The 72,089-nt window shown below is 36.6% G+C and overlaps 4 protein-coding genes and 1 long non-coding RNA gene across 6 annotated transcripts in view; 3 read left to right on the top strand and 2 right to left on the bottom strand.

Moving 5' to 3' along the window:
• The window catches only part of LOC127977665 (Wilms tumor protein 1-interacting protein homolog), a 28,952-nt gene extending 24,934 nt beyond the window's left edge, over positions 1–4,018 (bottom strand). The window contains exon 1 of the mRNA XM_052582649.1: positions 2,346–4,018. Coding sequence (XP_052438609.1) covers positions 2,346–3,579 — 1,234 coding nt within the window. The 5' untranslated portion in view covers positions 3,580–4,018. The remainder of the gene's footprint in view (positions 1–2,345) is intronic.
• Positions 4,019–7,080: 3,062 nt separating this feature from the next.
• LOC127977641 (E3 ubiquitin-protein ligase NEDD4-like) lies at positions 7,081–36,286 on the top strand. 2 transcript variants are annotated; one of them, XM_052582627.1, is made up of 29 exons: positions 7,081–7,351; positions 8,128–8,201; positions 9,245–9,323; positions 9,409–9,447; positions 11,625–11,678; positions 20,593–20,643; positions 21,043–21,104; positions 21,366–21,468; positions 22,868–23,031; positions 24,592–24,712; positions 24,789–24,941; positions 25,552–25,623; positions 25,971–26,090; positions 26,879–27,085; positions 27,200–27,277; positions 27,392–27,446; positions 27,888–27,946; positions 28,192–28,257; positions 28,933–29,162; positions 32,090–32,211; positions 32,360–32,430; positions 33,342–33,437; positions 33,578–33,651; positions 33,748–33,808; positions 33,884–33,943; positions 34,017–34,124; positions 34,927–35,023; positions 35,143–35,215; positions 35,294–36,286. In XM_052582627.1, exons 1-29 carry the CDS (start codon positions 7,301–7,303, stop codon positions 35,394–35,396), a joined length of 2,703 nt encoding a protein of 900 aa, XP_052438587.1. In that variant the 5' UTR covers positions 7,081–7,300; the 3' UTR covers positions 35,397–36,286. The 2 variants fall into 2 exon arrangements, with proteins under 2 accessions (XP_052438587.1, XP_052438586.1); XM_052582626.1 differs by lacking the exons at positions 7,081–7,351; positions 8,128–8,201; positions 9,245–9,323; positions 9,409–9,447; positions 11,625–11,678 and adding an exon at positions 13,787–15,496.
• A 2,695-nt stretch (positions 36,287–38,981) lies between these two features.
• prtga (protogenin homolog a (Gallus gallus)) lies at positions 38,982–65,704 on the top strand. The gene is made up of 19 exons (XM_052581540.1): positions 38,982–39,105; positions 40,151–40,450; positions 47,592–47,736; positions 47,873–48,006; positions 48,085–48,381; positions 49,362–49,521; positions 50,583–50,830; positions 52,618–52,782; positions 53,667–53,972; positions 54,512–54,700; positions 59,360–59,455; positions 60,120–60,306; positions 60,388–60,515; positions 60,851–61,021; positions 62,746–62,913; positions 63,103–63,226; positions 63,406–63,544; positions 63,649–63,747; positions 64,631–65,704. The coding sequence occupies exons 1-19, from the start codon at positions 39,039–39,041 to the stop codon at positions 65,006–65,008; spliced, it is 3,501 nt and encodes a 1,166-aa protein (XP_052437500.1). The 5' UTR covers positions 38,982–39,038; the 3' UTR covers positions 65,009–65,704.
• LOC127976948 (uncharacterized) lies at positions 49,225–52,027 on the bottom strand. The gene is made up of 2 exons (XR_008158047.1): positions 51,356–52,027; positions 49,225–51,072 (listed from the first exon to the last, which is right to left on the bottom strand). It is a non-coding gene; the product is annotated as an uncharacterized LOC127976948 (long non-coding RNA).
• Positions 65,705–68,829: 3,125 nt separating the features above from the next.
• Positions 68,830–72,089, top strand: part of dnaaf4 (dynein axonemal assembly factor 4) — a 4,695-nt gene continuing 1,435 nt past the window's right edge. The window contains exons 1-6 of the mRNA XM_052582355.1: positions 68,830–69,009; positions 69,084–69,231; positions 69,395–69,525; positions 70,572–70,809; positions 71,648–71,778; positions 71,859–71,968. Of these exons, the coding sequence (XP_052438315.1) occupies positions 68,887–69,009; positions 69,084–69,231; positions 69,395–69,525; positions 70,572–70,809; positions 71,648–71,778; positions 71,859–71,968 (881 nt within the window). The 5' untranslated portion in view covers positions 68,830–68,886. The remainder of the gene's footprint in view (positions 69,010–69,083; positions 69,232–69,394; positions 69,526–70,571; positions 70,810–71,647; positions 71,779–71,858; positions 71,969–72,089) is intronic.

Below are 72,089 nucleotides of genomic sequence, written 5' to 3'. Positions count from 1 at the left end.
TCTGATCCTTTTTATTGTGAATGCAGGGGACAGATTTTTCATTTTTAGTTGAACGAACCCTTTAAAAGCACAGAAAGACAAATCACGAATACCCTGCAAGATTGATTTTTGAGATTTGAGAAGGTTTGTAATTGTGCAGGGTTCGGCATCCAGTAAAAAAACATCTCCTGCTCCTCAGAGGCGAAAACACACTCATACCTCCATCTCTAGACTTTCTGCAACTAAACCAGTGCAAATGTGTTTACAGGCAGCAGCAGAAACAAATCCCAGTTGCATGAAGACACAAACAACGAGACAAAAGAGACAGACCTAAAGCTTGTGTTACTTGAAAAGATTAATACTGTGCTGTTCACTAAGCAAGCGTCACAGTTACTATTACTCATACCAAGGCTTAATGATCTGAACAAACCCCACACGGAGGATTCCTCAAAAAAACATGTAGGTAAAATTCTGCTAACTCAAGTCAAATGGGAGTTTTAAAAGGATAGTTCACTCAAAAATGAAGACTTTCAAAGCTGAATGATTTTCTTTACTGTACTCGACACAAAAAAAGATATTCTGAAGAATGTTGAAAAACAAAACTGTTGACGGTAGCCATTGACTTCCATAGTATTTTTTTTTCTCATACTATGAAAGTCAATGGCTACCGGCAACTGTTTAGTTTCCATTCCACTGTTTCCATTCTTCAAAACATTTACTTTGTGTTGAACAGCCGAAATAAACTCATTCAGCTTTGGAATGACATGAGGGTGAGTAAGTAATGACTTTAAGGTTTAAAGAGATTTTAAGACATTTGATCTTCTCCGCTGTTGTATTTCTCCTCCACTAAACCAACACCAGTCCAGCCAAATCACAAAATTCGGACTTCCCTAAGAAAAAAAACACAGGCTCGCATGCCTCTAAAGAACATTTCTGTTGACGTCCGAGCCTTGGAAAGACACTGGCAGGAAGTGGCGTTCAAACCGGGAGACAAAGTATGTACTCTCTGAAGACTTGCCTTTTTCCGTCCAGGTCCGGGCCAAAAACAAGCCTCTAAGAGCCCTGTTTGTCTGTCTGCTCTCCGACTACAATGTCCTTTTTGGGCTGTGCCAGTTTGGATGCCAGCAGCCTTAATTGTGATTGGTCTACCGCTGCGGCCCCGGGGTGACCAGAACCAATCAGCTGGTTACGAAGCAAAACGAGCCAGTTACCACAAGCCAAAGTTTGTGGTCGTTGGCACCAAGCTGCATACTTAAACCCTGTGAGTTGGGTGCAAACCTTGTGTTTTATCAAAACAACACACTCAACAAACAAACAAACACAAACAGACTCATTCCAACAAAATCCACCCATATTTAGGAATAAATTATTAGGTTTTAAGGGTGATGAATGGGTTAAATCTATATTTATTGGACAGTAATGTTGATCCGGGATAATCAAAAGATGTTGATTAGCTATTACCTTCTGTGTCCGTTGTTAAGTCATTCTCCTATGGAACTTAATTTGGGAGAAATACCCATAAAAGCAAATCATCAACTCCCAACAGCCATTAACCCTCCTTGTTAAGAATTAAAACTGCATGATGTGAAGAATGAAATGACATTGACTGTAGTCTATAGGACGTTGCAGCATGACTTGTGAGATGATCCAGATTTTGGGAATTTGACGTCTGTTGCATGATGCCTTCAGGCGAAAAAGTCTGGATGAATGATGATTTAACCAGCTCAAAGATAAATAATGATAATGTGATTAAAGCAGTGCTCAAAGTATAAACCCTCTTGTCTGGAAAAGACACTGAATCATTGACAAAACATGATTTACACCTGTTTTCCCACACCCTAATGATACTTTAATAAGTTCAGCACAAAGGCTGCTCTGTGCTGCTGGCTCCAGTAAATGGGGTTTGAGAAGTGCTGTCAAGTAATTAACCGTTATTAATCACATCTAAAATAAATAAAATTGTGTTTACATAATATATGTATGTGCTGTATATATATATATATATATATATAAACACATGCATGAATGCATTTAATTAAAAAAATGTTTATATATTACATTTTTGTATAATATAAATGATATGAATATTAATATATATATGCAAATATTTTCTAAATATATACTGTATGTGTGTATATACTATAAACAAAATCTTTTTGGATGAGATTAACTGCGATTAATCGTTTGACAGGACTAGGTTTGAGCGTGTCCACCAAACCATTCTGGAAATGTTTATACAAAACCAAGTTCTATGTCTATGCAAAAGGCACAAAGGAAAAATGAAAGGGTATGTTCTTATCTGTCCAGAACTGTAATATGCACTAAACTAATTAGAAGTAAATTAAGATCCTGCATTATCTACTCACCAAAATATTCCTTTTTCATGTGCATCTCGAGCTCCTTCTCCAGCTCCAGGGTGAGGGCCTCCAGGCGCCGCTCCGCCGGACTGGGGCCGCTGTCCCGGGATGGAGTGACCTGGTAAGGCAGCTTTAAGTGCTGTCCCCCGGTGCACATCTTCCCGTAGCTGAACGCGATGTTGACGTCTGAATTCTGCTGCTGAGGCTCGGGAAACGCTTGGAGGTGGACGCGGTTGTTGTGGAGGCCGTTTGGCTCCGTGAAGTCCTGCAGCAGCAGCGCGTCCTCCGGCAGACCGGGTCCCAGCATGGAGTGCTGGAGCTCGGGATACGCGCTCATAGAGCTCCGCGAACTCCTGGAGCTGTGGCTGGAGATGCTCGAGCGGGGACTGACCACGCAGTTCGCGGGTCGTGCTTCCTGACAGCAGATGCTGGACCGGGGGCTGGTCACGGGGACGCCGTGCACCCCGCCGCTCTCCGGCTCGTGGTTCCCCGCGGGTGAGTAGCTGGAGCGCGGGCTCGTGGTGCTCGATCTGGGGCTGATGTGCCGCTGGTCGTAGCCCATGCTGATGCCGCTGGTTCGGTTGCTGCTCGGTTTGCTCCCGCAGTCGTAGCTGTTGAGGCTGGTTCGGGGGCTGGAGTGTTTGCTGGTGTCGCTGGCCGTGCTGGCGTAACTCGACCGAGGGCTGATCACGCCGTTCCCCTCACAGTACTTCTCCTGTCCCGGTGACACCAGGCTGGACCGCGGGCTGCTGATGCTCGACCTCGGGCTGGTGTGTTTGCTCTGGTCTTGCGACGAGTGAGACGAAGCCAGACTGGAGCGTGGGCTCGAGGCCATGCATAAGCTGTTGCTCCTCACCTGCTTCCCGAGAACGAGCGCGTCGTAGGCGCATCCAGCGCTGTACCGGTGCGCCTGCACCTCCGCGTGCGTGTATCTCCGGAGACGCTCCGACGCGCCGCTGTAACACGGCAAGGCGACTTCAGATTTGGTGCAGTACGCGTCGGGATCGGGATAAACCGCGTCCCTTTGCGGAGAACAGAAATCCAGAGGCACTGAGGCTCGGTTCCCGTTGACGGAACGCACGGGTGCCGCGCAGTAGACTTTGTTCCCGGAGGAGCTGCCATTCATTCGTTTAGTTTTCGCTGTATCGGGGTTCGGTTCCCCGTACATCCCGTCTTGATAAACGTCAAATATGGAGAGGTTTTCCATCAGTTTGCTCGCCGGATCCTCGTCATATCCATCCATGTCGGGGGAGCGCGCGGAGCACTAACGTTAGTCAACTACAACACAAACAGCATTTTACGCGGAAAAACGCCGCCTCGGGCGAGCCATCGTTGCCTGTTCGCGATTACTTAGTCCTTCGCCGTCATTCCGTCACGATGCACGCTCCCCGCATGTCGTTTTGTGGCGATACGGTCGTCGTGACAAAGTTTCCACTCAAGAGAACGTTTGTCAATTTCAGTTTTTTTTTTTTTTTTTTTAAAGTTGAAAGGTCTTTACAGTCAATGGCGCGCTTCGCGGAGGAATTTTTCTCGTTTTGATTTTCCGTAAATGTTCATGCGAACTCCTTTCCAGCTATTTCAGCTCTCTCAAAATTCTCCGCATATGATTTAGCATCAACATGAGAGATGCTGAACGCGTAGACGGACAGTAATGCGTGTATCCAACGATTCATCCGGGACTCGTTTGTGTGAGAGGAATGCGCGGAGGGAGACGGGCTGCGCTGCGGCGCTCTGGAATGTGGTTAATGCCGGAGCGAAACAATGATAGAGAGAGAGCAACTCAGCAAGGGGGAGCAGAATCCTGAAAAAAAGTCCTTTGGAGAGTCTATGTGTGTCCACTTTCATCCTGCGGGACAGATTAAAGATTTAACCACATAGACAAGCCCACAGAAAATAATTAAAAAGTACACTGAACATCTCTAAAAAAAAAAAAAAACTTTAAAGCAATCCTTTATATGCATCTGAATTGTTTGTATTCTTAGGTGACTAAAATGAGTACTAAATAAATACTCTTGTTCAAGTCCATATACTGTTTGTAAAATCTACCTGTCTTGTGTTTCCCAGGTAACTTGTTCTCTAAAAAAGTATATATGTATATGGTGAGGTACACCTGAGGAATGGATGAACTTGAGAAATGTTTTGATATTTTGTCTATGCAATATAATTCATAACCTGCATTTCAATACATTCATACCATGTATTTTTATACATATCATATAATATTCACACACTCTAAACTGAAAATCTGGAATAGATATTCATGTACGGCTGAAAATAAAAATACATTTTCAAGATTTTGGATGTTTTAGGATAGCTCAAACAGTTTAACATGACACTAGCAATGCCAAGGTCATGGGTTAAATTCCAAGAAAGCATGAATTGATAAAATGTATGCAATGTATTAATTATAAAAATGCATTGATGTAATTTAAAGCAAAGGCATAATTAATAAGTGCACTGTTTCTATGTCACTAATGTAAGTAAATAAGTGACAATGGAGACTGTGTTGGACAATGATGATCTTGTTACTCTTTGTACAGACAGTCAGATTTTTCTGCCTCCACTGAAACTCAAGATGCTCTTCAGATCATCTCACATCATGCTGGAGAACACGATCATCAGGTTTTGTGAAATTCCTGTAATTTTTTCAAATTGCATTTTGCATTAATTTGTTACACTGATAATAAATTGTACTGAAGAAAAATAAAACATATTACATACAGCAAATACAGTCTTTCTGGTGACCATTTTTTTTCAACAGAAAAGACATAATTTTATTGTTTTGAAGAAGCATATGTTCACCCCGAACTCTCGAAGGAAGCATTTCACATCAGTATACATTCATATGAACATGTTTTAAAAATAAACAAACAGGTCAATATAAACCTCACTTAAAGCACAGAACTGAAATTAACAACCAGAAAGCAGGAAAGCACCACTGCTGCAAATGCAACCACCAAAACAACATCTAAAATTAGTTTCTTAACTGATGACTGGCTGCTCTTCTTCCCATGACCTCTGCCTCGAAACCATTGCACAACATCGTCCAGGTCATACAGTTTAGGCTCGTGTCCCAGCTCTTCTCGTGCATTACACATACTGAAATAGTGTGTGATGCCCATCTTGTGCAAAGTGTGGGGAATGAGACCCTCTACCAGATGACTTGATGTGAGAGACGGCAGGAGATGGACTTTTTCACTGGAGGAAGTGTTATTTTGGATTGTGGACAATAGTTTAAAGTTATAATATCTTAATGATGGATTTGTTTTTAGATTTTATCTGATGGACTGGAGTGCTGTGGATTACTTGTGGATTATTGAGACTCTCATTCTGACGGCACCCATTCACTGCAGAACATCCATTGCTGAGACACTGATGCAATGCTACATTTCTCCAAATCTGATGAAGAAACAAAAAAGCAGTATATAAGTAAACATGGCTTGACATAAAAAACGTAGAAATTTATAATGTTATTACATATTCATTATACCACTTAAAAGTTGAGAACCATGGTATGGGCTTTCAGCCCTGTTCCTTGAGGCCAAAATATGGATCAGATGAACTCATCAGTTTGTCATAAAGTACTGCAAGAGCCAAAAACGGTTGTGTCAGATAAGAAATCCTAAATATTTTTGAGAAAGTTAAGTAAAGTAGTTTTGAGGGTCTCCAGGAACAGAGTTGGGAACTACTGTTCTATAATATAGTATTATAGTGCCATCTAGTGGTTTGTGTAGATAATTAAAAAAAATCAAGATTGAGGATCTTTTGAGATCTTTTGACTTCCATTGTGTTAAAGAAGCAGGGAGAGTGGAATCAACAAAAAGTACACACACACACACACACACACACACACACATAATGCATGAACGAATACATATATATATATATACATATACACACACACAGAGAGAGAGAGAGAGAGAGAGAGACACAAACACACACACACATATATATATATATGTGTGTGTGTGTTTGTCTCTCTCTCTCTCTCTCTCTCTCTCTCTCTGTGTGTGTGTATATGTATATATATATATATATATATATATATATATATATATGTATTCGTTCATGCATTATGTGTGTGTGTGTGTCTCTCTCTCTCTCTCTCTCTCTTTGTGTGTGTGTGTGTGTGTCTCTCTCTCTCTCTCTGTGTGTGTGTGTGTGTATCTAATACTATCTCGCTCTATTCTTTTTCTATTCTATCAGTTTTCTTTTTATTTATTATATTATTTAAAAGCCCTTGCTATGTGTAATGTGTTAACCTAACTGAGACTTGTTATAGCACTTATATAGCATTGCTCTTTTTGTTGTTTTTGATTGCTTCCACTGTCCTCATTTGTAAGTCGCTTTGTATAAAAGCGTCTGCTAAATGAATAAATGTAAATGTAAATGTAAATGAGTCGACTTCTCTAATAATAGGAAACGTGTGAATGGGCGGGATTACATAATAATACAATTTCATTGGATAAGAGTGAGCTATGCCTCGCCGTTATTGGCTGAAACGGAACTCTGTCCGATGTCCATTAGTAAAGCACATTTTCAGTATATCAAATACAATTAATTCTATTCTATTCTATTCTATTCTATTCTATTCTATTCTATTCTATTCTATTCTATTCTATTCTATTCTATCCATGCTGTTAATATTTAAGTCAGCAAAAGAGACGTTCAGCACGGTTCAGCACTGTTGTTAGAGCGTCAGCAGACAAGGGGCGTGGTCGAGAGCGTAGTGGGCGTGATCGACGTCACGGGGGCGTGTCGAGGCGGGTACGCGCGCGCCGAGAGTATGTCCAACGGCGTAGTTTCTACTATGTATTTGACAGGCTCACGTTAACGCCTCTCCGCGCGTCTCATATCCCGGGGAAACAATTTCCGTTAGACCGTGATCTACTCTTTGACAGTTTGGATCTATTTGTGTCATCCGGTCGTTCGTTTCGACGCAGTTTGGCATCCTGGCACGAAACATGAACATGGCCGCGCTTCTCCCGGAGGTTCGAGGACTTCAGACGGATGAGGTAATTATTTCAGCTGTCATATCAGTCATAAATTCTGCTATATTGCATAAACAGCAGTTGGGTGGGAGTCTACAGCTCTTGTGTGATATAATTTGTCTCTGGTGATACTGTCTCGGTGGGTTATTGTAGGATGGTCTGCCCCACTTTATGTTATGATAACTGTACGTTAATTTTGTTATTTTGTCTCTAATTGTGGCACATAACTGACCCACCACCGTATTTTCTTGCGATTGAAAAAACATTTATTTAAAAAAAAAAAAATCCGATAAAATCAATTTATTTAATTCTCATTATTTTCTTGTGACTCAAATGAAGTATTGCGCAACATCTACTGTATCCAAGTAACTGTATCTCGCGAGGGCTTACGTGACGTCACACCGCATGACATCACACGTTCATTACATGTGTTTTTGATCACACGCGTAGGCATATATTATTTATTTATATTTCTTGTTTGTAGCTCTTTCTTGAGTGTTGCTATCATATTTGACACTCTTTTTTTTATAGATATAATCAATAAACATGTCTTGAAGACATCTGGTTATGTTTGTTACCATCTATATGGTCACTTAAAAGCACACTAAATAAACTCCTAAACAGATTAATTTAATTGGTCAAAATGTGTATTAATGCGGGATGATGTAATCAATATTTTGGTCTGTTTTCTTGAAAGCAGTAGTATGCCAATGAAAATAGAGCAGAATTATCGATTACATTATCCTTGATGTTTATTTCTTGTGTATGTGGCTTACTGAATATTTTTGCTTTCTTTTCAGGATGAATCCAGAATCTTAAGGTTGAAAGTCATTGCTGGAATTGGGTTGGCCAAGAAAGACATTTTGGGTGCCAGGTCAGCATATCAGATATTATACAATGAAAAGGACACTATCACATAAATGATGACCAATATAATGCGGATTAATCGTCCAAAACTGTCGGCATTTGACGGTAAAGCTGACTGGTCCTTAATATACAAACTGGCTTTTCAAAACATAAATATTATTAATACTTAGCAATCTTGTGCATTATATAATATGTAAATCAGCATTAAATTGCATTTTAAATATCAGCCGTTGAAAAGCCCATATCAGTTGACGACTAATTATAATCAATAATAATGTGTTTTCTTTAAAAGCTCAGCTCACTTCTTGTATAGTACACAGGGTTTTTTTCTATTGACATCATGCAACTCTCACTCATTGTCACATTTTGGGTGGATCAGTATAAAGTCAGGTAATTAATTGGATTTCAGTCGTCATGATGTTTATAACTTCTCCGTTTTAGCTGAATCTTCTTTGAAGAATAACTACAAGGGACGAATGCCACTAATAAAGTCAGCATGAATTGCATAAATTGTTTACTATCTTAAAATGCAATTTCTGGTGTTATTATGCATGTTTGTTCAGCAAATGCTATGGAAAGGCCACTTTCATCATCAGTCTGTTCTAGGTGGGGAAAATCATGTCCCACATTAAAAAAAAATTTTTTCTCGTTTAGTATCCTGTTTCACATTACAGAACTAAAATGTGTGTTTTTTTTATAAATTGATTCAGCTTAACAGTCATTTAGTAGATCTAGGTTTGCTTTGGTTTGTAATTGCATTGCAGTTTTTTGCCAAAGGTATTTACAAGCAGCCACATGCTTATAATTCATATTATGCATTGCTTGCATTGAACTTTAGGTTGATAGAAATGTCCTGGTTGACTTTAGTCAGGGAGGTACAGTAGATGGCAGTGTTAGCAGATGTCCCGGGCGTCCTTGAGGATACAGATAGATCGGCAGAGCTCACTTTGACCTAAATAACACAGCTCTAAGTATGCAATCGATATCTGTGCTGAACGATGTCATCTCTTTTTCCTTTAAAAAATTAGTTTGTTTTCCTTTCATCCACAGTGATCCGTACACGAGAATCTCTCTCTATGACCCCGTCAATGGAGAAATCACCAGTCTGCAGACTAAAACAATTAAAAAGGTGTGTTTATAAACTCTATACTACACCATTCATCATTTTGTCAGGAGATTTTAAACATTTCTTTATGTTTCTGTCTTTCTTTTAGACCTTGGATCCGAAGTGGAATGAGGAATTCTTCTTCAGAGTAAGTGAATGGGTGTTTACAGAGATCATGTTTTTGTTACCTGTCAAAAAAAAAAGTCACCCCAAAAAGAAAGGAGAAAAAAAAAAAATATATATATATAATCCGTAGCCCAGGACAGAATTTCCCTAACTGGGGTATGTAAGTGCTAATGATTAATTAAATCGCACAAATGAAACATTAAAATAAATATATTTAAAAATAAATAAATAAATAAATGTAAAAAAAAAAAAAAATGGAAAAAGATTGTTAACATTAAAACATGAACATGCAGTCTATTGTTAAATTATTGAAATATTAAATACAATTTCAGGGAGATTTAAAGTAAATATTTTTGTAGTGAAAAATCCCTTTCAATACTGTAATGCAATAAATTCATTTAAATACATAGTCGTTTTTAATTACAAAACAAATGTCTACCAAAAAAAAGCTTAAATATCATAATAATAATTCAGCGATTTTAATGAGCCTTAGCATAAGCTTTGTTTTTATAGTAAAAATTATTTATTACAATTATATAATATATTTTATATATTTTTTATTTATATATAAAAATGTTTTATATTTATATTAATATATTTGTATTTTTTTATATATTATATTTTTATATATTTTTTAATATATTTTATTTTTATATATTTTTATATTTCACATATTTTTATATTTTTTCCCTTTTTTTAGTTTTCGTTATCCAGACACACACACATACACACACACGTGCCATCTTTAGTTTGTTTCAAACTTACTGAACTCTGTTCATCATCATCACATTTAGATGGTGATTCCAGTAATGTGTTCTCGTGAACTAATATTAAACAGATGCAGTCATTGTGTTTGGTAATAATAGAAAACGTTATACAATACGGGCTGCTCATATTGCAGCACTGGAAGCCTGTTTAAAAGTTCAAGGGTTTTTGTAAAACCATTTTTGCCTTTTATATTAATGGATTATAATGTGAACAGCCAAAAAAATAAATAAATAAAGACAACGAGTGATAAATGTGGTTTAATTCTTCAAAGTTCAGGGAAATGAATTACCTTCTGCGTATTTGTAGGGCTTCGTATTTGTATTGCATTTATGTAGTTTGCATATAAAATAGTGATGTTTCTAAGGGAGTTTTTCCAAGAGATGTTTATGGTGGATGCAACAGCCATGCAATGGATTTTTTACAGTTTGACATCATCACATTTGTTCAAATTAGGGCAGCATGTAAAGAGAGAGGTGCAGTCACATGTTCTGGGGTCAGAGGTCAGGGGTTGAGTTTCGGGGTGCATTTGAGATGCGGTGTGCCTCTTACATTCTGTCCGCTCTCCCTGCTGGCTTGTGACGAGCTGTTACTGACTCGGTGTGCGTTTCTCTTCTGTAGACGTCTGTAGTCATTTTCTCAGAAAGGACAGAGAGATGCATGTAAGGTTCTCTGGAAGCAGTGTTAAGATCATTTCAAGATGTTACGAAGGCTCATCAATGCTTTATATCAAGACTGAAAATGAGTTGTGCTCATATTAGGCGAGATTTGAGAGGATACAAAAGATAATTTTGAGTTTCATTGAGTCATTGATCAATGTCATCCTTACTTATTTGTTTTTTTTTTATTTTTTGAATGGTGATCTAGAAATAGGCAGAATCGGAAGAATCTGAACGTATTTATTTTACCTTTACTGTTCTTTGTTTATACATTTCTAAAGTCTTAATACATCATACCTGTATTTTGTTTCATAAAATATCAAAATCTTAAACCTTTGCTGTTTTCACGTGCACAGAATCCCTGATTTGTAATGTGATTTCATACTTTTGAACCATGCTGTATATATATATATATGTGTGTGTGTGTGTGTGTGTGTGTGTGTAAAATATCATGTTTTTCTATGCAAAAAATAAATAAATAAAAAGTCTATTGTACCTGATATTTTATATGAATCATAACCAGATCCAGGCAATTGCATAAAAGGTTCTGGCCTATTTGTGATACTGACCACTGGCACAAATACCAGGATGGCGACTTCATGAAATGCTAAATGATGCACTGTCTGAGTCACGGACCATTTACAAACCTAAAGTCAAGAGTTATGAATAGAGGATGAACAGACTGTCTGTCTTCATTCTCAACGAGACATCATTTATTTTAAATATGTGACAGTGAATTCACTGTATAGTCTTTGTCTTTTGTTTTCTCCCACAGGTGCATCCTAGAAAACATCGTCTGCTGCTGGAGGTGTTTGATGAAAATCGTTTGGTATGTACATGAATGCATATTTTTAACTGAGATGTTAGATTTTTTTTAAAGCTTATGCTCACAAAGGATGTATTTTTGTTTTGTTTTTTGGGTGCAGTAAAAACAGTAATATTTTAAAACATTACTATCATTTCAAACTGTTTCCTACTACAATACATTGTAAATATAATTTATTCCTGTGATCAAAGCTGAATTGTCAGCATCATTACTCCAGTCTTGTGTCACATGGTCTTCAGAAATAATTCTTATATGCTGCTCAAGAAACACTTTTTATTGCCAACTCATAAATTATTTGTGCGGTCTGCTACTGAAATTGCAAAATTGGTGTAATGTATAATATCCACACCATTAGTGTCACCAAACGGCATTTTAATCTGCTTCTTTGTGTGTTGGTTGATGTAGATACAGTGGCTTAACCAGTAGAATTATTTTTAGACGGGACTGCTTGTATAGCTTTATAATGGAAGATGTGTTCAATGGTAATGAAACCTTATACAGTTCAGCAGTATCAAATATATGTGGCTTGTTAGTGTTGGGTTCAGGTTTGTAAAAACATCAGCTACCTGAGCGTCAGTGTGTAATGAATGAACAAGGATGCCTTTTTGCAGGTAGCCACCATAAAACTCAGGTCTGGGAACTGAAGTGTACCTTTGGGTGCTGTTAAACGTGAAAAGTAACTGCTTTAAAACACATAAAAGTCAATGAGGCGTGTCTGTGTTGGGGAGTTCTCTCCGTCACACGCTGACGGCGTCCTCCCTGAATAACGAGGAAGGTTAAACAAATGCATGCATAAAAGACCCAGTGTTCATGTAAGAACAGTAACTCCTGATAAGATAATAAATCACAGTTGCCTTCCTGCATTTGACAGATAGCTTAACCCGGTTACTGGATGGCAGAAAAACTGGCATGTCATTGCTTGAATGTGTTTTCTGGCATGAGCCAAGCATGCATGCTATTTCTATCTCCCGGGGAATGTGGTTGCTTACAGAAAAGGATGACAAATCACTTTAGATCTCTTTTTGTGCAAAACATTTCTAGGCTTCATTTTAATTTGACATGCAGTTATCCCATTTTTTGTTTTAGAATTTTTAAATCTTAAAACTTTGTTCATTTCCAAGTGCACAAAGTGCAAAAATCCTTAATTCAGTCTCACTTTAAATTATTTAAAATGCATGAAATTAGCCCTAGTCTTAATTGTAGAATTCCAGAGTCCTACAACTTTATTTCCAAGTGCAAAAAATCCCTGATTTAGTCTCACATTGTAATTTAAATTGCATTAAATTACCCCTAATCTGTATTGTAAAATACACAAAAAAAATTCCAAGTTCCAATATTCTTACATATATTGAATTTCAATTTAAAATGCATGCAATTACCCCAATTACTAATGTTTGAATTCCAAAATCCTAAAACGTTGTTGATTTCCAAGTGCACAAAATGCAAAAATCCCTTATTCATTCTCACTTACATTGCATTGTAATTTGAAATGGATGCAATTACCTATTTTATTTATTTAAAAATTTCAGAATCCTAAAACGTTGTTCATTTCCAAGTGCACAAAATGCAAAAAATCAGACTCAGGCTCATTTATATTTAATTGACGCTCATGCTGTGAGCAGAATGATTTCCCGTACTTGTCCTGTGCACTGTGGTAACTGCAGTTACCCCTCGTGCAACTGACCCTGATTGATGAGATGGCATTTCTCTCTGACAGAAGCATGGTCTTAAATGGCTGCAACAGCGGGTGTCAGATGACACGTGATGTGGCACATGTCCATATGAGAGCAGGCACAACAAGCTCTGTATTTGATTTGGAGGCACTTTTTTGGCCCAAACAGGCTCAATTCCTTCTGCTATTTTCAAATTTATAGATGAAGCTCTCATGCGTTTAAGCCGTGCATGGTTGGAAGTGCAGAAATAAGCCAAACGTTCAGCTTGTACCACCCAGTTCCCCACGTATGTCCGACGTACTAAATGTGGATGCTGTTGAGAAAGCTTAAAATTATGCCAAACCCCGTTCCTCTTTATTTCCTGTAACTCTATCCCGGTGGGGTAAAAATATTAGCAGGGGTGCATAGAAACTTTAGACACTGGGCTGCCACTGCTGAAGAAGGAGGTAGCAGAGACAAGTTTGGTTAGAACAGGGGCGAGCTGTTCCACCTCCATCCTGGGATTTACACAGATTGTTGTTTTTTGCACTGGGGTGACCGGCAGCTGGTGGGGAGGGGGCACCCGTGCCTGAATCGACGCTTGCGAAACTACAGAAGGCACAGCTGAGGCACTCCAGAGGTCTGGCACAGTAGAGCCCTTTGTAGGGTTTCTGAAGCAGTCAAGCTCCCTGAGTTCGCCTTTATCCTTCATAGAACTCAAGCTGTTCTTCATAGTGCGTTTGACCTGGCATGGAAGTTAGCTTCAGAGAAGGAATGCCGCTTGTCACTTCTGCAATTTTTGCAATGTGCAACTGCTAATGGTTGCAATCGCAGAACAGGAGCAGTTGCTTTCTGCTGCTCATTTTTTACTCGCTCGTTTTGGCTTTGCCATGTCCTGCGTCCCACCGGATCCTCGGAAGGCTTGACTTTATGGCGCGACAACTGCGACTGCATTTTGCTTCGCGGAGAAGCAACACCGACCCGCTGTCAGAGACTTGCACCGGTCGCTCCGAGGAAAGCGGGTTTACAAACACCGGCCGTAGCTCTAGCGAAGCCCTGGTGCAGAGTTCCCTCCACATGAAGGTGACTCCAGGACAGCTGGCTCTGGCTTTGCCACCATTGTCACCAGAGTATGGTAATTTACAGCGGCACTCCACCCTATTCATCCCTAAGGTGAATGGGAGCAGGAAAAGCATGCTGCAGATCTCCTTGCAGCCTTGCGGAGGAGACGGAGACGCCGGAAACGGAGATGGAGGTTCCTGCAGCAGCAGCACCACGAGCGATGCCGGATACTGCAGCAGCAACAGCATATTCGAAGCGGACGTCCCAGATCGCAAGCCGATCTCTCGGCGGAAGCCGAGGGCACCATTGCGGCGTTGCTCATCCTTGGTGATTTTCCCACGGAGCCCATGCACCACGCCGCCGGCGTCTCCCGTCAGTCCGGTAGCGTCTCCCATGATTCCTCCGCTGCCTCCATCTGCCCGAAGTTCCTTTCAGACCTCTCATCAGATGCAGCTGTCTAGCGTTGATGCATTGCACGATGAAACATCCAAGGGATCCGTCGCCACTGCAGTTAATGGTCTGCGGCTCTCCAAAACCAGTACGTCAACAGAACACAGGGACGCCAAACCCATCGTGCATTTTAGCGTGCCTCCGGAGCAACCGCCAGGACCAGAGCGAACGGAAAGACACTCCAGCGTTTTATTGCACTTCGCAAACCAGCGAGCGCTTCCCTCAGGGAAAGGAAGTTCGGCCAAAACAAAGGTTAACATCGACTATTCCAAACCTCCCGAGGGCCCACAAACCAACAACGTCCCAGAACCCCAGAAAGCCAGGCTTTTCCGGAGCACCTCAGCCTGCATGCTGCCAAGCGGAAGGCAGTCGTCGACGGAAAGAAGACACGACACTTTTCCGACATCGGAAAAGTCCTCAAGAAAAGGGAAACATCACGTCCTTCACAGGAGTATTTCTTTGGAGGTGCCCTGTGCGAACGCTGAGATTTCTTGTCACGTTTCAAATGCTGCAGACGTGCACTCCAAAAATGGCCCTCCGCACGTACACATCCACGTATCTCACGGCACAAGTGCAAGAAAATCAAACACCCTGCAGGACAACAGCATAAACATTGAATCGGATCATGTTCCAACCTGCACGGAGAAAAATTATACCGTAAGCCTTTCCGTCTATTAGAAAGTGAAAAATCTGAATGCACTCATTTTTATCTTTAAACATGCAATGTGTAAATAGTATTTTTCCCTAAAATTGCATTCAAATTGAGTAGATTTGTGAAGACATGATTTGTAGAGTCGGCTGCATGTTTCCAGTGAAAGCAGTGATTGTTTTCTTGACACTGAACATTACCATAACAATTCAGAAACTTCTCTCCCCTTAATCTTGCATTTGAAGAAGTACATAAATATATACACATATATGTATACATAAATATAACCTCTCTTAGTCTTCGTCAACAAGCCTGCCAGAGCTAATTTCAGTCCCTTTAGATCTGTGAATTATTAATTATCTGTATCATTGTGAGCAAACATTTAGCAGAATTTATTTGCAAAGTACAAATCCCTTTAGGCAGGTTGGCTAATAGATAAGCACTTTAAAAATACATTGTAGCTATAAACCAGTTGCTTGCATGTTGCAGTTTTGAGGCTTTTTCAGTTTTTCTTTTTTATTGTTTAACACTTTGATCCCTGTTTGTATTTACCCATGAGATAATGTCCATTTAGATAGGTTGGCGTATAGACCAGCATTTTAAAAATGCATTGTAATTAAGCCATTTGCATGAATGTCAATTTTTTTAGGCTTTTCAGTTTTGATTGGTTTATTAACTCAGTACATTCAGATTGGTTAGCTTAAACACAAACACTTTGTAAAATGCACTGTATTTAAACCAGTTTCTTGCATGCACGTAAGTCACATTTTGGGCTTTTTCTGAAATCACTGATCACTGTATGTATTTACTCTTGTGGTAATGTTTTATTTAGGCAGGTTGGCTTATAGACATGCACTTTAAAAATGCATTGTTACTTACATGCATATTACATTTGCATGCACCTTGCATTTTAGAGGCTTTTCCCGTTTTTAATAGTTTGTTAACACTCTGAGGGATCACTGTATGTGTTTAACTCTGGAATAATTATAGACAGTGGTCCCTAAGCCTTCCCCCAGCCCTAGGTCTATAAATACACCACTTCGAAAATACTCTGCTTGACTCCAGTTAGTCTGGCCGTGTACCACGCTGGCGAGCTTTTAGGATTCAATATGATATGCAGGGGCTGCACATGGCTGTCCGTCAGCTGTTGGGCCAAAGGTCAGCTGATGGTGGGGGGGGGGGGGGGAGTGTCAGGGAGACGGGGGCCAAACCACGCGGTCCCTTTGCAATAAAGGATAACATGTTCGCTGCCCAGCGGGTGTTCGCTTAGCCTTGGTATGTTTTCAGAGCATCAGGTGTCTCGCTCACTGCACTTATTTCATTTGCACTCACTCTGTTCGTCTCTGATTTAACAGTGTGTTAGAAAAAGGTCGCACAAGCAATTAACAGCGCTGTTACCTTTACTGCTGCTGCACTCTTATGTGATCTAATCTAAATACAAGGCTCTCATTTCAGCATGCTGGTTGTTTGTCCATCTCAAACACACGAACATATTGTTCTTCTCATAGCTCGTTCAAATGTTTAGAGAGTGCGTTCAGGGAAATGGCTGCAAAAGAAAGACAATACAATACAATATCATTCAGCTCCAAAGCTGCAGGCAATATACTGCACTAAAGTAAGTTATTGTGGATCTTGCATAACATAATGAGGGTCCAGGACTCTTCCTGGTACCACTTTTCCAATGAAATGGAGCTGGTGCTCAGCCAGGGGATCTGGAAACCTGTCTGAGTAATTTGATTCAGTGTGTTATGTTATGAGCTGCTTTTGAATCAACAGTCAGATGGTATCTACACATAAGAAATGCAACTCCTAGCAAACATCTTTCGAGTCTGAGCTCCCCGGTTCTTTAAAACAATGTTCAATGCATTGACACAGTTCTTCAAATTATTATTATTTTTTATTTACAAATGATATATTAGAATGTGTATATACTAGCTATATATACAAATAATAAAATAAAGGGAAAAAATTATGAAATTAATTAAAATAGTTAAAATAATGAACTTCTGTAATTCCAGAATAGTGATTTATTAGTTTATTTGTTTATTACTGAGTATTAGCAATTTCATAGCAATTCGTTCTTTAAGTAAATAAATAAATGTTTAAATATTTTTGGCTTTTTAAGATTTAATTAATTTCCTCACCTTCATCGGGTCTAAAAATCTTCTTTTATTATTTGTTAGGAATAATAATAATAGTAATTATTGTACTGAATGATAGCAATTTCTCAGAAATTTCTACTTCATAATATATATATAACTGTTTTATTTTTATTTTTTTGGAACAAAGTAAATAAAAAAAAAGATGATGTCAGAGTTAATTTTCATTTTTAGCAGTTTTCGTTTACTGCTTTTTTTTTTGTCTTATTCTACATTATTTCAAGTCATCTTGCAGTCCCCAGGTTGAGAATCACATGGAGGATAAAGTAGTTATGTGTGTAATTTATTTGCTGTAGAAATGCATAGAGCAGGTCCAGATTGTGTCTCTGGTTCAACTGTAGATCACGGTTCTTCTGTTTCCGCTCAAGGACACGGTCACACCTTGTGCTCGCTGATGGGAACGGTTAACACATGACTGTGTGACCCTGCCAGAGGTCAGTGCAAGCAGCACTCAGCAGCGCTCCTAAAGATCTGTCAGATGTGTGTGTGTGTGTGTGTGGGAGCGCCGGGGGGTTGTTGTGTGTGAATGTGTTGTTTTTCCACAGCACTTTCTGTGCTTGATTAGCTCTTATCAGTCAAACACAGTGCTTGAAAACCTCGTGGATTTATGAAAATAATCAAATCTCTCTGTGTAGCAGCTGCTTGATTGAGACTTTCTTTTGTGTACGACTTCTCACTATGATGTATTCGTTTGGGGGAAAAATCTTTAATCGAAATGCAACAAACTCGTTGTAGTCCTTTTAGCGTCTCTTAAGCATCTCCTGGAAGATCTTTGTTCAGTAGCGTTTAGATGTGATGTGATGATGCAGTATTAAACCCACAGTCACGCTCCTCTTGGAGCAGAAAATGGTTCACTTTGAGCCTCCTTCATTAAGTTTGTTCAAACGTCTGGCATCATTTACTGTTTTCCTTCTCATTAGCGCAGCAGACAGGACTGATTGTTTACAGATAGTTCGTCTGGTTTCAGCACTGATCAAGCTGAGTTCTTGTCGTAGTTTATGGTAGTACTCCGCTTCTTTATTTGCTCTCCTCTCACACACTTTGTCAGTATTCTGGTTCTGTAGTAAGCTCCACTGTAACACACTGCAGAACTATTAAAGCGTATGAACACATCTCCTAACAGCTTTCACCTCAGTGGAACATTTACAGAAGTTTCTCCAGGATTTATAAAGATATTTCATATCATTTTATATACTTTTAACATATATTATTATATGATCATTTTTTCATTTTCTTTTTCATTCTTTCTCTTTTTCTTTCTTTCTCTCTTTCTTTCCCTCTTTCTCTTTCTTTCTTTCTCTTTCTCTTTCTTTCTCTCCTTTCTCTTTCTTTCCCTCTCTCTCTAACTCTTTCTTTCTCTTTCTATTTATCTCTTTTTTCTTTCTTTCTCTCTTTTTCCTATTTTCTTTCTCACTTGTTCCTCCTTTCTTTCTTTCTCTCTTTTTCCTATTTTCTTTCTCACTTTTTCCTCCTTTCTTTCTTTCTCTCTTTTTCCTCCTTTCTTTCTTTCTCACTTTTCCTCCTTTCCTTCTTTCTTTCTTTTTTCTTTATTTCTCTTTTTCCTCCTCTTTCTTATTTTTTTCTTTCTTTCTTTCTCTTTCTCTCTTTTTTTCTTTCTTTTTTCTTTTTTATTACATTTATTAACATTTCTCTTTCAATTTGATTTATTTTGCATTCAATTTTTTTTTACATATATTTTATTTTATTTTCATTTTTATTTCATTTTATTTTACTTTTTTATGTGGGAAATAATATATGTATGTGAAATATCCCTCATGCTCAGCCATAAATAAATGAATAAATACATAAATAAACTACTACTAATAATAATAATGAATTGATTTTATATAAGGGGGAGGGGGGGACTTGATTTTGGAAGAAGGCTAATAGTAATAAGAAAAAAATATATATATATGTAGTTTTATAATTTTATACATAAATATATATACCATAATTCCTCCAATAAAAGCCGGGGCCTTTATTTACCTGAACTGCAGAAGGTAGCAGACTTTTATTAGAGGCAGGCCTTTATTTCTAATTCCATCTGTTTGATAAGTAATTGTTTTAAATAACCCGTTTTAAATAAACTCTGTAATTCTGTAGCACCTTGTGTCATATCTAGCTCAATAATATCTAAGATGACACTAACAGTGCTTTCTCTAAAATCACTTTCAGTGCATTGACACGTGACGAGACGTGTGTGTTAGTCATCATCATGACTTTATGAGTGCAGTAAAAACCAGAACGACTCTTTGATAGCGAACAGGTCGTTATCTAGGAAGTCATATGCTGTGTGTAGATGGACACGTTTTAGTTTAAGCTCATTCGTTATTTCGTTCTGCCCTCACTACCATAAAACCCAACATCTGACAGCGTTTTAAACACCGAAGGCTTTTACGCCTCATTTAGGTGACTTGGATTTAACTTGTCATATTGTTTCGGTTAGCGCAATGACAGCGTGTATATAAAACGTGGTATAAATGTATTTAAAATGCTCCTGAGTTCAGTATGAAAGCCAGCCGTTAGCATGAATAGCGGCAGCTGGAAAAGGTTTTAGGATGGAAATGATTTTTTTCCGAAAACAAACTCTCTCTCTCTTTCACGCTCCCTTTCTCTCTCGGCCTACTTTGTCCTTCTCTGTATTTGTGCAGCTCGTTGGCAGTCTGAGGGATAGACCACGGGGAAGTCTTCCTTTATAAAGCCTTGTTTATATATAACACGTGTATTTCTATCTCTGTAAACAATGAACGCACCGTACAGTCTCAGATCAAGGTCACTGTCTTTAAACACCAGGGGTGTAACAATATTCAAACCAAAGTTTTCAAGTTCAGTGTCGTTGCTTCTCTAGTTAAGACTGATCTCAGACAAGCTCAGCAGTTGTTCATTTTGTATGCATTATGTCCAGTTGACAGGTGTTTTTTCTGTTTTTTCTTGATCCTCTGCAGACGAGGGATGACTTCCTCGGACAAGTAGATGTTCCTCTGCACCAGGTCCCCGTGAGTATTTGTATAATGTTGAAGCTGATGACTTGTGTTGTCATTAGTTCAGGTTAAATGTAGGTGTTATTTTCAGAAGGTCCACCTCATCTGTTTTCAGAGAAGCTCTTGTTTTAACACTACATCGTAAAATAAACCTTCTGGTTTTGGAGCTGCTCGGTTGCACTTCATTATTAGTCACTGTGTATATATGTGTGTGTGTGTGTGTGTGTGTGTGTGTGTTGCTTGGCTGAACGATCATAAACATTAAGACTCAAAAATATCCATGACACTTGAATACTAGAACTAAAATTTCCTGCATGGGTTATGTGTAATGTATAATGTTTATTTTGAGCAAAATTGATGCTTTATTTAGTTAAACTGCTGCTAAAATATTTGTTTATTTTTTTATACCTACAGACAGAAAATCCCAACAATGAAAGGCCGTATACTTTCAAGGACTTCCTGTTGCACCCGAGAAGGTTAGCCAGAGATTTCATTGCTGCATGCTTTATTCCCCAAACGTGATGTTTTTAAGCTAAAGCTCACTGACTTCATTCTGTTGTGGTTGTGGATTGACCTTTGACCTGCTATGACATCATGCAACTGTGAGCTGTTTTCATTTCAAACATGTCAACACTTCTGACACACTTCAGTAGAGTCTTATTTTTAAAACTAAGTTTTTTCTTGTAATTTGATGTAGGTTCTTTTGTTGATGTGTTTGTTTAACTCTTTCGAGACAGTCACAAGTCAAGGGTGAAAGGTCATCTGCGACTGAAGATGACATACCTGCCCAAAAACAGCGATGCGGAGGACGACCCAGCCGAACAGAACGAGAATCTGGAAGTAAGGATAATGCACACAAATTTAATTCTAGAATCAAAGAATGTTTTCTGAAAGAACTAGAACGAGTTAAAGTTGCATAATATTGCATAATACATAATAAAGTATGGTGCATAATTTAATATGACTACATTCACAATATAACATGGCTGTTTGTATAAAGTACAATTAATCCGATTTACCATGGCTTATCTGGTCTGGTTTGTCTGTAAGATGCATCTTTACTGCTGTAGTATGCAGCAGCGCCTTCTTCAAGTATTTGTGTTGAATAGAGAGGCCATGAAAACATTTTATATTCCTCCATCTGCACTTTCTATTGTGGCTTGTCCTTGAATGAGAAGTGCTTTGTTTCTCTATTCTGCTTTACTCACAAAGCTTTTCACACATTGAAACCTTGAGCTGTGGGTTTATTCCTTAGCAGAATGACAGATTTATATGTCCTTAAAGAGACAAAAACAGGAATTATGATTGTTGGTTACATTTTTATATATTTGTGGAAGCTGTATTTTATTTGTATTTAATTCTGTTTAGTTAAGTTATTCAAACACCACTGTTACTATAGTTATATTTATTGTTAGTACATTAAATATACATTTGGCCCTTTTTTCCCGGGAAATGTTATGTAAAGATATTAACTTTTAGGTCAGGATTATTTTATTTTATTTTGTTTTATTTTATTTTATTTTATTTATTATTTTAATCTATCTTTATCTTTTATAGTTGTCTAAAAAAATCATTTTTTTTTACTGAAATTAAATAATTAACTGAAATTATATATATATATATTTCAAATTTAAACTTAAAACTTGAAACCTTAAACTTATTTTAGTTCATCTAGTTTCCATTTGAAACATTTCTAATTTCCATGCAGTTTAACTTGATGCATTAAAAATCTACAGCTAAAATAATAATAATAATAATAAAAATATCTATAATTTATATATATAATATAATATTATATATATTATTAATATTATATATGTTCTGATTGACGCATGTGTTTTTTTATAGCATTGCGTGTCATTTGGTTTCAAGATACAAAGCCTTCAGGAAACGAATGACATTTGTTTTGTGCTTAAACAAAGGTGTTATATTTATACACAAGAACTTTAATATAGAACCAGCAGAGTCACTGTGTACTTTTCCAGCCGCTCTCTTTGTACGAGAGATACAGGCCTGATTTCAGATGTCCAAAACTCACTCACAAGTGCTGCCAGCATTAGATTAATTCGAGCTGTCCTGGTCACTCCGGTCTGGACTGCTCCAGATGGGTTGTTATGTGAAGTTTGTGAACCATAGAGTCAATCTGCATGTAAAGGACCCTAAGATAAAACAAACAGACATGTGTTTCCCACTGAATTGCATGCAGCCCTGTGTTTTAATACTGCTTTCTGTCTTGTAGCCTGGTTGGGAGTTTTTGGAGTCTCCTGAATTGTGCGGTTCTCACCATCCTCACCAGCTGCCTGCGCTGCCCCCTGGCTGGGAGGAGAGGCAGGACAACCTGGGACGAACCTACTACGTCAACCACGAGAGCAGGACCACGCAGTGGCACAGACCCACCATCCAGTAACCATCACCCACTCAAACAAACACTAGAAACATGCAGACACATGCTTTTTTTATTTGTTATTTTATGTAGTTTATTTATACTTTCTTTCGTTTGATCATTAATTCATCTCTGCCATCTTTATTTTAACTTTAGCACTCACTATTCTAATTCTATTCTTAAAATAACTACCTTTCTAATCATTTTGTATTCTATTTTCTTTTCATTTATTATACAATTATATAAAAAACGACCTTTATCACTAGCTTGCTCTATTCTTTTTTTTATTCTATGTTTTCTTTTTATTTATTATATTATTCAAAAGTCCTTGCTATGTGTACTGTGTGAAGCTAACTGAGACTTGTCATAGCACTTATGTATCATTTCTCTATAACACTTGTAAATCATTGCTCTCTTTTTGTTTTGATTGCTTCCATTGTCCTCATTTGTAAGTCGCTTTGGATAAAAAGCATATACTAAATTATTAAATGTAAATGTAAATCATTCATTACATTTTTCACTTGTTTTTTTTTTTTTTTTTTTTTTCGTGGAAACTGGCATGGCACGAAATTTTAAATTATAAATAAAACATTTAAATGTTGCTAGAGTCATGTATGACTGTCTGCATTACAGTTTACAATAATTGCAGTTAAATCTGTTTTTAGCACATCAAATATATATACATACATACATACATACATACATACATACATATATACATATATATATATATATATATATATATATATATATATATATATATATATATTGCACTTTGACTGAGAAACAAGAAGCCATTAAGACATTACCTGTATTTTTATAAAAAAAAAATATTTCATTCAGTTTCTTTATGTTAAAGAACAAAACAAAATATTAAAAACATAGACAAAATTATATATATTTTAGTATTAAAAATATTTTTTTCTCATTTTCTCTTTCACCATGTATATATAATATATCATTTTAGAATACAATATTTAAAAAATCATATATTAAAAAAATGAAAAAAAGATTATTCACAACCAGGTTATAAATGCATCATTTAGAGCATCTAAATATATATATATATATATTTTTTTGGTGGTACCACTGTAAAGTTTTATTTTTGTCTTTTATTTGATTTTATATTTATTTGTATTTATTTTTTATATTTATTTATATTTATATTTATTTGATGTTTATTCATTTGTATTTTATTTAATTTTATTAAATTTTTTAATTTTATTAATACATTTAAATGTATTTATTTATTTTCATTCACTTTGTATTATATTATTAAAGGTTGTCACATTATTTTATAAAAGGTATTTTTAGAAATCATAACCAGGGTATAAACAAGTCATTTAGGGCCTCTAAATACAGGTTTTTGTGACATTATGTATTTGTTTTCTTTAGATTTTAAGGAAGAAAACAGCAGAAACACAAAACTGTACTGTAGTCAGATATCCTGTAATAGCTAAGACAGGAAGCTTGTTTCCTTCCTCTGCTCTCTGCTGGTCAGCAGCGCTCTCACCTGCTTCACTTGAGTCTTCTGGGTCATTCGTAGCACTGAAGTGTGTGTGTTTTGTCCTGATTTACAGGGACAGTCAAAGAGACATTGAACAGAGACAAGATACACACAGCGAGTCCCAGCGGGCGTTCCTCACACGCAGACAAATATCAGAACATGACGAGAACCACGAGCGCAGAGAGTCACCTGAGGTACTCACACACACACACACACACACTTCTGGACAAACGACACACTTTCACATCTGTGTGTGTGTGTGTTTTGTAGAGCTGGGAGATCCTAACGGCAGATGAGTCCACGCTTTACAACAGCCCCCCCGAGCGCTCACCGCCGCCCCCCCACTCCCCGATGGAGCTCACGGGATTCTGTGAGGAGTTCAACCGACTACAGAGCGCAAACGACAGACGCACGTCCCTCACGGTCAGTCCACACACACACACACACACACACTCATGAATCAAAGCAGTGAAGTCTTAGACGAGTGAGTAAAACACAGAAATTATTACTTTTATTCAGTAAGAAGGCATTCAATTAATCAACAGTGACAGACATTAATAACGTTGCAAAGATTTCTCAATAAAAAAAGCTTTCTTTTGAACTTTTTATCAGTTTCCACAAAAATATGAAGTACCACAACTGTTTTCAACATCGATAATAATCAGAAATGTTTCTTGAGCATTTTTGAAAGATCATGTGACACTGAAGACTGGAGTTATGATGCTGAAAATACATCTTTGAATCAATAGAATAAATTACATTTGAACAGATATTCACTTAGAGAACATTTATTTTAAATTAGAATAATATTTCACTATTTGTACTGTATTTATAGTTAAATAAATGCTGCAAAAGAGACTTTTGCTTTCAAAAACATTTAAATAAGCACTGTATCGACCAATCAGCATCCAGAACCAAAACATTCCGTTTTTCGAAATGGAACATTAAAGTGTTGCAGCTTGTTACATTGTAACATTTAAAACAGGAGCAATATAAACAATATGTAACGGAGTGTGTCATGTGTTTTCTTCAGCCACAGGGTCACGGCAGCCGCAGAGGAAGTGGACAGACCCAAACGGTGGAAGAGCATCCTGTTCACCCCGTGGTGAGAGCATTAAAGCATTCACACATATACTGTATGTGTGAGTCCACACCGAGCCCTCGCCGTGTGCTCTAGTTTTGAATAAAATGGGGTGTTTTTCTCAGTCTCTCAGTGCATGATGTGTAATCTTAGCTGCCCTAGATTTCCCAGCATGCCCTGAACCTCGCAATACATCACCTCAGCTGCTCCCAGAGGACAGTGTGTTTGAGAGCCGAGCTACTAACTGATGGCTATTTGTGAACCAAACGGACGATCTGTAATGGATTGTTTCCGTTTCTGCTCTCCTCGTTTCACCCCTCTCTGCATTCTGTTTCGTTACTCACTTTGTCATTGTCTGTTCTTCCCTGTAGCTATTACCCATCGCTGGCGGGCTGCCTCCGGGATGGGAGGAGAAGCAGGACAGTAAAGGGAGAATTTATTATGTCAATCACAACAGCAGGATTACAACCTGGACACGACCGCTCGTTCAGGTACGTCTCAGTCCTGGCTGAACAAAACTTGCTCTAGAGAAAGCTCTATAAGCATTTGGTGGAAAAAAAAAACTATATTTTTTCTATTATATATATTTTTAATTAATTAAATTATTTTTATTTTATATATATTTTATTTATTTTTTTATTTATTTTTTATATATAAAAAAAAAATATTTTTTTATTAGTTGTGAATTCACAATTTATAATATTCTAACTTATATAATATAATATTTTATAGGCTGATTGATTAATTTGTTAGGCTGCACAATATAATAACAACAGCAGCAGAAACTAAATATATTTATTTATTTATTATTACTATTATATAGTCATACTGATATATCAAACATACATTTTCCATTTAACACATTGTTATTATTATTATTATCATTGAATTAAATGCTTGCTGTGCTTTTTTGTACAGATGCACAATTTGGCCAAAAATGTTGTGATTTTATATATCTTTATTATTGTTGTTATTTTTTTAATCAATAATTGTACAACCATTTTAATTAACAATAACTAAAAAAAGTATTAAATAAGAAATGCTAATATGGTAATATTTAACTGTAAAAAAAAATTTAGCTTTGAAGAAAAATCATATGATAATAATATTTATAACAATAATCATCATCGTCATCTTAATTTTTTTATATTACAGTCCAACTTTTTGTGAATTTCTTACATTTCTTCATTTTCAAACATTAAACCATCATGCAGTCCTAATTCATGGCGGGATAGCAGCTCGTCCCTCAGACCGCTGACCTTTGACCTGTGTATTACAGCTCATACAGCCGTCCTCTGAGGTCGCAGCAGCAGTGGTGAGTCCCACAGTCCTCGCTCCGCCGCTGCTGTCCCCAGATCTGTCCCCGCAGCACACACTCGCTCACTCGCCGGAGCACACGGGCCTGATGCCGGCCGGCTGGGAGGTGCGCAGCACTCCGAATGGACGACCCTTCTTCATAGACCACAACACTAAGACCACCACATGGGTAAGACCAGACATGATGCTGCATCAAACCAGTGTTTGTTTTGATTGCACCATTGTTCACACTGATATATACTCTACTTCCTGTGTTTGCCATCCTGTTTCCTGTTTATCACAGGACGACCCCCGGCTGAAGGTTCCTGTGCACATAAGGAGAAGAGTTTCCCTTGACCCCACTGACCTCGGCCCACTGCCGGTAAGACGGGTGATGTCACCGCTGATGTCATAATCAGATCATGAGGTCATGATTTTACTGACATGCTGTTCAGGACAGAAGGTGAAAAGGTGTGTGTGTGTGTGTCTTCTGTAGCCTGGTTGGGAGGAGCGAGTACACAGTGATGGCAGAATCTTTTACATCGATCACAGTAAGTGGCACATTAATAACCATGCCAACCTAAAAATCTTCTAGGAATCTGTACAATTCTTCTAGGGATCATATGGATATATGTTTTTTTATTATTCAAAATATTATTATTCTTTACAAATATTTTATATTATGTTTATAAACTTGAAAAGTCATCTTCCATTTTTTTGTAATTGTTTTATTATTATTATTATTATTATTATTAATTTAAATAAATATTTTTTATTATTATTAAGAACTTTAGTTGTTATTATTATTACTATAATATTTATTTGTATTTTTTATTTATTTTGTATTTTTTTAATGAGTTATTTTTTAAACTTTATAACCATTATTTTATTTATTTATACACTTTTATATACTCATTTATTTATTAACTTTTTTTAAAATTTTATATGTACTTTTTAATTTTTATTTATACAAATTGTATTCGTTTTTTTAGACACAAAAGTCACACAGTGGGAGGATCCAAGACTACAGAGTTCAGCTATCACTGGTCCAGTAAGTGCTGCTCTATTTCTGTTAAAGCTCCTGTACAGTCAGGGCTTGAAGGGCAAGCCATATCTTTGTCATATCTAGTTTCTGAAAGCCTGAAACCCTGTCCGTTTCTTCCCATTGGTTTCCTGTAAAGGGTTTGTGTGTGTCACGAGAGAACGGGGAGCTTATATTTGTCCAGCATGAGTTGAATGATCTCTGTGGGGTCAGGAGGATTATTGGTGAACGGAGTGTGTTCTGCTTTATTTCAGGCCGTGCCTTACTCCAGAGACTATAAACAGAAGTATGATTACTTCCGCAAGAAACTCAAGAAACCAGTACGTCACTCTCCTTCTTGAGCTTTTTGTTTTTTTTCTGTCCCATTAAGATCTCAACATCTTTGTGGTTCATCAAAGAGCAGAATTTTTATCCCAGTTTGTTCAAGTCACTATAGATATAATAATAATAAATGTATTTATTTAGATGCTTTGCTGTGCTTGTTTGTACAGCCACACAATTAGGCCAAATGTATTATTATTATTATTATTAATTTTATTATTATTATTACTACTAAATTATTCTGATGATTATTACTAAATAGAATATACAAAATATTACTTTTTGATAAATAAATATTATAAATAAATATATATAAATAAAGTATACAAAATAAAGGGTTATTACTATAATATTTAACTGTAAATAAAATTAAATGGAATATTTATAATAAAAATAATATTAATAATAATAAGAATAATTTTTATAAACATGAAAATCAAAAGTGTCCCTATTCATATTTTTAATAAACATTACTGTTCTTATTTTTTGTAGTTGATCAGTGCACATGATTTTAAAAGCATAAAATGTTGTTTTTTTATCTTTTCATGAAAAACTATTCTTGAATCCGTTTTTCTTCTGTGTTGGTCTGGGAAAATAAATTAACTAATTCTAATTTGATCATCTAATATGTATGATCCAGTCAAATCCTGATGGATAACTAAATATGTGTCCAGGCTGACATCCCGAACCGTTTTGAGCTGAATGTGAGACGAAACGCTGTCCTGGAGGACTCGTACAGACGCATTCTGTCCGTCAAACGCTCGGATCTGCTGAAGGCCCGCCTCTGGGTGGAGTTTGAGGGGGAGAAGGGGCTGGACTACGGGGGCGTGGCCAGGGAATGGTTCTTTCTGATCTCCAAGGAAATGTTCAACCCGTATTATGGGCTGTTTGAGTATTCTGCCACGTGAGTGATCCAGCTGTATATGTCCTTCATTCAGTCAATTGTGTCTTTTCTGTTTTGTTTCTAATTGTTTAAGCAACTTAATTAATTATGTATGCTTTTTAAACATTCATTTAAACATGATGCACTTCTTTCAAAGGTAGATGTGTTATTTTATTGCTTTGGAGAAACGTGCATTAGTAATATTTTGCTCGATGTGCGCACTTGTTACCTCAGGAGAAAACTGAAATTATGTCTTTTAAATTTATAATTAATTCAAATATTAATAATATTTGTGACCTTGGAGCACAAAAGCAGTCTGAAGTCTCTGGGGTATATTTGTAGCAATAGCCAAAAATACATTGTATGGGTCAAAATTATACATTTTTCTTTTATGCCAAAAATCATTAGGATATTAGGTAAAGATCATGTTCCAGAAAGATGTTTTGTAAATTTCCTACCGTAAAAATATCAAAACTTCATTTTTGATTTGTAATATGCATTGCTAAGAATTCATTTGGACAACTTCTCAATATTTCGATTTTTTTGCACCATCAGATTCCAGATTTTCAAATAGTTGCATCTCAGCCAAATATGGTTCGATCATAACAAACATGCATTAATGGAAAGATTATTTATTCAGCTTTCAGATGATGCATAATTGTCAATTTCAAGAAATGTTTTGTGCTCCAGAGTCACATTTAACCCTCATGTGGTGTTCGGGTCAATTTGACCCGGAGAAGATTTTCTTTTTCCCGAAAATAATAGTTAATGTTATCACTTTGGACTGAAACTTAGTGACTTTGTTCCCAAAGGGTATAACTAAATCTCAAATGTTTTTTGGAAATTTTCTTACTTTTTTGTGTGGATTTTGTCACCTTGTTACACTTGTGGTGTTCCCGGTCAAAAATGACCGGCCTATATAAAAAAGCTTATAAATCACTCATTATACCATATTTTCACCCAATCTTGGATTCAATCTTTTTGTCAACTTGTTCTCTTTCAATTAGGACTGGTTTTATATTTCTGTTTGCCTCTGATTAATCGTGGGCCTCATTTATCTGAGAGTAGGCATCTCATTTTTTGAGTAAAAAAAAAAAAATTATGAGTAAATTTGGAAATATGAAAAAAAAAATATGAAAAAAATGGCTACTGTTGATCACACTAGTCTACTCTAATGTTTCACCAGGAATTTTGTTTTGAAACTTTTGTTTTGTAAAAAATATGGCACATAGTCACACTTGTGGTGTTCCCGGTCAAAAATGACCGGCCTATAAAAAATAGCTTATAAATCACTCATTATACTATATTTTCACCCAATCTTGGATTCAATCTTTTTGTCAACTTGTTCTCTTTCAATTAGGACTGGTTTTATATTTCTGTTTGCATCTGATTAATCGTGGGCCTCATTTATCTGAGAGAAGGCATGGTCAAAAATGGTCACAGTGGCCGACCATTGAAAGTGAATGGGAGAGACTGAAAATAACTGAACAATTTAGTTTTCAGGAGCATGTTCATTATTTTCATGTACACATATGAGCATATGTGCTTGCAAACATCGAGCCCTTGGACCTGTGCATGTATCGATACATTTATACACACTTTACCCAGACACACACGTTAAAACACACAAACTTTGAGTATTACACACATTCTTTTCCACAGAGAGAAATTTGATCCTACCCTAACCTGCATCTAATATACATTTATACATCTGACATTACCACACACACACACCCACCCACCCACACACACACACACACACACACACACACAAACTGGCCGTGACTGCAGTGACCCAGCTTCAAAAGAATCTTTCTTTCATGTTCTTGTTTCATCACAGCTTCCAGACAAAATATTATGACATTTTGTTTTGGAACTGTGAGGATCTCACACAGAACTAGACAATATTTACAAATATACATCATGCGATAGCACAGGCATATATAAATGCCTCACAGCACCTTGCTTGTCATTCATTTGTGGCAGCACAATGGCAAGGCAGCTCTCTGCACATGATGTTATTCATCAGATTTTTGACTCAGAAACTAGTGAGGAGGAGGAAATGCAGGATGCATCATGCAGTGAAGATGTTTCTGAAGAGGAAGGCACCACTGAATCGGCTACGGAGCTTGAAACAACTGATGAGGAGCTGTCTTCCAGTGATAGAAAATAATTCCAAAATAATGAACATGCTCCTGAAAACTAAATTGTTCAGTTATTTTCAGTCTCTCCCATTCACTTTCAATGGTCGGCCACTGTGACCATTTTTGACCATGCCTTCTCTCAGATAAATGAGGCCCACGATTAATCAGATGCAAACAGAAATATAAAACCAGTCCTAATTGAAAGAGAACAAGTTGACAAAAAGATTGAATCCAAGATTGGGTGAAAATATAGTATAATGAGTGATTTATAAGCTATTTTTTATAGGCCGGTCATTTTTGACCGGGAACACCACAAGTGTGACTATGTGCCATATTTTTTACAAAACAAAAGTTTCAAAACAAAATTCCTGGTGAAACATTAGAGTAGACTAGTGTGATCAACAGTAGCCATTTTTTTCATATTTTTTTTTTCATATTTCCAAATTTACTCATAAATAATTTTTTTTTACTCAAAAAATGAGATGCCTACTCTCAGATAAATGAGGCCCACGATTAATCAGAGGCAAACAGAAATATAAAACCAGTCCTAATTGAAAGAGAACATGTTGACAAAAAGAATGAATCCAAGATTGGGTGAAAATATGGTATAATGAGTGATTTATAAGCTTTTTTTTATGGGCCGGTCATTTTTGACCGAGAACACCACAGGTGTTATAGGGTTTTGAACACCACATGAGGGTTAAATAGAAAATCCTTATTTAGTTTTTTGGACATTTGACTATCCTACTTAGAACGTGCTACAATCTTTCAGAAAGTTTTTCAAATGCTGTATGAATATTGCAGGGATAACTACACCCTACAGATCAACCCCAACTCAGGTCTGTGCAACGAGGACCATCTGTCCTACTTCAAGTTCATCGGCCGAGTGGCAGGAATGGCCGTTTATCACGGGAAGCTGTTGGATGGTGAGTAACCTGTCAATAACGGTGTTTGACTTCATCTACAGACACACTGCACGCAATCAGACTGATTTACTAAAGGCAGCACATGTCTAAATGTAACTACAGTGATAATTCTGTCATTCTTTACTCTTAAATGATTTTGTCTGCACAGCATTCTTCATCCGGCCCTTCTACAAGATGATGCTGCAGAAGCCAATCACGTTACAGGATATGGAGTCAGTGGTGAGTGACAGGCACCTCAACCAATCAGCTTTAAATGAAAATGACTGACCCCAAATTACTGACCAGTAGTGTATATTGTTATTACAAAATATTGATATTTTAAAAACATAGCTTCTTTTTTTTTATTACTTTTTTATTCATCAAAGTATCCTAAAAAGTATCACATGTTCTGAAAAAATATTAAGCAGCAGAACTGTTTCCATCTTTGATAATGAATCATCATATTAGAATGATTTCTAAAGGATCATGTGATAATGATCCGAAAAATTCAGCTTTGCATCACAGAAATAAATGATCATTTAAAGTATAATAAATGTAAAAATATATAATATATAATATAAAATATTTTCAATTGTAATAATATATAAAATATATTAAATTTGTTTCTGCATTTTTGATCAAATAAATGCAGGCTTGATGAGCAGAAGAAACTTCTTTCAAAAACATTAATAATAGTAATGTTTCCATACTTTTGGTCTGTACTGTATATATATATATATATATATATATATATATATATATGTATATGTATATGTATATATATGTATATGTATATATATATATATGATTTTTTTTATTTTTTCACATTTGTCATATAATTGATTTTATTTGTTTATATATAAATATCTTGTTTATTTTTGTTTAGATTTACATGTATTTTTTTCAATTAGTTTATATTTTGTTTATCAGTTCTGTTATGTTTAAACTTCAAGGAAACCACTTAAAAAAATATACTAGTGTGTGTTTCATTCAAAAAAAGATAGTCAGTGCTTCTGGGTAATAAGTAAGTAGTGTAAGTTATAGTTTAACACAGTTTGAGTGCTGTTAACAGTAATTGTGTGCTTAATGTCCCATGGAGCTCTAGTTCAGTCATCATTAGGTGTATGTTGTTTCTGGTCGTGTAATTTCAGGACAGCGAGTACTTCAACTCGCTTCGCTGGATCTTGGAGAACGACCCCACAGATCTGGACCTCAGGTTCACCATCGACGAGGAGCTCTTTGGACAGGTTTGTGCGAGGAACAGACAGGAACAGGAACAGAATTAGATGAACCATTGCTGTAAAAGATCTGTAAATGAAGTTCTCCATGTGTCCTAAAGATATGTTTGGTGTATGTTGATGTGATATCGATCCGATCTCGTCCACAGACGCACCAGCATGAGCTGAAACCAGGAGGTGCTGATATTGTGATCGATGACCACAACAAAAAGGAGTATATTCAGTATGTTTTACCGCCCTCTAGTGGCACACACATGAATGTCACCGAGACACTGTTCACATGAGACGGGCTTCAAGATGTAATGGTGTTTCTTTGCAGTCTGGTGATGCAGTGGAGGTTTGTGGATCGGATCCAGAGACAGATGACGGCCTTCAAGGAGGTACAGACCCTCGTTCAGTCGGTTTGGGTCACCGCCGGCCTCCCAGAGTTTGACTGACTTGTGTTTTATCTGCAGGGTTTCTACGAGCTGATTCCTCAGGACCTGATCAAGATCTTTGATGAAAACGAGCTGGAGGTGAGACACTCTTGATGGTGCGTAGTGTTAATGGTGCGAGTGCTCCGAACCTGAACGTCTCTGTGTTCCTCAGCTGCTGATGTGTGGTTTAGGAGACGTGGACGTCAACGACTGGAGAGAAAACACCAAATATAAAAATGGATACAACCCGAATCACCCCGTCATCATCTGGTTCTGGAAGGTCCGATTTGATCCCTGACATGTTTTTTTAATTATTATTATTATTATTATTATTATTAAAAATCATATCATATCTGCTTTTGTTCAAATCTAATTTGGCTTAAAGCAATTATAAAAACAAGAATATTTGCATAATATGGTTATCGTGCTGTATTCCTTTGCATTACAACTGTGCTCTTGTGTTTTTTTGTTTTTAATAGCTTGTAGAAATTCACTAAAACAACAGTTCCTCTAATTATATATAAAAAAACTTTTTATTTATTTTATTTATTATTTTAGTTTTTATTTTCACACACACATATAAGTAAGCATTGAACAAAACAATTGTGCATCTCTAATTATAGATAGTACTAAACCAACTAAAATATCACTTTACAGTGATTTTTACCATGATTAAGGATTGTTTAGGGCAAATTTAAATTTTTTTTACAAGTTGCACTTTTTTTATTTCTTTTTTTATATTATTAATGTAAATGTATATAAATCCCTAAAAAAACAAACATTTTTCATTTTATAATTCTGTTATTATTAGGGTTTTTTTTTTCAGTCAAAATATATTTGCAGGCACATCCAATATCAAAAAGACATTAAATAAGAACTTAAATAAATAAATTATGTTTCTAATGAATAATTATAATTGAGCAGCCCTTTTTATGATTTATATGATTTTTACCATGTTTAAGTGTTGTTCTAAGTAGCATAGCAAGCAGCTAAAACCACAGTAAACCACAGTAAAATCAGAGTAACTGCAGTATTATAGCACAACTTACAGGATTGATTTGAATGTGTTGATGGCACTTCAGACGGTGTTGCTGATGGATGCAGAAAAGCGAATCCGTTTGCTACAGTTTGTGACGGGAACGTCCCGCGTACCGATGAACGGCTTCGCTGAGCTCTACGGTAAGCCCCGCCCCCATCTCATTAATATTAAGCAGCTGCTATTTGCACTCAGTGTAAATACACTCTCTTTTAATATTATCAATACAGTTGATAAAATGTGTGTTTCTGTGATTCCTCAGGATCCAACGGGCCGCAGTTGTTCACTATCGAACAGTGGGGCACGAGGGACAAACTCCCCCGAGCACACACCTGGTGAGAGATCTGTGTGTGTGTGTGTGTCCGTCTGTCTCTCTCGTCTCGTTCATGACTCGTCCTGTGTCTCTCCGTCAGCTTCAACCGTCTGGATCTCCCTCTGTACGAGTCGTTCGAGGAGCTCCGCGAGAAGCTGCACATGGCGATTGAAAACGCTCAGGGCTTCGATGGAGTGGATTAGACTCCGGCTGCCACGGCATCAGCGTAACCACGGCGACCGCATCAGGACCGTCAGGAGGATGATCCGGCCTAAACGCCGTTATAAAATCACTAATCTGTATATTTCAGATGTTTACAGTTTTGTACTCCTGCATACAGCGTGCGAGATTTCGAAACATCTGTAGATTTGATCATATCTAGGCATTTGAGCGTAATTGAGGATTGTAAGTCACACGTTATGGATGTGCACTATTTGGCTGATGAGATTTCCCGACATGCACAATGGCTGTCTTTACAAAGAATGTAATTTTTTTTCGTTTGTTTCTGAATTTTTCACAAATTCTAATGTATCCATTCATCACTGTTTGTACAGATCAAGCGCTCTATCGCTCTTAATCGTGACTTTTTCTCACTTTTGTTTACATGTTTTTTTTGTTTACTTTTTTTTTTTTTTTTTTGCACTGCTTTTGAAGGTCGAAGCACTTTTCTAAAAACAAAAGGTTCAAGTCTTACTGTGTATAAATCATCACCTCAGTCAAGCTGACAAATCATTGCTTTATTATCATTAACTAGATGTTTACAGCTTAAATATTGCTTAAAGCAAGCACGTGTTGGACTGTTAAATAACCTTGCCTTCATTTGTACGCTAAAATTATTTGATTCTGTGCGCTGACAAGCAACTTTTAAAGAGGAAAACTTTTATCGTCGATACTGTTGTTTAATAAGATACTATTATATGAACGTCCACTGCATTTCTACCAATGTTTTTGGCACTAGAGTGAGATTCAGAGAGGATTTTCTATCAAAGAGCAAAAGTGTCTTTCGTTTTATTGTAAATTGTGTTGATTTTGATTGTCACATGATCTTTATGGCTGCATATTTTTTTTAATTAATAAAATGAAAAAGATTGTTCCCATGTGATGTCTTTATTAAGGTTTGTGTGCTCGTTAAAGTCTTTAAGAGTTATTAATTAGGCAGTTGTCATAATACATGAAGAGTTTAGATGCAAAATGCTCATTTTATCATCATCATCATTTTTATGTTAAATGTTATGGTTGGTACTAGTATACAAATGGTATTGAGTAACATTTATTTATATTTATTCTCATTATTATTGTACAAATCGTGTTGAAAAACATTTATTTTTGTGTATTTATATTTTTATTTTAATGTGTATTGTTTTTGTTATATACAAATGGTATTGACAAACATATTATTATTATTATTAAACAAATGATTTTGAATCTTTATTTCATATTTATTCATATAAATATATTTTATTTACAAATAAATGTCATTATACATAAATAGAAACCATTTTCTCTTGATAATTATTGTAAAGTTATGTATTTAATATGCCGAGTGATGCAGTTCTCTAAATGTCCGCTAGTCAAAAGGGGGCGCAATATCACTATAAACTTTACAACAGTGGGCTGTGTCGTGGCATAAATAATACTTTATTGATCTAATACATTAGATATTGCCTACATATTCTTTTTGAAACTATATCTTTACTTTGCATTAAATAATAGAGTTAAATACATTAAAATATGTTTATAATGATAAAGCCTCAGAGCTGAGCTGAATGTGAGAGTGATGTTTGTGTGTCCGTTTACAACAGGAGTGAGGGACAATGCTGTTATTCCCCCTTTTCTCTTCTCTTTTCTCTCCCATCCCTCTTTATGCCCACAGTCCAGCAGAGGTCAGCTGATGGGTCACACTACTGGGGTCAGAGGGGTGGGGTGATGTGGGGAAGGGTCCTAGAATACATGCCGGATCTTCTTTCGCTCTGTTGTGAGAATCTCATATTGATCTGATCCCTTATTGATCAGATCTCACGCATAAGCATATTAGCATTTGCTGTTTCCAAAATGAAATGGAATAAATGACATGTTTTCTCCCAGATGCAGATAAATCTGTTCATCCTCACGACAGTGACACAGCGAACCAGAAGATGGATAACAATAGGAGGTTTATATTTTATATAAATATATATATATATATATATATATATATATATATATATATATATATATATATATATATTATTACTGGTATTATGTGTGTGTGTGTGTGTCTTATTAATCATTGTATTATTGTTGTTTTTTTACTGTATGTGATGCATAATTATTTTGAGATATAAATTTCATTTTATAAAATAATTATATTATATATATTATTGAAAGTGGACTTTAAGGAAGTTTTCAGCAGGGTGACATGCTATAAATATATAAACAAGACTAGATTTACAAAGCATTTTTTTTTCACTGTTTTTTTTACATTTTTAATATTTCTGTTAGAAATTCATGTCAACGCAGGACCATTTAAAATGAACAAGTGAAAGTGAAAAATGTCAAAACTTGAAGATCAGTTATTGGACAGATACAGATACAGCTTGAAGAGTTGAAGTGTGCTGTTTTGTGACTGTGGGAAACTGAACTCAGGCTCTTTTCTCCTGATGTTCACTGAACAGATGTATTGTTCTTCCTGACCTGCTGTCCGAGCAGAACTATTGTCCAGCCGGTCAGAGTGTCCAGAGGAGAGCAGATCAATACTGTCCCTTCAGTCTCCAGCTGTCCAGCTCAAGCCATGGATACTGGGCAGATCTGGGTCTGTTCCACCGGCTGAGTGTGTGTGTGTGTGAGTGTGTGTGAGAGAGACATAACACTGAAGTAAAAACACACACATAGTAGAGCAGCCTAAGTGTATGAAAGACTGGGGCAAGTTGTCACATTCAGATTCGGACTCTTCAGTGACACAAAAGCTTTGTATATTGTACGCTGGACGGAGAAAAGTGCAATCGTTGTTGATCCTGCAGCATTTAAAGACAGATTCAGACACACAGTTTCATATGTTTTAGTCTCATGCAAGAACAAGAGTGATTTAAGTGTTCAAATGCTATTCTGAGCCAATGCAACAACAATCTCAACATCATCTGGCTTTTTGACACTGTGATCAATAAAAAGTAAAGTAACAAACTCAAATATTTATAAATATGACGAATAGAACAAAATGTTTTGATACTAATACTTATTTTTTGATTCAATACTGATCAGAAAACCAGTGTTTAGTGCAGTCAAAAGATTAATTACATCCATAATAAAAGTTTGTGTTTGCATAATGTGTGTGTGCTGTGTAGATTTACTATGTTCAGTATTTATAAAAAACACACACATGTATATATTTAAGAAAAAAGTTAAATTTACACATGAAATAAATTTATATATAATATAAGTAATATATTTTTAAAGTAATATTTATATTATATATATACACACTGCATGCAAAAAGAAATAACGTCAAAGATCAAGTGATCAGCACAAACCGTTAATAAAGCCTTATATTGTTTTATGTTATTTCAAGTTGTAAACAATTGATGATTTTAAAAACGTAATTCAAACTATTTTTAACTGATTAAAAAAACATAATAAAAAGAGGTAAATCCTCTCATGAATATCCATCTCTGAACATTTGTTTTCAGGCGGAGGAATCTCCTCACTCTCCGATGAGCCGCGTCACGCAGCGCGCTCCGGGACCCGTGCCCTTCCGCAGGAAGTAGTGCGCTCGCAGCGGTCAGCGGCGTCGCGCGCTCCGTTGAGTCAGAAAGTGTGTGGAGCTCGAGTCCGCAAGCCACGGCTCAGGCATGCTCGGACTAGCAGAGTAAATGGCGTCTTTCAAAACGGATTTATACCAGCATCTGCTGTTTCTTGCAGTATTTCTGTCAGTCTCTGGTAAGAGCGTTTATTTCATATTTGTTGGAACAGAAATTAGTTATGCATGAACTTAAATGTCAGGATGTTTCGTGACTTCAGTGTCCTGGATGAGGGGCTTCATGCACTGAAACTTAAAACTTACATAGAAAACATTATTAAATGTATATGTATTCATATTTATACATAAGATATTTGTCATTACTGAATGAATGCTCGAGCTTTGATTCACTCACGTGCGCGGAACACAATGTAACAAACTTCAAAGAAGCATCGGCAATCATGCAAATCTTACGTGTTTCAAGACATCAACATGATTCTCCTGATCACAGAAGCTTATTGCACATTCACATTTTCAAACGAAGAGCTTTTTTAATTTAATGCATCATTCACATACATTATCGTATTATATTATGCATAAAAAGTGCTTCATGCATAATCAAATAGTTGGTGATATATCATAAAGCATGCATATTGGTGTATATTTAGGAACAACATCTATAAGTTAATCATAATATCTGAAATATATCTATTTGAGTGTCACCTTATGATATTATCAAGTCTTCCTGCTGTAATATAATGCATAAAATATTAGTGATGGTTACATCATGAAACTTATATTTATGCATTGTCATATCTGACTGAATACAATATATGACTAATATGCTAAACATTGTTGTGAAATATTAGTTATTATAGTCACTTTTTATTTTTCCTCTCCGTTCTCTTTATTTCTCTTCATGCACAAAAATACATTTAAATCTATAATTATTAAAAATTTATAAAGGCAGATGCATTTCATAAATATCCTAAATGTTTCCAAATCATGACGTTACAATCTTGAAATTCTCTTTTTAGATCCTTTTAAAAGGTGTTTTTTTTATTTTGCTCTCATAGCTGCTAAATGTCATGCTGGGAATGAATTACAGCTCTTCTTTAGACAAGAATGGAGTCTCTTCTGACTTTATGAGCCATGAATAAGAGGATTACCGCGAGTAATGCATCAGGTCAAATATGATTACAGCATCTCATCTCAGTGGAAACTCGCTTGCTTCTGTCTCTGCAGGTGTGAGGAGTTTTAGTGAGCTGTTTTTTATAAAGGAGCCCCATGATGTGACCGTATTGAGGAGGGATGCTGTGGTTTTGGACTGTCAGGCCCACGGCGAGGCTCCCATCGGGATCCGGTGGCTGAAGAACGCAGCGGTGCTCACAGAGTCAGAGCGGGTTTACCTGCTCACCAACGGCTCTCTGTTCATCTCAGAGGCGGACAGTCGTAAAGACAAATCAGATGAAGGCTTCTACCAGTGCCTTGCCCAGAACAAATATGGATCTATTCTCAGCCAGAGAGCGCGCTTGACTATCGCAGGTAAGTTGCATCGGTGTATTCGTCCCGATGTGAGTCAGTTTGCTGAAATGTCTTTTGAGATTAAAGGAATAGTTCACCCAAACTTTTCTGAACATGTACTTCCCCCACCAGGCCATGTTCTGATGTTTCTTCATCAGATTTGGAGAAATGTAGCATTGCATTACTTTTTTAGCAATGCAGTGAATGGGTGCCGTCAGAATGAGAGTCCTTTTTTTTTCACTTCACGATTATTGTGATGTTTTTGGACTCTCCTTCTGACAGTTTTTGGTGAACTAGTTCTATTCCTTGTTTCAAAAGCATTTTTTTTTCTACAGTCAAATATGTTTTAAGAAAAGCGTCATGTCGGCTGTAATCAGTGTGAGATCAATCTAATAAAAAACATCAATCATCATACGGGTGTTGCAACTTTTATCACACAATATATGTAAATGACCTCAATCATTTTTGTTGACGCAGTATATAGCTCATTATATTTACACACAAATGTATATTTTTTGCATTCCACTTCCACTTGTGTCTTTTGCAGTTTCTTGTACATAGTGTGGTGTGATCGGGAGGCGCTTGGAAAAAATGCTTCTACAAAAAAAGGTTTAATCTGCAGTTATGGCCTTGTTTAGAGATCTCCAGACTAATTTCTGGGGCAATATATCGCCCAACAAAAAAGATTGCTCTCGTGTCAGGCCTGCTGGCTGTAGTCTGCTCCGATTGTTGGTTGTAGATGTGCTACAGATAGCTGGAGGATAGATGAGTGTGTTTGTGTGTGTCCGGTGCGGGGCAGGGGTCAGTGCTGTGCTCGAGGGTTCGCGGCTGTGTGAGAATGTGTCCATTGGTGTGTAAATGAGGGCCGGCGGGTCTGAAAAGCTCAGTTTGTGGACACTAGTGCCCCGGTGTTAAAGAGCACATGACCCCTATTCATCAGCACCTCCTGACCACAGCCATTGTTCCTGCTCTCCTGTGTGTGTGTGTGTGTGTGTGTGTGTGTTTGACAGAGGCTTTTAAAGTCCTCTCCTCTCCTGAGGATGCTTCAGAACAAAAAGCATGTGTTTCTGCTGAGCATTCAGAGCAAAACTTCAGCACGTCGACTGTTCGAGAGGAGTTTGCTCTTGGCTGGGTGTTATAATTAACTACAACTAAAACCATAACACTTGAAATAAAATGATTGATAGCTGAAATAAAGTAAATGACACACAAAAAAATATTTTATCGCAGCTAGTTGACAAGGCATCATTTCTCATTTTTGTTGAACTCTGAAATACATAAGATTTAGAAATTGAATTAATAAAAATGTATGTAAAAAATATAATTATATTTGTACACTTCATATTTAAAAACTAAATATCAACAATGAAATTAATATAATTAATAAAACATAATATATGCCTAATAACTAAAAACTATATACAGTAGACAGACATTTAATGGAAAAAATATATAAAAATGATTTATGGGATTTTTAGGACTTGATTTGAGATTCGTTTGATCAAAATAACTAAAATCAAAGCCAATTAATTGCAATGAAGAACAGTTTCAGAATTGTTTTTTTCATTTTTATTGTATTTCTTAAATATATTTATTTTAATTATTAATTGAATTGTATAAAATATAAAAATTATAAAAATATAATTTATTAAAATTATATATATATATATATATAATGTTTGTGTGTTTAATTGTAATATAAATATATATATATATATATATATATATATATATATATATATATATATATATATATATATATATATATATATATATTTTTTTTTTTTTTTTTTTTTTTTTTTTTTTTTTGAATATATTGTAATAATTTTGATATGAATTCAGATTCTCCAAAGATTGCTCCGCACAATTTTTTTGCTTCTACTGAATCACAATTATTGACAACTAGTAATTTGGGGCTGTTTTAAATAACTTCAGCTGAACAAAAGTTGAGACGAGACAAAGTTCATTCCTTAATGGAATTTCCTTGAAGTTTCCGGAGCGTTTAAAGAGAAACATCTGAGTGAAATCTTTCTGTTCTTGTTGTTTACACACATGCATGTGTTCAGGATGGTCATGATTTTCTGGGGGTGGAGCCTGAATGTTTGCAGGTGTAAATCTGCTAATGACTCTTGTATTGTGTAACAGGACTAAAGGGAGAAAAGCTAAATATGACACTCTCCTCCTGCCCTCTGCTTCACCTCGAGAGCCCACAAACATGACTATAGTCTGGGATTTACAGAGAGAGCATCATGGGAAGGGAGTAGTTGTGTGTGTTATGAAGTAAAGACAGCGAGCTGCTTTAACAGGGCTCTCTACAGACTCTCTAAAAGCCTGTAACATTACAGGAACCTGGGAAATACCCTCAAGACCGACAATAAAGCTACTTGAAGGGAATTGTGGGGGATATCAACTCCTGTAAATAAACAGACACATAGATTTGAGTTAAAAACATGCAAAACTGGACAATATAATGAATAAGGATGATATATTTGAATTGATATGCAATTATTTGATCTATTACTAAATTCTAAAATTATTTAATCTTAAGCATGCATATATTAACTCACTTGCATAAAAGATTTTAATATTTAATGTTGATTGATATATACATAATTTTCATACAGATTAAATTATCGAATGCATCTTCTGGACAACTTTCAGGATTTTTTATGCATTAAAATTCGAAACATTCCTTTGGTTGTGACACAAGTCTGGCTTTTTCTTACAATTATGTCTTATGCTGATTAATTTAATGCTTATTTGCATGCAAATTAAGCAATTCAATGCACAACTTTACTTATTTAATGCATTTTTTTAATGCTTTTTTATGCATATAAAATAATTAATTATGCTGATTACGTTGCATGCAATTTAACACAAACTATTAAATGCATGATCTTTCCAGCATTATACACAAACACACACTCACATAAACTGAAAGTCCTCTGCTCCTGATTGGCTGGTTTTATAGCAGCGAGTCGAGCTGATGGCCTCATGCGATTGCTTTCTGCTCCGCTAGTTTGCTGAATTGGTGAAAAGTCTCCTTTTGTCCCATCTGCCCCCAACTGCCCCGGCCAAAGAAGCAGATTTCTTTGCAGGGCATTTGTTTGACCAGATCGAGCTGGTCAGGACAGCTGGCTCTTTGCACCAATGGAAGGGCAATTATGCAAACGAGAGAGAAGTATGCAGGGATTTGGGGAAGTTTGATTACTGCTTAGTTTGTGTTGTGGGATGAGAAGTGAGAGTCCAGGGGTTGAGTGTGATTTTAGCACCGTTATGCGATGATGGAGGTGACACTTTTCTTCATGCGTGTGTTTTTTGACACCGTGTGTTGGCAGATGTTGTGTGTGTGTGTGCGCTTGATGGTTCCCCATGTTTAGACCTTTTGCCCTTCTCATATATCAGACACTATCACATGTTTACTCAACTATCTAAACGCGGACATACCTTCAGTACTGTCTTACATAAAAACTGATCAGATCAATGCATCATGCTCTATTTATCTGATCAAAAACACAGACAAAACTGAAATATCGTGACATATGATTGCCATTTCTAATATACTATCACATGCATTCATGGAATTGCAGGATGTACAGGCCTTAAATATTGTAAAGATGATCTTGTTATCATTGTAAGAGGTCTTCAGTTCCCTCACTGAATGTAAATCGGCTGTGTGTGGAGACGGCGGGTGTCAAAGGAGGCCTTCTTCAGCAGTTTAAAATTAGAAACATGCCTGCGTTTGTGACTCACGGAGGGCCGGTGATGGGAAACGGGTCCCTGAGGGCCTCTAATGTGTTCCTAGAATTCCTGGAATTGCTACAGGAATATCAAAACACTCTTTTCTTTCCTCAATTTGTATTTTTGCTTGGTGATGCTTCAGGTCTCCGGAGTCAGAAAGCTGGAGTGTCTGAGTTTGAGAGGAGATGTTTGAGGAATTTCAGAGGGACGAGATGCACAGTGTGACATGTGAAAGGTTTCCATAGATTCCCTAAGTGCTGGTCAGAAAGGTCAGAGCAGGTTGTGTGCAAGGAAACAGCGGCGAGGAGAGAAATATTCCTGCTAATAACAGACAAAAACATGGCAGCGTAGACCAGCTCATCTCTCTGGAGTCTGGATGTATGAACACAGAGCTGACTCCATCTAGTCCTGAGAGAACGATGCACTTAACAAAATAACAAAAGCAATTCGATGACAAAGTTTAATGGCAAAAAGTAGAATGTATAATTTAACTTCAAGTCTGCAAAGGAATGGATCAAATGGAAGAGAAAAAAATCAGGATTATGCTTTCGAATCATTCAAACATTTCAAAATGTGTTGAAACTTGAACAAACAGCTGTAATTCAGACAGGAATCATGTGTTTGTATTAGTTTTCCTGCTGATCGAGTGATAATACATGATTTCTTTCACCACGCAAATGGTTGTAAAAGCAAAAATACTACAAAATGCATCATATTTTCTTAGAAAGTGTTACGTGCTCCAGTAAAACAGCAAATATTATTGAAATCAGCACCCAGAATTAGTAAGAAACGGGTACTGGATTTGATTCAGGAGGACGGTGATATCAGTGCATTTTAGGATTGCATGCATGTTGCTTGAGAGTTTGCCAAAAATGCATGCATTAATGTTCATGTCATATCTGAAAATGCTGTGTAAGCAGGCAGCGTGAGGGCTACTCTTCATCTGTTTGATCACAGATAATGCTCTCGAGGTGATCGTTTGACCTGTTGCTCTTCAGCGGATCAGATAAGACACAATAGCTGTGCTGTTCTCAGAGCTCTGGGGGGAGATAAGGGTCTCGGGATAGTCTCCGGCCTCCCTGCCCCCAAACCGCTGAGAGGCCAAAGGCCATAGGGTGAGGTCCTGAGCCTGGCCTCTGATTGGCTGGTGAGGGGCCGGTTCAGGCTTCTGATTGGCTGACGGGGTCCTGAAGCTCTAGGGCTGCTGGACGGACCCTGACTGATCCTCAGCATTCTTCCCTTCTGTTCACAGACAAAGCATTCTTCTCTATTTCTCTACAGAAGGAGTGAGCGAGAGGTGAAGACAGGTCACGACACAGCGGGACTGTGTTTGTGCATAATGCATCTGCTAATAAAACCTTAAAATATCTCAAATTACCTGTGCATTAAAGATGGGTTAGCTGCATCACTCTTGTCAGAGCTGCTTCTGAGTGGGTCAGAATCTCTTCAGTGGTCTCTACAGAACAAGATGAGGTGCTTAATGAAGTATACAATTGTATAAAATGAGATCTAAATGGAGATGGAGGCCCATTAACCCCGTGTGTGCCGATCCACAGACCTGTGCTGCTCTGAGCGAAGGAGAGGAACTCGCTGAAACTGAAGTGTGCGCTTCTGGAGTTGCTCTGTTGTGCTAGGGCTTGGTTTCTGGTTCGTGTTTGGGGGATGCCTTACTGCTGCCCAGGATTTGTTGAGGTCAGAGGTTAGAGGTCAGAGGTCAGGTCAGTGGAAGGGACAGACTTACAGATCCTCTTATAATGCTGAGTTAGACTACAGACTACATCGAGCTGTGGTTTATCAAACCATTAAGTCAATTTCTGGCAAGGAATAAATTATTTAAAAAGGTGATTGCAGCCTTTTCTGGACAATTCAGACTTTTTTCCACTAAATCTATATCTCCTAATTTTTTTATTTTTTTTTTGATGATGATTTTGTCTGTTTTTTATTTTTTTTATTTTTTTGAATTAATTCATCACTATATGCTATTGTAGTTTGTATGAATCTTTTGAATTAGCCTTTTAATTTCGATTTTCAGTATTCAATGGATAACTTTGGTTGAATTTTTAGTCATTTTGATATTGTTTATTTAGTTATTTACCCAGTATTAGCGCACAAACACACACTGCATCCAGTAGGTCACCAGATGCATGCATAGTGTAGTTTAATTGACATTCTAGAAGTGCTTTTACAGAAGAGGAGCTTCATGACTGGTAGAATTATGTATGAAGCATCATAAATGAGTGATGATGACTTCCTGTCACTGACTCAACATTCAGGCCCGAGGCTGGCTTTGTTATTATCTCCGTCCGAACATGAGGTCTGTGTGTACAGCAGAGCTTCCATTGATTCCGGTTAACTAATTATTGACCGGAGGCTTCTCCAGGGGTCGAAGGGGTTGATCTGAAGGGCTTTGGTTTGGGGGTTTTATGGCTGTTAGCCTGAGAAGACCTCACTAAAGAGACACGGAGAACAAACATTCATGTCTTTCGATCCTAAAAGAGGCCGTTTATGGGGAGCTGTGTTTGCTTTTACTGATTATCATCATTCAGAAAGACAGAAGAGTCTCTTTAAAGGGATGAAGCTATTATTATGGTGGACTCAAACTGAAACCGTAAAAAAAAAAGTAAGATAACTGAAATAAAAATTCAGCTAGTTCCTAAATTTCCATTTAGTTTACCTTGTATGAAAATAAGTCTAAAAATGAAATACAAATATTAAAAACTACATAGACATATAAGAAAAAATATATTACTAAAACAAAAATGTTAATAAAAAAACGAAATATAATAATAATAAATGATTAATTAAACTATTAGTAAAAACTAACAGCACACAAAAATTAAAATGTCATTATATTTTAAGATTTTTTCATATTTATTTTATTTTATATTTATTTATTAATTTCAGTTTAATTATAAAGTTAAAGAAAATCCCATGTTTAAAGAGTTTTTTTTTAATGTTAATTCTATTTTGTTTATTTAGTTAAAAAGGTTATTGTATTTAAAAGTTGATGTTTCCAAAGTAAATAAGTAATAATCATGATTATTTGTGATTTTCTCACTCTTAAATATCTCTTGGCATGAACACTTTCTAATTGAACACAGATGTTTTTATTAGAGAGAATCACGTGAAGGTAACAAGCCAAAGGGTTGTGTTTAGTTTAGAGAGGAACACACACACACACACACACAGAAGTGTTACCAAAAGGTGTGTGTTATGCTAGCGTGAGGTGTTTGTCTAAAGCTTTTGGTTCAGTTTGCCTCGCTTCTTCTTCTTCTGTCTATTTTATTCTATTGTGTTAATCTCTCTCATACTTGAATGGCTTGTTCAGATTTGCCATTAAAACAACACATTATCCATTCACAGCTCAATAAGTCTCTAAATGTTGTTTTCTAATGGTCACTATCTGGTTGTCTTTCTGCAGGTTTATCCTCCTTCACTCAGCAGCCGGCATCAATCACGGTTACAGAGGGATCTGTCGCACGATTCAGCTGTAAGATCACAGCCACGCCTCCACCAATCATCACCTGGGAGTTCAACAGAGTCACTTTACCACTGGCCACTGAAAGGTAAGCTCCGCCCACCTACGAGAGGGAGGAGGGGCTTAGTATTGACCGCTTACTCTTGAAAAAAATCATGTTTTTTCATTGTGCATTCCAATGAATCTCAATCAAACTGCATGAATGTTTGCATGTGTGTGTCCAGAATCACAGTCCTGCCCGGGGGAGTGTTACAGATTCAGGGAGTTGAACGGGCTGATGCTGGGAGTTACCGCTGTGTGGCCGTTAATATGGCCAGCCGCCGCAGGAGCTCCGAGGCCGAGCTAACCGTGACCACAGGTCTACATCCAGATCACAACACTAGTATTCATGCATGCTACAGTCATTTTCATTTGCTCTCTTTATGCTTCCCAACAGCTCCATCTCCCAGAGTTCCTCAAAGACCTCGTATCATCGCCGCTCCGCAGAATCTGACCGTGACGCTTCACAGCACGGCTCTGCTGGAGTGCATGGCGACCGGAAATCCTCGTCCGCTGATCTCATGGAGCCGCGGCGACCAGAAATCCATCGACGTTCACAAAACCAAGGTTCTCGGCAATGGAAACCTGCTCATTTCCGACGTGAGACCCCAGCACGCCGGGATCTACTTTTGCCGTGCAACTACGCCGGGAACCAGAAACTACACGATTGCAGCCGCTAATATAACTGTGCTAGGTAGAGTACATCAACACAGGGTTTCTGTGGGTCTTAAAAACCCTTATTTCACCTTTCCACAATTTAAGGCCTTAAAAAGGAGTTAAATCAGAGCAGATTCTTAAATTAAAGTGCATGGCATTTAATGTCACATGCATTGAAAAAAATGATATTTGAACAAAGTGAAGTGAGTAAAAACCCCCCAAAAATTATGTGGATAGGGATGAAAATTACTTTCCAGTTTGCATTCAGTTGATGCACAATAGCAGATTTTTGTTCTTGTTTGAACCTTAAACGAATTCTGATCAACTTCTTAGAAAAAGAGACTTCCAATCTTCTGAAATTGTACATCTCATGTGAATGTGTCTTGATTTAAGAATCATTTGCTCTGGAAAACAAAACAAAAATACTATTTTTAGTGTGATTAGAAAATGCAGTAAAAGTTAGAGCTATTCAAGCCTTAAGCTATTCGTATTAGTAGTAAAATGTATGAAAAAATAATGGATATAGGTACAAAGTTGAAGTATTGCTAATGGAAGACATATACCATATCGACATATTGTGCTCCCATCAATGTATTACTTCATTTATATATATATATATATATATATATATATATATATATATATTTTTTTTTTTTTTTAATCATTAGGATATTAAGTAAGGATTATGTTGCATGAACGTATGTTGTAAATTTCCTACCTTTAAATATATCAAAAATATATTATCATTAGTAGTATGCATTGCTAAGAACTTAATTTTGACAACTTTAAAAGTTTTTATTTTTTGCACCCTCAGATTCCAGATTACATCTTCAAACCATACATCAACAGAAAGATTATTTATTAAGCTTTCAGATGATGAAAAAAATCTCTCTATTTTTTTTAATTGTCCCCTATGACTAGTTTGTGCTCCAGCGTCACACATAAATAAAACAGCTGTTTTAGATTGCACAAATGCATGTATTTAATATATGCGTCTGTGCATTTCTTTACATGCAGCGGCGCCGTCTCTCGTGGAATGGCCAGAAAGCGTGACCCGACCGAGGGCTGGTACCGCCCGCTTTGTGTGTGTGGCAGAGGGATCTCCAAAACCTCAGATCACATGGCTGAAGAACGGTGAACCTGTTCACTCCAATGGACGTGTCAAGATGTATAACAGGTACTGCCGTGTGAAAAACATCCGTGAATCATTGCATTCGAGAACATGCATTGGTTAAAACAATAAATGTGTTTCTTGCAACATTTGCATCTGCTTAAATAGTTTAATGCAATAGTTGATGCTTTTAAAGCTGTAGACACTGCTGCCCTAAAGCCTGAACCCAATGCATTTATAATTTATGTCTGTCTTTAATTTGTATATTTTGAGCACTACGCTCATTTGTCTGCTGGAAACTCTGTCCTGCTCAAATATTCATCAGCTGGTTTCTTCTGTGGAACAAGAGAGGGTTAATTATTCAGTGCTCTGCTAATGGGGCTTGAGCTGATTTACTCATTGATTTTACTCTAATTTGTTTTCCTGTCTGGGTTTGTTATGGGACCCTAAAAACCAAAAGAGGAGGGTTTCCACCTCAACATACACACGTTAAACATGCATGTTAAATATATATATATAAATATGTATATATGTAAATATTTATTCCTGCAGTTCCTGTATCAACAAATATTCAAGTTACAAAACAAAATATTGATGTTAAAAAAACATATACATATATAAAATAAAATTATATATAAAATTCACTATATTCCCCAAATTCACTAATAATAATGAGGTAGTAAAATGTCCTTAATTTTTGTGAAAATAATGCTAAAAAATAATATAATATAATGCATCCTGATGTTTTGTTTATATTAGTTTTCGTTTTTCTTCATGATGGGTTTTATTAAGTTCTTAGTTTTATAAATTAAATTAAAATTAAAAATTAAATTAATGCATTTAGCAGACGCTTTTATCCAAAGGTTACATTGCATTCAGTCTAACAATGTTTCCTAACATGTGTTCCTTGGGATAATTTTATATATTTACATATATCACTAAATTGAGAATATGGTAGTAAGATGCGCTTAGTTTTTATGAAGATAATGCAAAAAATGTTACCAGTTCAAAAATATTTTGAATTTGTCATGCAATATTACCAGGTTTAGTGAGATGTCAGTATATCAGTATCTTGAGGCAAAAAGGATAAAAAAAAACTCATAATGAAAAACTCTTGTTGTTCACAGTAAACTGGTGATTAACCAGATCATTCCTGAAGATGACGGCATATACCAGTGTCAGGCGGAGAACGAGCAGGGGTCGGTTCTGGCCATGGCTCGTCTGATCGTAGTGATGTCAGACAACCGTCCCAGCGCTCCCAGAAACATCCGCGCGGAGACCGTGTCCAGCTCAGCCATCCTACTGGCCTGGGAGAGACCCATGTACAACTCGGACAAAGTCATCGCCTACTCTGTGCACTACATGAAGGCAGAAGGTGAGCGTCTCTGATATAAATGGTTAAATGTGGAGCGGAGAGTGGTGAAAATGCACAAGAGCCAAAAAATGTCCTCACTCTCAGGTCATGCAAGATCAGAGTTGGTTTCTTCATCAGGTTTGTAGAAATCTAGCATTGGATCAGTGTCTCTTCAATGGATGCTCTGCAGTGAATGGGTGCCGTCAGAAAGAGAGTCCAAACAGCTGATAGATCCACAGCACTCCAGTCCATCAGTTAACATCCTGAGAAGAATAAAGAAGAAGCAAATACAATATTAAGATGTTTTTCATAATCCATGATTCATAATTCTGGTCTGAATCAGGAGAGAAATATGCACAGATCATGCACTATTTACAAGCCAAAACAATATCAAACGAATATTTGGGTGGATATTAATAACAACAAGAGATGAATTTATAGCCAGATTTAAAGTTAAAAGTTCTTAATGATAGATTTGTTTCTTGCAAACATGCAACTTTTGTCTTCTCCAGATGTTAACTGATGGATTGGAGTGCTGTGGATTACTTAATTTATTCCCGCAGTAAGCCCAGTTTAAAAGCATTGACGTTCTTTCAGCTTCTGAGAAAAATTGCCAAAGCTTGTGAGGAGACGAGGTAGAGAAAACAATGAGACATCCAACAGGAACTCCTCGGACAAGTGTGAAGTCTTTATTAGGGCTTTTGCCGGTTGCACTTGGACTTCCAGAATTCCAGGCCATTTAGTTAGAGAAGAATAGTTGAAGAGATAGAATACACACTGCATCTGCTCTGGAGGGCAAAAAGCATCGGAAGTGATCGAAAGGGCTGCAAAAGCAGGCTAATTATCCCGAGTGTTGGAGTGTCTGAAGAGGCTTTGGGGGGTTTGTCTCTGTGCGTCAGAGTCAAAGTCTTCAGCGTGGCCATTCAGCACCAGAACAAGACCTTTTCTGTTGACTGTGGAGTATCTGGTTTATTGAGACTCAGTGCTGTAGAGTGTTTCTTTTATTTGAGCATCTTAATGTGGCCTAATTCAAGTGTTATCAGGTGCAGTGGACTTGTGGGAAAACCAGCAGGTGGAACTTGCCTTTAGTTAAATTGGTAATGTGGTTAATTAAAAGAAGGCGTGGCCAAGTTGATTGAGTTGACAAGTTTCTTTTTATTCTAGCATTGGTTTTTTAATAGCCACACAGACTAATAATGAGAATTCATGCATTTTGAGTTATGAAGGGTAAGGAGCATGCATTTCGGACGATATAATTTTCCTCTGCACTGTACGTTTCTTTTTAATTGTGTGAATTATGCTAGAAATTTCTGATTAAAACTGGTTTCAAGGTAAATTCTACATCTTTTTTTTGTATCCATGCATTGTTAATGTGAATTCATGCATTTTGAGTTATAAAGGGTAAGGAGCATGCATTTCGGATGATATAATTAGTAAAAAAAGAATACAAGATTATTATGTACAAGAGTAAGTTTTAAAGAAAATAACATTTAAGTTGTTCAATTCAATGTGGTAATTGGCATTTCTTTTTAATTGTGTGAATCATGCTAGCAATTTCTGAGTAAAACTGGTTTCAAAGTAAATTCTCCATCTATTATTTTTTTTTAGCATCCATGCATTGTTAATGTGCATTTAAAAATGGCTTTTATTCAAAGTGACTTCCATTGCATTCAAAATGTGCATTTTATCAGTTCATACTCTCCCCAGGAATCAAACCCAAGATCTTGGCATTGCAAACACTGCAATGTAGTTGAATTTGTCATGCTTTTCAGTATTGTGAAACATTGAGTCCTGTCGTGTCCCAACAGGTCTAAATAACGAAGAGTACCAGATCGTTATCGGTAACGATACTACCCGCTACATCATTGATGACCTGGAGGCTGGGCGGAACTACACCTTTTACATCGTAGCGTACATGCCTATGGGTGCCAGCCGCATGTCTGACCACGTCATACAGCACACACTCGAGGACGGTGAGTAGCGGATGAGGATCAGACCTTCAAACCTATGTTTAAGGACAAAATGTTTGATTAAAACGTTTTTTCCTGGGAACAGATTTGGAGAAATGCAGCATTGCATCAGTGTCTCATCAATGGATGCTCTGCAGTGAATGGGTGCCGTCAGAATGAGAGTCTGATAAAAACATCACAATAATCCACAGCACTCCAGTCCATCAGTGAACATCTGGAGAAGAGAAAATCTATGAAACGAATCAATCATTAAGACAATCATTTTTAACTTCAAGCAGTTGCATCCTGCTAAAATACGAGCCCATACTAACACTTCCTCCAGTCAAAACGTCTATCTCCTGTTGTCTCTCACATCAAAATCCAGCCTCATATTTGTTTAGAACCGTTTTAGCTTGTAAATAGCACTTGAACTGTGCAGAGTTCTCTCCTGACTCAGACCAGACGCTATTATGGACTCGCATTTTGGCCAGAAGCAATGGCTTGAAGTTAAAATGCCTTAAAGATGTATTTGTTTCTTACAAACTTGCAGTTTTTGTCTTCTCCAGATGTTAACTGATGGACTAGAGTGCTTTGCATCAGCTGTTTGGACTCTCATTCTGACGGCACCCATTCACTCCATTTTACTCGGATTGAGCTGAGTGTGCTGCAGCACCTGCCTTTAAAAAAGATGCAACATTATATCGTTGTATAAATTATATTTTACTATATTTCCCCTGAGATCCATTCATAATGCTTATCATTATTATTGTACTGTATTTAAGCTTCTATATGTAGATGAGGTCTGTTATGGCTGTTTGTGGCTTTGCTAATGTGTCCGTGATGTCTGTAAGAACTGATTGTCATGAAGTAAATGTTCTTTCTGGTTTCTCTCTCTCTCTCTGGCTCAGTCCCCGTGCGTGCTCCTGAGTTGAGCCTCACCAGCCGCAGTCCGTCTGATATCCAGGTGTCGTGGCAGCCTCTGTCTCATAAGATGAGCCGCGGTCGTGTGTCTGGGTACCGCCTCTCGTACAGGACCAGCACAGACGAGGCAGTGACACAGCTGGAGATATCAGGACACAGAACCCATCACCTCCTGGAGGGTCTTCACCCAGACACCACGTACCTGCTCCGCATCTCTGCAGCGACCAGCGTGGGATGGGGAGAACCATCGGCCTGGACGTCCCACAGGACACCGAAGGCCTCCAGCACTAAAGGTGGAACATCTGTCTATCTATCTATGTGAATCTTCTGCTGTCTGTAAGTACTGTAAAAGCGTCACCAGACATGCTTTGAAAAGATTAGTGCGAATCCCTCTCTCTTTCTCATTGCTTTGGGCTGATAATCTCATTAAGGCATTGCATTTGTTCCTGCATGACCTCTGACCCCTCTTCTCATCCACATGGGAAAGGTTATAAAGCGAGAGCCGCAGGCCTCTCACCGTGAGTCACCTGTGATCTGCTCTCGGTTCGGTTACTGTGCTTAATATAAGGCCTACAGAGATACAGAGTGTGATCCGTCTGGATGAGAGAGACTCATAGCAGCAGTTGTTGCCGATAAATCTTGAAGATTTGTTCTCCTGAGGTTACAGGGCTGCTTTGAGATTAGTCATGTTTTGTTCTTCCTGTCAGATATAAACCGTGCAGTCTGAAATTACAGCACTCCTAACACAACTTGACTTGTTCTGGCACAAGATCTGGGATTAACTGATAATGCGAAGCTGTGTTTCTGATTGGCTGTGTGTTTTCTCCCACAGTGCCCCTGGCACCAGTGCTTCAGCTGGAGTCTCTGAACTGCACGACTGTGGTTTTGCGTTGGCATCTCCCAGCGGGCAGCAGTGCTGGACTGCAGGGCTACAAACTTTCCTACCATGAAGAGAGTGAACCAGCAGGACCGCCGACCCAGATTCCCCCTCACCGGCGCCAGCACACGATTGGAGGCCTGGGTGAGTGCCAGTGACTTTAGAAACTCATATTCAGCAGCTGTGTGCAAACACGCCAAAACACAGCATGGAGAACCGTTTGGGGGTCTTGATCGGTCAGAGAGGGACGTTAGCTTCTCTGAACGCCGTCCAGTGTTCAACGCTCAATGGAGCAGAATTGTGCACTTTTCATGAATTTCATTTGAATTGAAGATGCAGAATTGCAATTTGAATTTAAACCTATGAAAATAGCATTAAAATCAACTGAAATTTGTACGATTTTAATTCAGGCTTCTTTGAAAGATTTGAATTTTTTTTTTAAACATTTTGAAGGTTTGGTAACACTTTAGGATAGGGACCAGTTCTCCATATTAACTTGTATATTTGCATGCCTTTATTGAACATACTGGCTGTTTATTAGCACATATTCTACATCACTTATCCTACCAATTTGCAGTAAATTAGAAGTTATTAATGCAACTGAATGAGTGAATGAGGATGGAAAAACACTTACATTTCCAGAATGCATCAACTGTGTTGAATAGATTTAAATTGCAATTCAACAATTTCCTTTTCTTGCCAATTTCATTCAACTTCTGTGTGTCTGTGCTAATTCGGTTTAAATTTCACACTCATGAATTAATGAGAGCTGGGTCTGAATTCTGCACAACACTGACATCTTGAGATCAGCTGAACTTTTGTCTGTAACGTGTGAGATTCATGGTGAAAACACCCAGACTGCTCTCATCTGCCCGATGCATGTTCTCATGTTGGATATTGATTATTCTTTCTTAACTCTGTTCATTGCTTCATCCTGGGTCTGTTAATGAACAGGACGGCGCTTTGCCAAGAACTGAAGCATTTGAGTGTTTTTAGAAATGTAGATTTGTGGCTCTCCTCCCTAAACTCCCAGTGACCCTCCCCCCGTGACCTTTAACCCTGCCAGCCCTCTGCCTCAGTGCTGGTCTTCCCATGAGTCTCTGCAGGAGGGCGTTGCAGGTTTGCGGTGTTCTTGCCCTTTCGTGCCACTAAAGGTCACTCTCATTCAGGCCTGTAGTTCAGTGGTGGTCATGAATGCTGTCCCACAATGCTTTGCTTGAGCCATCTGTGGCCATAGAGAGGTCATCCAGCTGGTCAGCATCTGACACAATGCACTGGACACAATATTTGCACAAGTGTCACATGAGATCACTGTCATCTGCTGACTGGAATTGAGTTTAATGTCTGTGGCCTGATATCTCGGTTGCTTCACCTAGACAGCACTGGGGTTAAATGGAGAACAAATAGAGACTCTTGTTGAAGAATTTCAAAAGAACGTGTGTCCTTTAGTCGGCGGTTGTATTATAAACTAATTTCTCATCAGATGATCAGAGCTCTGTACTCTTACTGGATGACAACTTTGGGTCTGTTTTTAAGAGAAACGTCTGAGACAAAGTTGACCATTAAATAAATCATAACAGAACTTCATTAAATCAAAAATACACAGAAAAAAAAATTAGAAAATAATTTTTGAGGACAGAATGTGGGACGAGGTTCACATCATCAAAGCCCCCAGACACACACACACACACACACACACAATGACAACCATTTAAAGCAAGTAAACCTGGTAACTTTCCCATGATTCATGATTCTGTTTCTGAATGAGTTTCTGTGGTAATGGATGTCATTGAGTGTGTTGTACATGATGTTTTTCCCTCGGGTGTGTGTCATTGGTGATATGTAGTGTGAGGGTCTGAGGGTTACTGACTCTGATGCTCACTCTTTAATTAACGCAGGCTCATTCATTAGCTCTGCTAGAACATCCAGGAGAGCTGATCTCTCTTTAGTTTTGTTCTCTTTTGTATTGGCTGTGTCTCAAACTGACCTCCGAGGCACCATAACATCACATGTAATGATATAGGATGATTTCCACATTATTATTATTATTTCAAAATGTCTTATTTCCCCCCCTTAGCTGTTGTTTGTGGAATCACGCACGTCTTACTCTCCATGCGAATTGAAGTGAGTTTTCTGTGTCATTCACCATCCAAATACTTTCTTTATCTCTCTGAATGCTGATGGCCTGAAGAAAGAGTCCTGGCTTGTGTGCCTGACCTCTGACCCCAGATTCCTAAGGAGCTTTATCTGTGTGTGAACCTTGACCCCTGACCGGCTCCACCGAGCCTCTTCATGACACACACTGTTTACCAAACCGTCCAATCAGGACAGGGCTGCTGGGTTTGGCCCCGCCCCCTCCACCCCGCTCTATAGATCCAGATCTCAGTGGCTGTGATGTCACTGATCATTAATCAATCAGTCCGGGTGATAGAGGTCTGATTCGCCAGGCTTCAAAGACGACGTTCTGTCAATATCAGTGTTAATCGAATGCTTTATCTGTCTGAGATCCTCGATCTGATCAGAGTTTCTTTTCTCTCTAACAATCATTCAGCCTGTTTGATTCACACGCATTCAGTTTTCTTGACTTCAGATTAACTCAATGGCAATGTTGTTCTACTGAAAAACATTTCCAGTACTTGAAAAATAAAAAGGTAAAAAAAAAAAAAAAAACTCTAAATACTAGATGAAAATCTTTCTGAACATTTCTAATGAAAATTAGAAATCTTATCTTGCCGAATAACTGAAATGAAACGTTGGAGTAAAACTGTAAAGAAAACAATAACATAGAAATGTATAAAACACAGACTAATAAAAATGACAATAGCACAAAACCAAACTACTGCAGATTAAACTAGAATTAAAATCAAAATTAAATATGAAAACATATTTAAAATAAGAGTTATTATACCGAAGAAAACTAAAACCAGAAAAACATGTGTGTCACTTGAAATAAAATAAAAGTTAGATGAAATATTATGATATTAGAATTAAATATAAACAAAACGAGGAAACATTTGTCATCTTTGTTTGGTTAAACTTGAAGTACTTAAATATCTAAAACTAAATGAACTAAAAACTGTTTTTATAAAACTTTATAGGCATATTGAAAAATAAACTAATAAAATATTGCATAACATGAAACTTTACTAAAATTTCAAATTAAAGTGGAAACTGAAAAATGAAATCTAATCCAAATTAAATGATCGATAATAAAAAGATGATTTATCACACCAAAGGACTGTTCGTATGATAAGCCCAAAAGTAAAAACAAATTAAACTGAGAAAAAAAACAGATTCACAAATATACACTTTAGATATGTATTTATGTATTTATGTATTATGTTTAACCCTTGAGTCTTGATGCTGTAAAACATTCATGTTGATGTTATTTGCCAGCTGCACAATTACAGACAGTAAGTCAGGATTGTTTAGTTGCAGGATCTGAAGCTGAGAACACATTCAGTGACGTCAGGATTGAATCTGTGTGTTGTGTAGCGCCGCCATGTGGCTAAAGTCAGTACTACAGGACAACATGGACACCGCAGCAACTCGAATGATGTGATGCTCCTAAATAATTTAATATCAATAAAATCATTATAAAGAATAAATACTATTTTAAAATATGAATTTTATCATAGTTATTAGGATGTTTAAGATTGTGTTGTGTAAAAAAAAAAAAAAAAAAAAGTAATTTCCAGCCCTGAAAATGAAAAGAAAAAATGTAAATAATAATTATTGGTAGTTCATTCATGCTACACAGTATATTAAATAATATTTCCTTGATTAAAATGTATATTTGTGAGTTGCATGTCTATCAAATATTTTTGTTAATTTAGTTAATCCAAAACAATTTAGATAGCAACTTTTAGAGTGCAATTTTTATAACAGTTATTGCTTTCCTGTGAATTTCTTTTGAATATATGATGAGCAGATGAGCTCAGTCTCTTTATGATCGCTGAGTTCTGTGGTTTTGGTCACGTGACTGACCTCATGGCCTTTGGGTCTCTGATTTAACCCTTTGGTCAGTGGTCAGTCAGTGAGGGGCTGAAGCAGATGGATGACGGGGGATGGACACTCGTCTTTTGTGTTGAGCAGCCGGAGAATTGACCACAAACTCACTGACCAACACTTCCAGCTCAGGGCATCTGCTCATGCCTATAGCCAAAAATACATCGTATGGGTCAAAATTATCCATTTTTCTTTAATGCCAAAAATCATTAAGATATTAAGTAAAGATCATGTTCCATGAATATATTTTATACATTTCCTACTGTTAGTATATCAAAACTTAATTTTAAATTAGTAATATGCATTGCTAAGAATTCATTTGGACAATTTTAAAGACGATTTTCTCAGTATTCAGAATTTTTGCACCTTCAGATTCCAGATTAGGTTTAAGATCAAACAGTTGTATCTCAGCCAAATGTTGTCCTCCTAATAAACAGTACATTAATAGAAAGCTGTGTAAAAGATGCATACATCTCAATTTCCAAAAATTGACCTTTATGACTGGTTTTGTGCTCCAGGGTGAGAGTACTCTGTACTGTTGCTATTAAAGCTGTGTATCAGTAGCAGAACACATCATGCATCATTTCATGAACAAGCTGAACGATCAGCAATGCATCAGTGCATGGATCAATTTAGAATTGCTGATCGTTTCTGACATTTCTGCTTTCTCATGCACTGTAAAAAAAAAAGAAGCAAATATCTGTTGATTTGTTGCTGTATGTGTGAACACCCAATTAACCCATTCTAAATCCAGCAGCAAATTTTTTTTCTTCTTCTTGTATTTCTTTATTATAGATCCAAGAAAAAAGTACCATGTCAAACTCCTGGCCTATAGTTTGATGGGTGAAGGATACCAGGCAGACCAGACCATCAGCACACCGGGATGTGTTTGTGAGTCCAGCTGCGACACACACACACACACACACACACACACACTTCTAGAGCTTATTCTTGGCTTAAGTGGTTCTAGACAATTATATAGGTTCAAGTTTCAAATAACTTTGTAAATGCAAGAAATAAAGATACAAAAAAATATAAAGAAGAGCTAATACAACTATGTATTTTTTTTTTTGATTTTTACTGCATGAAAAAAAATTATGCAAATATTTAAATTGATGCATTACATAAAAAAAAAGAGATTGTTAAAAAAGATTTCTATTATAAATGCTGTTTCCACAAAATATATAAAGCAGAACAAATATTTGTAACATTTGATAATAATCAGAAATATTTCTTGAGCAGCAAATCTTCATATTTTCATGATTTCTGAAGATCATGTGACACTGAAGACTGGAGGAATGATGCTGGAAATACAGCGGAGCATCACAGAAATAAATTACTCTTTAACAGAGATTCACATAGAAAACAGTTGTTTGAACTTGTAAAAATATTTCACAATATTACTGTTTTTACTGTTATTTTTTTTTTTTCAGGGTTATAATTAGCGTTAGGATTCAGAAGAATTTTTAAAAAAGTGTGTAGGCTAAAAAAGATTGAAGTGAATATGTAATTGAAACACATGTTTCTGTGTGTGTGTGTGTGTGTGTGTTTGCAGCGGTCCGTGATCGTCTGGTCCCGCCCCCTCCTCCGCCTCATCACGTTTACGCCCGCAGTAACTCCTCCTCCTCTGTGTTCCTGCATTGGGCCCGACCGGCTTTCACCGGCGGTCAGACGGTCAACTACACGGTGCGCTGTAACCCGGTGGGACTGCAGAACGCCTCGCTGGTGCTGTACCTGCAGACGTGAGTGTTACTGACACACACACACACACACACACAGACTGTGATGCACGTCCTCTCATATGTGTGTGTGTGTTCCTGCAGTGCGGCCCAGAGTCTGATGGTCACCGATTTGGACCCAAACACCAATTATGAGTTTGCAGTTCGTCTTCATGTAGACCAGCTGTCCAGTCCCTGGAGTCCCGTGGTTTACCAGAACACACTGCCTGAAGGTCAGTATATGTACAGTATATTTTATGCATTTAGCAGACACTTTTATCCAAAGTGACTTACATTGCATTCAGGCTAACAATTTTCTCCTAACATGTGTTCCCTGGGATTCGAACCCCCATTCGAACATACACTCAAAACACAGTCTTGTCACATTTGGAATAGTTTATCCAAAAGGACATAAAATGATTAAACATAAGTTATAAGAGCAAGCTTGTGTATTAAAGAAGCATTTTGAATGCAGAAAAGTGAACCGAAGAGGTTTCCGTCTGTATTGTGAAGGCACTGAGTGGTTTTGATTGACAGGTGTCTGTTTTTCTGTCTGTTCTCCGATCAGCTCCCACTCGAGCTCCTGTAGGAGTGAAGCTCACTCTGATTGAGGGAGATACGGCGCTGGTGTCCTGGAAAGCGCCTGACGAGCTCAACATCGCCGTGACTCGTTACACCATCCTGTACGCATCACGCCGAGCCTGGGCCGCCGGAGAGTGGCACATCCTGCAGAGAGAAGGTGAGTGTGCCTGCTTAAACCATCATATATATATATATATATATATATATATATATAAATATATATATATATATATATAACTTCTGTTTCAGCTGGTTCCCAGTGCAACATTTTTAATTTTCATGTAGTTTATCTTGATTGCAATAAAATATCAAAAACTGACATTAACATAAAACCATATATACTAAATGCATAAAAATGAGAAAAATACACAACGAAATTACAACTTTTTTTTTTTTTATAAATGATGTGTCACACATCTTAGTATTTCAGATATTACATAAGTTTTTGTACTAGAGCTGAAAAATGCATTTTTTATTGTTATTTTATTTAAAAAAAGTAAATATTTTTTCCCAAAAATAAAATTAATGCCTTTTAATAATTATGTATAAATAAATAAATCACTGATTGAGGGAGATACAGCGCTGGTATTATGAAAAAATAATAATAATAATAATATATATGTATATATGTATATATGTATATGTGTGTGTGTTTGTGTGTACTGTATTATTTTGTAATAATATAATACTGTATTTTTTTTTATTTTATAGCTGTACATTATGGACATTAATCTAACCAGGGTCATTATATAGTTAACTTAAACAAAACCATAAAAAACGTTACTGGAAATAAAATAAATGTAAACTGAATTTTAAAAAAATCATAAAGGTTTTTGGACATTTCTCATTTTCATTTATTTTGACTTGAGCTTCTAAAATAACTAAAACTGATTAAGAAAGCTGTAAATCTGCTTTGATACAGTATTATACACTTCACTATGTGCTAAAACCCTGAATCTGTTGGTCAGAAGTAACCACAGCGGTTTGCAGTAAAACTCTGATCCTATGCCGTCACATAAAGAAAGATGAACGAGACAGGCGGTAAAAAAAAATCTGTTCAAGAACATGCACAAGAAATTATATTTAGCATAAATTTACATGGAATTTGTTAATGTAATGCAAAAATATATAATTGTCATTTTTTTACATATTAGGATTTCTTAAATATCTATACAGTTCACCATTGTAATGTTTGTAATGCTGAATTTAATATTTGCTGATTTTAATGGCTGTGGACCAAAAGTAGAAGTTGCATTAAATTAAATGTTGCATATTAACATGTACAGAAATTGTAATATTCTCAACATTTCTATGCAAAAAATATGATAATAGATAATAGATAAATATGCTTTATTTAAAAAGTTTACATTCTAAAATTACTCAAATCTGAAATAAAAAATGTAAAAACTAATAACTGATAAAAATGGCAAAGACACATCACACAACATTATTAAAATATAAAATAAAATTCAAATTAAATCTGAAAATATAAAAATAAACCAATTGACAATACTAATACTAAGATAACAGCGTTGACCACCAGTTATTGGGTTATATATCAAAGTATTTTCAAATGCATTGATTCAATTGATTGTTTTTTGAGATTTGGCCAAATCGATGGTCTCTATGAGCCAACTTTGGCTTGCAGTTTGAGCATCTCTGGACTAAATCTAAATAATCTTAATGCAAAGTATGGAATTTATTTATTTATTTTTATTTATTTTTTTGACTTTGAGATTCACACAATTAATGAAAAGATATAAACGTTTTTTACAAAGCAGCACAAAAGGTCCAAAAGGTCCACAGTATTTTCGAGTCTTATGATAAATAACTCATGAGCATATAAATATATTTTGTTAATAATGTCACTCTCGTTGTCAGGGAGCGTCACGATGGCCCTGCTGGAGAATCTTCAGTCCGGTCAGGTGTACTTGGTGAAGGTCTCGGCGTCCAATCAGATGGGAGATGGGCCGTTCTCACCTGCTGTAGAACTGACTGTGGCTACTGATGGACACGCCCCCCGAGCACATGGCTCCGCCCCCGGCACAGGTGAACAACGGAAGCTTTCCAGTCATGCAGTGCCCACTTTAAGCTGGAAATGATGTTAAAATCAATAGAAATATTGCATTTAAATGCATTATCTTACATGCCATTCATGTGAAGATTCACATAGATGAGATAAACACACAATGCAAGCCATGGCATCATCTGCATACTGTTTTTTTGCTCTGTCTGCAGCGTTTTCTGCTGGTTTCTATCACCTGGATCAGAGGTCGATGACGGGGATTGTGGTGGGCGTGTGCATCGCTTTAACCTGCATCATCATCTGCATCTTCATACTGGCCTGCAGGAGCAAAACCAGGTAACAGATTGCTAATTCAGATGATAAATCAATACTATAATCATGTATAAATAAATAGTTTCTTTCTAATTATTCCACATTATATGGGTTATATAATTACAAATGCATTCTGAAATGTTAGTTAGTTAGTTGATTGTTTCTACGCCGTATCCATAACTGAAATGCATTATTCACGACAGGAAGTCATCCACTACCAAATCCATCAGACAAGCAGGAGGACAGACTCCGCCCACTGCTGTCCGTCTGGCCAATCAGAGTCAAGATGAGAGTGTGGAGGTGATGATGCCCATGATGAGGGATCATTTCATAGATGCAAAGGCATGTTTAAAATGACACATTCCTAAAAATACATTTCAAGTGAGTGTGTGTGTGTGTGTGTGTTTTATAGAAGTAATGTTCTGATGATTGTTTAACTCTTTCAGGGCGGAACCAATCTGATCATTAACAGCTGTGGACCAGTGAAGCCCACCACAGAGAGGAAGAAAAGAAAGAGGTGGAGCTTCTTTAAGAGGGATAACAAGGTATGCAACTGTTTACAACTTTCAGTGAGGATTATTAAAGAAACAGTCAGAAAAATAATCTAATACCCGAATGAGGGTAAAATATTTAAAATAATGTCTTTTGTTGATTTTGAATGCTTCTATTGTCCTCATTTGTAAGTTGCTTTGGATAAAAGCATCTGCTAAATGACTAGATGTTAATATAATAATACTGCAAAAATATACAATATATTATATTCAAGTTACATTATCATAATACTTTTATTTATTTATTTATTATTATTATTATAAATGAGTATAAATTAAAGTTGGTAAATACTGCCAAGATGAATATTCTGTGTTGTTATTGTAAGGTAAAACTAATATATATATATATATATATATATATATATATATATATATATATATATATAAAAAAGGCTGAAGTACTACATTTAACAAAACTGAAACAAAAATATATTAAAGCTAAATCAAAAGGTAAAACAACAAATAATAATAATAATGATAAAAGAAATATTGAAAATATTGATACATTTATATTATATAAATAATACAGTGAATATCCTAAAAGGATGCGTGTTTATTGAAATAATGAATTTGAATTATAATATATTGTTAAATAGTAGTGACTTGTTTGTTTGTTTTTTGCATGTAAAGTTTTTTTTTTTTTTTTTACATAAAATTACTTAATTACCAAATTTCTTATTGTCACAATGTAAAAAAACAACTAATACGAAAAAGGTTAGTTTTCATTTTTAAGTAAAATATAATTCTGTTTCTGTTTCTTCGTGCGTTTTGGATACACCCATATATAGTATGTCACTTTTGGACATCTTTTACATGTCTCTTAAGTTCAGAAACTCTTCTTTCTCTGTTGTTTACTGGTGTTTTCTGTCTCTATCAGGATGTGAAGAGGGTCTCCAGTCCATCTTACTCCTATCATCACGGCACCACGCTGCTGTGTTACACAGAAAGCTCTCCTCAACACCCGCCGTCCTCTCTGCAGGGCCTGTTTGGGCCACCGGGGGGCGACAGTGAAGGCTCTCATTCCAGCGAGGGCAGCCACGAGACGAGCGACTCGGGACGCTACTCTCATGACGACACCGAGGCTACTAACCTGTCTATGGGTGCCGGCAGTCACCCGGCTTCCCTGCAGGGCGAGGATAGCGACGCGACGGACAGGAAAACGCCCGTTCACGAGGATACAGAGAAAGAGCTGCATCCCCACGTGATCCTAATGACACTTCAGAAACAGGAAATGATGGAGCCACATCCTGTTTAGCAAAAACCCTTGTGCTCTCTAGCGCCCCCTTCTGCTTAAACGGACTACTGAGCAAGTCCTGGACGACCCGAGACGTCCACATGGCCCTTTTTCTCGGTGAATGTATTTGTTTCTCTCTTTTGTGTGTTTGAAAGAAACTCGAACCTCACCCACCATGAATGTGTGACGTGAATGTCACGTTTTTCTGACATTACCTCAGGGAGAGAGAGCGGAAGAGCCTCTCTTGACTTCCTAATCTACCTCAGTTCAGTATTTAATGTCCACTTAAACACTCGACAGTGTTGTTTTCATGTTTGTTTGTCTGTCTGTTTAATCCTGAAGTGTGAGGCGCAGTCACAGCCAATCAGAACATAGCTGCTGTTTAATATGCAGGACTTTGGACCAATAGGAGTTCACGGTGGGCGCAGCTACCCAGCTCATTGCATCACACAGCTAGGACTGTGTTTTTTACCTACCTCAGGTTTATAAACGTTAAACTTTCAGTTAAATGTTTTACTCTGATGTTTACATGTGATTTATTTGCGACTCCACTTCAGGTCACGTTAGATTTCTCAGGTCTGCTGTATGAATGTGTCATATTTTTGCTCTTATAGTCCCTGTTTTATACTACCTCGTTTTACCTTTTGATTTTTAGCAGCAGTTGTGTTTGATTTCTTTGTCTCAGGGATGATTTGAAAGCCATGTGTTTTGTACAGTGACATGGTTTGATGGACAGGGTTTTTTTCCGGGCGCTTGACCCGTGCTGAATGTGTTTTAGCTCTATATTATTTCTTCTTTTGAATACGAAGTTACCAAAACTGCTGGACGTTTCTTAGTTCGGCAGAACCGATAGCTTTAAACAATGGCCTTAAAGTGTGAAGAGCTGCAGATGAGAGATCGAAACCAAAAATAATAATCAAATCTAAATAATCAGGACAGCTTTTTGCCTCCAAAGAGATCTATTTTTCTCGACATGCAGTATATGTACTACTACTGAGTACGTATTTTAGTTACTTTAGTGCTTTGAAATAGTGGATGCTTTTTAGATTTAGGATCATGAGTGTAGCACTTGTCTTGTTTTGTAGTTTTTTCACGCAGCTGTGTGTGCAACGGTGACACACCATCATCCGCTGTTTCGTTTCTTATTTCTGGTTTGCTGGTCTTCTGGATGATACGATGACAATGAGATTATACATGAATCAAACCAAAGATGTTTCAGCCAGAGGCCGGCGAACGCCCCCCAAAAAAGAGCTGCTTTAAAGAACTCAGAGACGTCTTGATGTCCTGAGACCAAATGAGGAGGAGATGCAGAAGTTCAGCTTACAAATCTCACGAATGCATGTCATATTTTACTCCAAAAACAAAACAATCGAAAAAAGTTAAATTGTGCATGAAGAAAATCAATAGCTACTTATTTCGAGACACATTGTTGTGTTATTTGCATGACAATTAAACACATTACCATGATGTATTTATAATATTATATTAAAAATAACTTATGTAAAGATCATAAATGTATCGCCTATTTGTCATGATATAAAATAGAACATTATTTCATATAAAAAATATTTTAATGCAAATCATGCATGCTTAATTAAAATTTTTGATGCTAATCATATATTAATTGATTATTTGACATGATTTAAAATAATCATCATCCAACAATATCATGCTTAACTGTCATGTCATAAAATAATTTTCATGATATAAAATGTTATATTTTTTAATGTAAATCATACATTAATTGTTTAATTGTCATGAAAATAACTATGGCATTGCAGTATGTAATTTCATCTTCTTTTTTTTTTTGGAGTAAAATATTAGCCTGGTATTTTCCTGATTCTACAGCTTTATGAGATTCACCTCCTTAAATCAAATGTCACAGTGATCAGTTTCCCTCAATGGAGTTTCAGGTTCAGCATGGATGTTATTGTGCATTGAAATTATATACAGAGAGAGAGAGAGAGAGATATTATATTATGTTATACTAAGATCCCATGCGGCTGAAATTCTTCTCAATCAGGGGAAATTGATTGCTGGCTGTATTTCAATCAGAGAGACACAATCAGTTTTGAATTTTTCTTTTCTAGGGTGAACAGCCTGAAACCAAAGACTGTGTTCACCGTTGCACCGAGCATTAATGTAGATTCTTTTGCATGTGTTTTGTCATTTTCCAAAGCTTTATTCCTAAGTAGATTTGATTTCTGCACACTGAAAGGACTTTAGGAAACCGAAAACAGTGTTGCATGCTCGTGCTTTCAATCGCTTTTGACTTTCAAGAAAACCAAAGAAGATGGATTTCAGCCTTTTGTTTACTTTCATAACTTTTCTCACTGGAGGAGAATTATTGTATTGTGTTTTTTTTTTTTTTTTTTTTTTTTTTTTTTTTTGCAGGGGATAAATAATGTGCCCTGGATTTTGTGAAAGTACTGACTAAATATTTGGTTTCACTGTCCTGCTGAAGAAAAGATCTTCCAGTCTTTTCAAAGATCTAGCTAGGGCTTGTTTTCAGCAAGATTTGATGTTTTTTGATATACATTTAAATATGCTTTAGTGTTTTAGAACAATATTGATTGTTGTGTTAAATTGTTAACTTCACATCTGGGTTTTCTTTGTGTAATTCCATGCAATTTTTCAGATTTCTTCAGCTAAAAGTTGCGAATTAGAAATGCATTGTCATAAAGCGTGTCAAATGTTTAGCATCTGCGTGTGCTGATGACCTCTATTAGATAAAAGCTGCTCATTTTTACCTGTCCACCTTAAATAGGTGATTGTGCTCAGGAAATAATATCCGTATAGTTTCATGTCACTTTATTCATTGCTTAATCTGTCTTGATTTTCAATTGAATTCTATTCTATTATTCTTCTGTTGAAGTTGTTTGTTCAGAATTTTTCTGAACTGAAGGGAAAAGAGAGAGAAACTCCTAAAGCAGTGATAGTTTGGTTTCCATCACACTGCAGCAGTATATATATCTATACGCCTTAAAAACTGAATGTATTTCTTAATGAATAAAATTCCAAACACATATACCATGTGTTTATTTTATTATGTTTTTTGTTCAGCAATACAGTGTAATGTTTATGCCAAAAATACATTTACAGTATTTACCCCCATCACAAATAAGATTGTTGATTTAGAATGATAAAAATGTGAAAATGTTTTCATGTATTTATATTAGTGTTTCTAAAATTAAAGTTTTTGTTTATGTGTGTGTATTGTGTATTTTTATTATATATATATATATATATATATATATATATATATATATATATATATATATATATATATATTTGTTTTTTTTTAATACACATGCATGTATATATTTAAGAAAAATGTTGTTTTTATATTAAATATATTTATATATCATATACATCCTATGAATATAAATATATATGTGAAGAAAAATATTTTCAAAACATACTTTATATATATATATAAAGTATGTTTTGAAGATATTTATTTATATGTGTGTGTATTAATATATACAAAATAAATATACACAGGATACACATTATGTAAACAAACACAATATATATATATATATATATATATATATATATATATATGTGTGTGTGTGTGTGCGTGTGTGTGTGTGTGTGTGTGAGATTATGGATTTATTACGGTTTTTTTTAATACATGTAATTCCCAGTGGTAATACCACTCCACACTTAATGAATTAATTAATGAATAACGTAATAATAATAAATTGATGTCTTTAATAAAATTATTCCATTTTAATATAATATTTTAAGCATCGTTTATTGTGAAGTAAGAAGTCTTGAGAGAAAAAGCTGCCTTAACCGACCAGTTGAAACCGGAAATGACAGAACGCCATCGCTCCGCCCCTTAGCAACCACGTCTTCGCAACCAGTGTTTAGGTTTCTCTCGAGACTCAGAGATGCCGCTGATTGTAAGAGATCACACATGGACACAAAACCAGAGCACAGTTTACATCAGCGTGCCTTTAAAAGGAGTGAAAAGCGCCAGCGTCCACGTCACCTGCACAGACGAGTATCTAAAGGTCAGATCTGAAGCATTAAATATGAATTTGTAACCCGGAGAAGCTCGCTTCATGTGTTCTGACTCCTTCTACAGGTGAGTTTCCCGCCGTTTCTGTTCGAGCTTTTCTTATTTGCGCCAATAAACGAAGAGAAAAGTGAAGCCAGGATCGGAAACGGGGTCGCAGTCTTCACTCTGCAGAAGAGGAGAGATGAATTATGGCAGCAGCTCTTCACAGACATCGGTAAGAGAGCTTGAGTTCTGTCACAGCATAGAAACTTACGTGTTCCCTGGGAATCGAACCCACAAACTTGTGCTGCTAACGCAATGCTCTACCAATGAGCCACAGGAACACAAATGAAATGCACTCAAGATGCTCTCCTCAAATGTGTGTTTTCATTCCAAAGATAAAGCCAAACAGATGCAGATTCGAGAACAAGCCCTTCTCAAAGTCCAGGAGAAAGAAGCAGAAAAATCGAAAGCCAAAGCTGCCAGGATTCAACAGGAGAAGAGATATGCTCTGGAAACCATGATGAAGGTCCGAAAGGGGTTTTTGGTCACACATCTACTTGAAAATCGACATTTCCTTGAAAGCTCTGGTGTCTTACCTTCAACTTTTGTTTTACATAAAGAAAACGAAGCTTGTTTTCATGCATTTCCACCGGTGATGATGATTAAAGAGAATAATCTAGTCAAAAACAGTGTTATTTAGTGTATAATAGAGCAAGATAGCACTATTTATTATACTAAAGAAAAAGGCCTTTAACACTGTCAAATGATTAATAGTTTTTGTTTGCATAATATATGTGTATATTATTACAAACACCTGCATGTATATATTTAAGAAAATATGCTTGTATAGTAACGTATAACATGTAATATAATAATTTAGATATATATAAAATATATACATATTGAATGTGTGTATATATATGCATGATAAATAAACACAGTGCACACTCATATTTTATGTAAACAAAAACTTTTATTTTGGATGTGATTAATCCTTTGACAGCACTAATAATAGATAAAAAGAAAACAAATAGAATACAAAAAGAGTAAAGAAGCTATTTTTTGTTGCTTTTTTTTTTAAGAAAACAAGCAGTTAGTAAATTAATATAGATCTTAGAAATCTTTTTTTAAAGGATAGAATTAGAAAAGAGAGTGATAGCGTTAAAAATCAAGTAAAGTTCATGTTCCATGAAGATGTTTTGTATATTTCCTAAAGTAAATATATAAAAACTTAATTTTTGATTAGTGATATGCATTGCTAAGAATTCATTTGGACAACTTTAAAGGTGATTTTCTCAATATTTAGATTTTTTTGCACCATCAGATTCCAGATTTTCAAACAGTTGTATCTCAGACAAATATTGTCTGATCATAATAAACCATGCATCATTGGAAAGCTTATTTAAAAAGTATTAGCTTATTTAGATTATTTAAAGATTTATTCTTGAGCTACCTGTTTTGGAAACAATGCACATGCTGATTTCTGCTATATACGCAGAATGATTTCTCATGTACTTGTCTCAATGCTGTCTCAAACATTAGCTTGCTGTTGAGTTCTCTGTCTGTGTTTAGCTTGAGAACGAGGAGCGGGACAGGATTCAGAAGATTAAGGATGAAGAATGCACGAGAGCTACGACTGAACTGGAGTTCTGGAGAGAAACGCAGAGAAAAACAGCAGAAGAAATTGAAAACCAGCAAAAAACACGGGGAACTGGCACACAGGACAAGCAACCGGTTTATCAGAAAACCGAGCGTGCAAACGCTCCACCTGCGATCACGCTGATGCGTAATACTGGAGACACTACATCAGGTAAACACACTTTCACTTTGAGCTCGATAACGGATCTAAAGCTGTAAATAAACTGATCTTCTCAGGACCTGACATGATGCTCTTTGATTTTTGAAACACTGTAAGGAAGCAGTCAAAATATATTATTTGTGACCCTGGACAACTAAACCCATATTAGGGTCATTTTTAAAAAAGATTTAAATTGATGCATGGTTTATTATGATCAGACAATATTTGTCTGAGATACAACTTTTTGAAAATCTGGAATCTGATGGAGCAAAAAATAATCTTTAAAGTTATCCAAATAAATTCTTAGCAATGCATATCACTAATCAAAAAAATTATGTTTTGATATATTTACTTTAGGAAATATACAAAATATCTTAATGGAACATGATCATTACTTAGATTTTAACCCTCTACCTCTATCACTCTCTTTTCTAATTCTTAAATGTTTTTTACTAAAACAAAAAACTAAAACTAGCTTATCTAATATTTTTATTTATTATACAATTAACAGATAGCAAATAAAGGCCTCTAAAACTACATTGCTCCGTTCTTTTTCTGTTCTATCTTTTTTTTTTTTATATATAAAAAAACAACAATAACCTTATGCTTAGCACTTGCATATCACTGCTCTTTTGATTGCTTCCATTGTCCTCATTTTTATGTCACTTTGAATAAAAGCATCTGCTGAATGACTAAATGTAAAAAAATATATAATTTTGACCCATACAATGTATGCTACAAATATACCTGTGCTAATTATGACTGCTTTTGTGCTGCAGGATCACACTTTTTTGAATAAAAAAAATGTAGGTCCCATTGTTTCGATGAAGCTCCTGTATTTTGTTGCTAGGTCAGAGAAGCAGAAAACAGAAAGCAAAAGAGCTGCCTGCTCCCAGATCCGCTGGCTGCATTCAGATCAGCTTCACTCCACGAGTGTTTCCCACCGCGCTGAGAGAGTCTCGCGTCCCGGAGGAGGAGGAGGTCTGATCTGCTCTAGAAATGATTGATTAGGTGATATTGAGAGTCTAACTGTGTCCATGTGTGTGTGTGTGTGTGAGCAGTGGTTGAAGAAGCAGGCGGAGGCCAGGAGAGCAGTGGACACAGATCTGGCCGAACTGGACGACCTGAGAGAGGAAGAGAGAAACCCAGACTGGCTGAAAGAGAAGGGCGAGTGAGTTCCACAGGTCACTCTTAAAGGGACAGTTCACCCCAAAATGACAATTCTGTCGTTAATAACTCCAACCTTATGTGCTGACATTTTGCAGTGTTTAATATGAACGTTAACATTTAGA

This window comes from Carassius gibelio, chromosome B18, assembly GCF_023724105.1.
Source record: "Carassius gibelio isolate Cgi1373 ecotype wild population from Czech Republic chromosome B18, carGib1.2-hapl.c, whole genome shotgun sequence".
In the NCBI taxonomy this organism is placed as follows: Eukaryota; Metazoa; Chordata; class Actinopteri; order Cypriniformes; family Cyprinidae; genus Carassius; species Carassius gibelio.
Note: the sequence above shows the minus strand (reverse complement) of the source record. Positions and strands in the feature narration are given on the sequence as shown.

Bases quoted from the DNA above. Each gene is read 5' to 3' on its own strand.
- LOC127977641 (XM_052582626.1), top strand. From the start codon at position 14,258: ATGGCGCGACAACTGCGACTGCATTTTGCTTCGCGGAGAAGCAACACC. The intron at 20,644-21,042 runs GTGAGTATTTGT...TTATACCTACAG, and splicing joins TTCCTCTGCACCAGGTCCCC to ACAGAAAATCCCAACAATGA. The intron at 26,091-26,878 runs GTACGTCTCAGT...TGTGTATTACAG, and splicing joins GGACACGACCGCTCGTTCAG to CTCATACAGCCGTCCTCTGA.
- prtga (XM_052581540.1), top strand. From the start codon at position 39,039: ATGGCGTCTTTCAAAACGGATTTATACCAGCATCTGCTGTTTCTTGCA. The intron at 48,007-48,084 runs GTCTACATCCAG...GCTTCCCAACAG, and splicing joins CGAGCTAACCGTGACCACAG to CTCCATCTCCCAGAGTTCCT. The intron at 63,227-63,405 runs GTAACAGATTGC...TATTCACGACAG, and splicing joins GCCTGCAGGAGCAAAACCAG to GAAGTCATCCACTACCAAAT.